The following is a 72,089-nucleotide window of genomic DNA, read 5'->3' as shown; positions in this document are numbered from 1 at the left end:
CTGTTACCCTGTGTATAGTACATTATCAAATATTTTGGGGACCAATGAAAATACTTAAGAGACCCTTTAGGTGCTCAACCCCCAATTTAAGAAGCACAGCTCTAAACTATTTTGCATATTTAAGGATTTAATATTTGATATCAAATATAAAAATAAGTAATTACTATGTAATACAAATATAAGTAGTTACTATCTAATAGAAACATAAGTAGATGACACACAGATACAATAAAAATGGTAAATTATTTAAAAGTGTGTTGCTTTTAGCTTTTTTCCCATAATTTGTTTTGTTTTGTACATACATTATTTTTCCTTTTTTGCTACAGTATTATTATAACTGTGTGCCAGCAGTGCTTTTGTTTTGTGGTATCTACTTCCGTACTAATTATGTACCAGAGATGCTATACATAGGCTGTAACCTTTCTGAGCAGCGAGGACCTAAAACAGACCTCACACAATTCTCTGGTGTTATGTTAATTCTCACTCCCACTGTTTGGGTTTTATAGCTCTTAACCTCCCACAGAGGAGAACCGTATGATAGAGCATCATCTTTTACAAATAATATAAAAATGACAGTTAGTAGCACTTTCCATTATCATAAATTGACAGCAATGAAAAAAAAAAAAGTAAAGATTTTTAGAAACATGAGCAATTAAATAATGTGTTATTTATGCTTACAAATTTGTTGTTCTTCCATTATCCATGATAAAAAATAATGTAATCTAATTCACTTTTTTTCCTTACATGGTAGTTTTTCTGACTGGGCTTTTGCCAGTGGGAAAAAAATTACAGCTGATGTATCTTATGTTTTCTGGCTGTTTTCCAATATTTTGCATTAAATAAAAATTAATGTCAATGCTCAGAATGATGTTTTGTCTGCATAAAACAACGGCTAATTTGAAGTACAGATGGGATGAAGGGCTTCCAGATAATTCACATGCAATAGTGTGCTGGCAGACAGAAGGTTCCCTGAGATTCAGTAGCTCTGCAGACATTGCATGTCCATAGAAAGGTATTATTTAAAGTACAGAGAGAAATAATGCCAACTATATTGATGAATAAAAATTAGCACCTGAGGCTTGATTGGTCAGCCTGTTCATTTCAGAGAAGTAACATAAAACACATGACTAGACATAACTAAAAAAAAAATTGATTTTTGTTATTAAGTATGCAAAAATGTTATTTAATTCAGAAGACAAAAAAAAAGCATAGATTATTTCAAGTATGCAAGGCTTATGTAAGTAGACGTTTCACCAGGTGTGCAGAGCTCCCTACTGTCCTATATTTAGGGGGGAGCATTGTCCTCCTGCTCCTTCTTCTCCAAATCTGACACAAAAATGCCCAAATCTATCCAGATTCCAGCCACAGAATTCCTAATTACAACCCTAAATACAAATGTGTAAAAAAAAAATCCATGAATTGATGCTCCATGCCCTCAAGGTACCACCTCTGCTCTACCACCATATAATTACACTAACTGCTCTGAAATTAATTAAGTAACCCTCCCCCCAACATCACACAAACTTTGCATTATCTTCTCCATTTCTTGAAAAGGCACTCTTTAGACCCTAACTTGGTATTGGGAGGGCCAGCTCTGTAGTTTAATAGGTAGGACTAAAGGACCCAAGAAGTACTTAAGAGGTATGCCATATAAAGGGGAGTGTATTCTGGCTAATAGTCTTATTATGGGGTCCATCAGATGTTCTTGTGTGGAAGTTCAATCTGTTGAACCTACATTTTTTATACTGCTTATGATGGTTAAGATTGTAATGGACAGAATGTTGAGGGGCATCATCTCACTTTTGGACCCAAGCAGCAGAAATTCTTAAGCCAGCCCTAGATATCTGGCTACTTCCCAGACTACATAGCTATGCTTCTTTACTGCCCACTCTCTTAAAATATCTTGCATTGCCACAGACTAGTGAGGGGGTATTTACATTTAATTAAAAATGTGTAGTTATCTTTTATAGAAGTCCCCTTGGTTTATACCATGTTTTAAACTAGTCATCATGGACTCAGAAGGAAGAAAAACCTCAAATTCAAACAAATTTCAATGAGGAAGCAAAGTTCAAATATTTCATTAGAATGTACAAATGTTTGAGGAAGGCTAGTTTATGAGATAGATGAATACGAGATTGCATAATTGCCATTCGTAAAGGGACAGTCAACTCAAAAATGTTTATTGTTTTAAAAGATAGATAATCCCTTTATTACCCATTCCCCAGTTTTGCACAGAAAACAGTTATATTAATACACTTTTACCTCTGTGATTACCTTGTTTCTAAGCATCTTCTGATGGCCCCCTGATCACATTACTTTATCTATTGACTTGCATTTAAGCCAATTAGTGCTGTGTCGTCAGTGCACGGACGTTAGCACAATGTTATCTATATGGCTCACATGAACTAGTTTCCCCTGATGTGAAAAGCAAATACAAAGCCTTATAAACAGACAGAAATTTAGAGGTTTAAAGGTTATAAAGTATGTTAATATAACCATGGGGTTTTTTTTGTGTAAAGTTGGGGAATGGGTAGTAAAGGCATTATCTATCTTTTTAAACAATAACAATTTTTGTGTTGACTGTCCCTTTAAGCACAAAGTCGCGTGAACTACTAAGACCAAAATTAGCTTTAAACAGCACATGTCCATCATGAATAGTTTGTATCCTATGGCATCAATCTTCATTCAGAAGCTACAGTCTACTTTAGTATAGGTACAAGTTCATCAGGTATATTTAATCCATTCCAGACACTAGACTTGCACCGATATCATTTTTTTAAGACCGAGTACAAGTACCGATACTTCTTTTTAAATACTCGCCGATACCAATTACTAATACTTTTTTATTTCATTTTTTTTAAATATATTTTTATTGAGGTTATACAAGATACAGGAACAACAAGGTCATATCACTTACAAATCCAATGTTGGCAAAATTATACAGGTCTCTCTGATATATTAAAATTGCAACATATATTAAAAGTAAGACCTTAATTGGAAAATTAATATAAAATCTCAGCAAAACATAACAACAGTTGATAACACTTGTAGGTAATTAACATACTTGTAAGTAATTAACATATTAAAAGCAAACCTCTTATTTATCAATTTTTCAAATATGATCATACTTCCCCTATAACTCTTAATAAAGCCGCTCATAAACTTTTACCCTCTTATAATAAGTTAGGGTCATCCTGTGGGCCATCAAAATAGTGTCTTTGTCCTGGAAGGGATTTAAGGGGGAAATAGAGGCAATAAAATAGAGTTTCTATAAGATGTATTTTCTTATGCTTAACTAATAAGTCGATGGGAGTATGGGGGGAAGCATAAGGTCTGTTAGGAAATTGGTACGCTCTGAGTGATAAGAATAATAAGAGATGTTACCAACTAGCATGACTGCGGATTACCTCAAAGTTGACAATTTGGGCTCACTTATCATTTTAAGATCAAAGGCATATGGTACTATGTAGTTCAGGTGTAATAAACCCTGCATACCTTGTCATAATTTTACCCTCCTCTATACCAATAGAACGTGGTAAGATTTACTGTGGCTCAGAACAAGCTAGAAACGTGTCTATACTATCATAGAGCAACCCGATCATCCGGGCATGGACCCTATGCCCAGCGACGGGTATGCGCAATAAAAAAACACACGCTTATGGCCAGGAGGAAGGGTAATGTAATAAGCTCAATGGGCCTAACTCTCAGGTATAGGAATATATGTACATAGTGTGTATGGGACTCAGCCGTTTAAAGAGCATGCCTTAATATCTGCTGTCTACCAACACCTTATTAAGGAAAATATTAAAATGTTGTAACCCTCTATTGGCTATGGCGTTTGTATTCAAAGGAAGTGCTACTGCACCAAACGTATCACTAGCATCCTGATCTTTGCATACTCGTTCCTTATACCTGGGAATGTCAATCATGCCTCTATACATGGCATAGTATAAAACACAGAAATTGGTTACAGGCTGGGCGTATTAATCTTTGCACCTTTTTAGATAAGTGGTGCAGGGGTCAAAACACACATGTCTAAATAATCAGGGCTGTATCCATATATATATACAAACTTTAGACATAGTTAACAGCAAACATCTAAACTTCCACTGAACCACATGTAAATAAAACCCCACACCACACATCGAGGAGAAAGAATATAAACAAAGAACAATGAACCCAAGACTTATATAAATCTTACAAAAACCTTAGCAATAACCCTAGAACCAAAATCTAAGCCGAGCTCTCTCAGAGACAGTGTATGGAACCTCTATCAGTGACCATGAATATAAAGGAGCTAATTTATCTTCATTTTAAGATAGGAATGGGTATAATAGACATCTATACAACTGAATACAGTAGTGTAACATTATAGGACCAAGTATGTACTGTCAGATAAAGAGACGTTTTATAGGTGATATATAGTATATAGTAGGTTCACCCACTATTTAAACACAACCAATAATAGTAAAGCCAAGATTAGTAAAATTGGATAGAGCTGCATATCTACAACAACTCACATTCCTGCCTATCTTGGCACTATAAACAAATAGAAATTATCTCAAACACCCTCACACAGAAACATATGTTATATACTGTCATACATATATATCCGATATAAAACAAGGACATTTCAGTGGGCTTGGGTTACCCATTCCAACTAACCTAGCAGGGCTGAATTATCAAGTTAAATCTTAAGCACATTTCCCATAACAATTAGAGACATATCAAACCAGTTCCTATATAGGTTATGGGCTATTCTATTTTGCGAGGTTGAGCATGGTAATACTATTAACTAGAGATATAAATAGTGAATGGCCCTATACATCCTAATAATGTGAAGTGCAGTAAACAAAAAAGGTAACAAAGTTCAAAACATGGTACACTAGTCAGTCAGTTGAAAATATGACCAGACTTAACTCTGTGTAGAGGAAGATAAAGGCTCAGCCTACACCAACTCTCACATTTACATTGTGGAGCACTGTTGTATGAGCAGGGAATCGTTCAGATGTTGCGGCCGGCTCCGTTATAAGTATTCAGTGTACCATAAGTTTTCAAACTCGATAATTGCCACTCGATGTTTACCAGTCTCAACTGGGTCATTTCCAGTCCTCCACACATGTTATTTGCAAGTTAAAGGCAGCAATAAGGTATATTAGATGGTTTTGTAACACAAAGCTCACATGAGATGCGACTATCTTGGTCGCTGGTTGGCTCCGCCCCCTTTGTATGTCATTTTATGTCAGTTTCCTAAGTAGCATAACAGGCAATCTAGCAATTAGAATATTTTTTCAAAAGTTAGTGGCAAATTCTTTTTAAGGAACAGAAGCATCTTTGCATGTTCAGCTATAAGTCTGTTTCTGCTATCAGTAAGGACGTTTGACTCTAAGCTGAACAGTCTTTCACTTTCCACACTAATGCATGGGGCAGAAAGATATTTTTGGGCCATTTTAGCCAGAGCTGGAAAACATAATTTATGTAAGAACTTACCTGATAAATTCATTTCTTTCATATTAGCAAGAGTCCATGAGCTAGTGACGTATGGGATATACATTCCTACCAGGAGGGGCAAAGTTTCCCAAACCTCAAAATGCCTATAAATACACCCCTCACCACACCCACAAATCAGTTTAACGAATAGCCAAGAAGTGGGGTGATAAGAAAAAAGTGCGAAGCATAAATATAAGGAATTGGAATAATTGTGCTTTATACAAAAAAATCATAACCACCACAAAAAAAGGGTGAGCCTCATGGACTCTTGCTAATATGAAAGAAATGAATTTATCAGGTAAGTTCTTACATAAATTATGTTTTCTTTCATGTAATTAGCAAGAGTCCATGAGCTAGTGATGTATGGGATAATGACTACCCAAGATGTGGATCTTCCACGCAAGAGTCACTAGAGAGGGAGGGATAAAATAAAGGCAGCCAATTCCGCTGAAAAAAATCCACACCCAAAAATAAAGTTTAAATCTTATAAAGAAAAAAACTGAAAATATAAGCAGAAGATTAGAACTGAAACAGCTGCCTGAAGTACTTTTCTACCAAAGACAGCTTCAGAAGAAGAAAACACATCAAAATGGTAGAATTTAGTAAAAGTATGCAAAGAAGACCAAGTTGCTGCTTTGCAAATCTGATCAACCGAAGCTTCATTCCTAAATGCCCAGGAAGTAGAAACTGACCTAGTAGAATGAGCTGTAATACTTTGAGGCGGAGTTTTAACCGACTCGACATAAGCAAGATGAATTAAAGATTTCAACCAAGATGCCAAAGAAATGGCAGAGGCCTTCTGACCTTTCCTAGAACCGGAAAAGATAACAAATAGACTAGAAGTCTTTCGGAAATTCTTAGTAGCTTCAACATAATATTTCAAAGCTCTAACTACATCCAAAGAATGCAATGATTTCTCCTTAGAATTCTTAGGATTAGGACATAATGAAGGAACCAAAATTTCTCTACTAATGTTGTTGGAATTCACAACCTTAGGTAAAAATTTAAAAGAAGTTCGCAACACAGCCTTATCCTGGTGAAAAATCAGAAAAGGAGACTCACAAGAAAGAGCAGATAATTCAGAAACTCTTCTGGCAGAAGAGATGGCCAAAAGGAACAAAACTTTCCAAGAAAGTAATTTAATGTCCAATGAATGCATAGGTTCAAACGGAGGAGCTTGAAGAGCCCTCAGAACCAAATTCAAACTCCAAGGAGGAGAAATTGACTTAATGACAGGTTTTATACGAACCAAAGCTTGTACAAAACAATGAATATCAGGAAGATTAGCAATCTTTCTGTGAAAAAGAACAGAAAGAGCAGAGATTTGTCCTTTCAAGGAACTTGCAGACAAACCTTTATCCAAACCATCCTGAAGAAACTGTAAAATTCTCGGAATTCTAAAAGAATGCCAGGAAAAATGATGAGAAAGACACCAAGAAATATAAGTCTTCCAGACTCTATAATATATCTCCCTAGATACAGATTTACGAGCCTGTAACATAGTATTAATCACAGAGTCAGAGAAACCTCTTTGACTAAGAATCAAGCGTTCAATCTCCATACCTTTAAATTTAAGGATTTGAGATCCTGATGGAAAAAAGGACCTTGTGACAGAAGGTCTGGCCTTAACGGAAGAGTCCACGGTTGGCAAGAGGCCATCCGGACAAGATCCGCATGCCAAAACCTGTGAGGCGATGCTGGAGCTACCAGCAGAACAAACGAGCATTCCTTCAGAATCTTGGAGATTACTCTTGGAAGAAGAACTAGAGGCGGAAAGATATAGGCAGGATGATACTTCCAAGGAAGTGACAATGCATCCACTGCTACCGCTTGAGGATCCCTGGATCTGGACAGATACCTGGGAAGTTTCTTGTTTAGATGAGAGGCCATCAAATCTATTTCTGGAAGTCCCCACATTTGAACAATCTGAAGAAATACCTCTGGGTGAAGAGACCATTCGCCCGGATGTAACGTTTGGCGACTGAGATAATCCGCTTCCCAATTGTCTATACCTGGGATATGAACCGCAGAAACTAGACAGGAGCTGGATTCCGCCCATACCAGAATTCGAGATACTTCTTTCATAGCCAGAGGACTGTGAGTCCCTCCTTGATGATTGATGTATGCCACAGTTGTGACATCGTCTGTCTGAAAACAAATGAACGATTCTCTCTTTAGAAGAGGCCAAGACTGAAGAGCTCTGAAAATTGCACGGAGTTCCAAAATATTAATCGGTAATCTCACCTCCTGAGATTCCCAAACCCCTTGTGCTTTCAGAGACCCCCACACAGCTCCCCAACCTGTAAGACTTGCATCTGTTGAAATTACAGTCCAGGTCGGAAGAACAAAAGAAGCCCCCTGAACTACATGATGGTGATCTGTCCACCACGTCAGAGAGTGTCGTACAATCGGTTTTAAAGATATTAATTGAGATATCTTTGTGTAATCCCTGCACCACTGGTTCAGCATACAGAGCTGAAGAGGCCGCATGTGAAAACGAGCAAAGGGGATCGCGTCCGATGCAGCAGTCATAAGACCTAGAATTTCCATGCATAAGGCTACCGAAGGGAATGATTGTGACTGAAGGTTTCGACAAGCTGATATCAATTTTAGACGTCTCTTGTCTGTCAAAGATAGAGTCATGGACACTGAATCTATCTGGAAACCTAAAAAGGTTACCTGTGTCTGAGGAATCAATGAACTTTTTGGTAAATTGATCCTCCAACCAAGATGTTGAAGAAACAACACAAGTCGATTTGTATGAGATTCTGCTAAATGTGAAGACTGAGCAAGTACCAAGATATCGTCCAAATAAGGAAATACCACAATACCCTGTTCTCTGATTACAGACAGAAGGGCACCGAGAACCTTCGTAAAAATTCTTGGAGCTGTAGCTAGGCTAAACGGCAGAGCCACAAACTGGTAATGCTTGTCTAGGAAAGAGAATCTCAGAAACTGATAGTGATCTGGATGAATCGGAATATGCAGATATGCATCCTGTAAATCTATTGTAGACATATAATGCCCTTGCTGAACAAAAGGCAGGATAGTCCTTACAGTTACCATTTTGAATGTTGGTATCCTTACATAACGATTCAATATTTTTAGATCCAGAACTGGTCTGAAGGAATTCTCCTTCTTTGGTACAATGAAGAGATTTGAATAAAACCCCAGTCCCTGTTCCAGAACTGGAACTGGCATAATTACTCCAGCCAACTCTAGATCTGAAACACATTTCAGAAATGCTTGAGCCTTCGCTGGGTTTACTGGGACACGGGAAAGAAAAAATCTCTTTGCAGGAGGCCTTATCTTGAAGCCAATTCTGTACCCTTCTGAAACAATGTTCTGAATCCAAAGATTGTGAACGGAATTGATCCAAATTTCTTTGAAAAAACGTAATCTGTCCCCTACCAGCTGAGCTGGAATGAGGGCCGCACCTTCATGTGGACTTAGGAGCTGGCTTTGATTTTCTAAAAGGCTTGGATTTATTCCAGACTGGAGATGGTTTCCAAACTGATACTGCTCCTGTGGGTGAAGGATCAGGCTTTTGTTCCTTATTGTGACGAAAGGAACGAAAACGATTATTAGACCTAAATTTACCTTTAGATTTTTTATCCTGTGGTTAAAAAAGTTCCTTTCCCTCCAGTAACAGTTGAGATAATAGAATCCAACTGAGAACCAAACAATTTATTACCCTGGAAAGAAAGGGAAAGCAGAGTAGACTTAGAAGACATGTCAGCATTCCAAGTTTAGCAAGAGTAGAGACAGCCCCATCAACCTTAGGGATTTTGTCCCAAAACTCTAATCTGTCAGATGGCACAGGATATAATTGCTTAAAACGTTTAGAAGGAGTAAATGAATTACCCAAATTATTCCATTCCCTGGAAATTACTTCAGAAATAGCACTAGGGACAGGAAAAACTTCTGGAATAACTACAGGAGATTTAAAAACCTTATTTAAACGTTTAGATTTAGTATCAAGAGGACCAGAATCCTCAATTTCTAATGCAATTAGGACTTCTTTAAGTAAAGAATGAATAAATTCCATTTTAAATAAATATGAAGATTTATCAGCATCAACCTCTGAGACAGAATCCTCTGATCCAGAAGAACCATTATCAGAATCAGAATGATGATGTTCATTTAAAAATTCATCTGAAAAATGAGAAGTTTTAAAAGACTTTTTACGTTTACTAGAAGGAGGAATAACAGACATAGCCTTCTTAATGGATTTAGAAACAAAATCTCTTATGTTATCAGGAACACTCTGAGTATTAGATGTTGACGGAACAGCAACAGGTAATGTAACAGTACTAAAGGAAATATTATCTGCATTAAAAAGTTTGTCATGACAAACAGTACAAACAACAGCTGGAGGAACAGATACCATAAGTTTACAGCAGATACACTTAGCTTTGGTAGCTCCAGCACCAGGCAGCGATTTTCCAGAAGTATCTTCTGACTCAGTTTCAACGTGGGACATCTTGCAATATGTAATAGAAAAAACAACATATAAAGCAAAATTGATCAAATTCCTTAAATGACAGTTTCAGGAATGGGAAAAAATGCCAGTGAACAAGCTTCTAGCAACCAGAAGCAATAAATAATGAGACTTAAATAATGTGGAGACAATAGTGACGCCCATATTTTTTTAGCGCCAAAAATGACGCCCACATTATTTGGCGCCTAAATGCTTTTGGCGCCAAAAATGACGCCACATCCGGAATGCTGACACTTTTGGCGCAAAAGAACGTAAAAAATGACGCAACTTCTGGCGACACGTATGACGCCGGAAACAGAAAAAAAAATTTGCGCCAAAAAAGTCCGCGCCAAGAATGACGCAATAAAATGAAGCATTTTCAGCCCCCGCGAGCCTAACAGTCCACAGGGAAAAAGTCAAATTTTAAGGTAAGAAAAAAATTGATTGATTCATATGCATTATCCCAAATATGAAACTGACTGTCTGAAATAAGGAATGTTGAAAATCCTGAGTCAAGGCAAATAAATGTTTGAATACATATATTTAGAACTTTATAAAAAAGTGCCCAACCATAGCTTAGAGTGTCACAGAAAATAAGACTTACTTACCCCAGGACACTCATCTACATGTTGTAGAAAGCCAAACCAGTACTGAAACGAAAATCAGCAGAGGTAATGGTATATAAATAAGAATATATCGTCGATCTGAAAAGGGAGGTAAGAGATGAATCTCTACGACCGATAACAGAGAACCTATGAAATAGACCCCGTAGAAGGAGATCATTGAATTCAAATAGGCAATACTCTCCTCACATCCCTCTGACATTCACTGCACGCTGAGAGGAAAACCGGGCTCCAACCTGCTGCGGAGCACATATCAACGTAGAATCTAGCACTAAACTAAACTTACTTCACCACCTCCATAGGAGGCAAAGTTTGTAAAACTGATTTGTGGGTGTGGTGAGGGGTGTATTTATAGGCATTTTGAGGTTTGGGAAACTTTGCCCCTCCTGGTAGGAATGTATATCCCATACGTCACTAGCTCATGGACTCTTGCTAATTACATGAAAGAAATCTCAGTTTATTAACTGCCTAGTACTTCAGGGGTTTGTCTGAACAAGGTACAGAGATCTCCATTTATAATCACTAGTACTGATATTAACATTACTAACTGTAAAAATACTAAATTCTTTAGGTTCCATGGCTAAAATGTTCCTGAGTCATTTTCTTCATCATGAAGATAAAAAATTCCCTTCACTGACGTCTGTTCCAATCCATTAGAATAGCAGTGTGTCCTGCAGAGCTGTTCTTGGTTTATCAAATTAGAGATAATTTAAATCTTCTAAACTGAGATTATTGAGTGAACTTTCATTGGCGACGCTCAGTGTTAATGTTACAAAATACTTTGCACTGACAGAATTTCACAGCTATGTAACCTGTCCTTCAGAAAACATTTTCCCCATGGTTTTTGGATTTATGAAATTCACCTCTTCAACTATGAATATTATAATTATTGTGTAATTACAATTATGTAAAATATTTTTTATTACTTTGTCTTTAAAACAACTTTTCAATATACTTTATTAATTTTGCCTGCTTCCCCTGTAATTTAAAGTGACATTAAACTAGAAAAAATGTATCATGTATTTAAAAGTCCACTTTTTAAACACATATGAACATTTTTGCATTAACAGTTAAGTTAAAGCTATTTGTTTTGAATTTAAAGAAACAGAAAGTACATGTTTGTGACACATTGGTCTGTGGAATAGAAGTGCACTGGCCTAAAAGCAAAACTCTTACAGCTCTATTGGTAGACAGTGATATCCGTACACTTGTGTTATAAAAAGTCTCTCTTCTAGATGTAACGATAAATAAAATGACTTTAATTTCCCCTTAAAGGGACAACACACCCTGATATTTTAATAAAAAATATTTATTTATGCATAATAAACATATTTGCAATTTACTTTCATGATTTATTTTGTCCCTTTTCTCATGTAATTTAGCTCTGAAAATTGTGCCTTTTTTAATTCTCAGATTTAGAAAAGCACACTGCAGTCTTCTCAAGGCAAACCATGCTAAGGCATGTATTTATCAAGCCGTCAACCGCAAATACGCTGGAATTCCACAGCGTATTTGTGGCGAGCCTGATTCGCCTTAGTTATCAAACCCTACAGACCGTCAAAAGGAGAATTTAGTGACGTAACATACGATCCGCCGGACTCAGTCCAACACAGATCGATGCTTACGTCACTACAGATGTTCCGAATGCAAGTTCCGCACTATCTGACTACTTTTGCTAGTTATCAAATAACTAGCAGGTACGCTCGGCACTATTCCGGCCCAGCATACCTGGTTTTCAATCCGCAGCCCTGGAGGCCGCGGATACCATAGGAATCAATGGGAGTCGGAAAGCAGCGAGAGCTCATGTTCGCTGCTGCCCGATATCCCATTGATTCCTATGGTAATGTCTACACCTAACACCCTAACATGTACCCCAAGTCTAAACACCCCTAATATGCCCCCCCTACACCGCCGCCACCTACATTATACTTATTAACCCCTAAACCGCCGCTCCCGGACCCCGATGCAACTAAATAAAGTGTTAAACCCCTAAACCACCTCTCCCGGAGCCCACCGCCACCTACATTATACTTATTAACCCCTAATCTGCCCCCCCTACACTGCCGCCACCTACATTATATTTATTAACCCCTATCTGCCCCCCCTACACCGCCGCCACCTAGATTATATTTATTAACCCCTAATCTGCCCCCCCTACACCGCCGCCACTATATTAAATGTATTAACCCCTAAACCTAAGTCTAACACTAACCCTAACACCCCCTAACTTAAATAAAATTTAAATAAATCGAAATAAATTATTCCTATTTAAAACTAAATACTTACCTATAAAATAAACCCTAAGATAGCTACAATATAACTAATAGTTACATTGTAGCTATCTTTGGATTTATTTTTATTTTACAGGCAACTTTGTATTTATTTTAACTAGCTACAATAGTTATTAAATAGTTAGTAACTATTTAATAACTACCTAGTTAAAATAAATACAAAAGTACCTGTAAAATAAAACCTAACCTAAGTTACAATTACACCTAACACTACACTATAATTAAATTAATTACCTACATTAACTACAATTAAATAAAATTAAATAAAATTATCTAAAGTACAAAACCCCCCACTAAATTACAGAAAATAATAAAATAATTACAAGATTTTTAAACTAATTACACCTAATCTAATCCCCCTAACAAAATAAAAAAGGCCCCCAAAATAAAAAAAACACCCTACACTAAATTACAAATAGCCCTTAAAAGGGCTTTTTGCGGGGCATTGCCCAAAAATAATCAGCTCTTTTACCTGAAAAAAAGTACAATACCCCCCAACATTAAAACCTACCACCCACACACCCAACCCTACTCTAAAACTGACCCAATCCCCCCTTAATAAAACCCAACACTGACCCCTTGAAGATCACCCTACCTTGAGACGTCTTCACCCAATCGGGCCAAAGTCCTCAACGAAGCCGGGCGAAGTGGTCCTCCAGACGGGCAGAAGTCTTCATCCAAGCCAGGAAGAAGAGGTCCTCCAGACGGGCAGAAGTCTTCATCCAGGCGGCATCTTCTATCTTCATCCATCCAGCGCGGAGCGGGTCCATCTTCAAGACATCCGACGCGGAGCATCCTCTTCTAACGACATCCGACGACTGAATGACGATTCCTTTAAATGACGTCATCCAAAATGGTGTCCCTTGAATTCCGATTGGCTGATAGAATTCATCAGCCAGTCGGAATTAAGGTAGGAAAAATCTTATTGGCTGATGCAATCAGCCAATAGGATTGAAGTTCAATCCTATTGGCTGATCCAATCAACCAATAGGATTGAGCTCACATTCTATTGGCTGTTCGAATAGAATGGATGCCGTCTGGATGAAGACTTCTGCCCGTCTGGAGAACCTCTTCTTCCCGGCTTGGATGAAGACTTCTGCCCGTCTGGAGGACCACTTCGCCTGGCTTCGTTGAGGACTTCGGTCCGGTTGGGTGAAGACGTCTCAAGGTAGGGTGATCTTCAAGGGGTTAGTGTTAGGTTTTATTAAGGGGGGATTGGGTGGGTTTTAGAGTAGCGTTGGGTGTGTGGGTGGTGGGTTTTAATGTTGGGGGGGTATTGTACTTTTTTTTCAGGTAAAAGAGCTGATTACTTTGGGGCAATGCCCCACAAAAAGCCCTTTTAAGGGCTATTTGTAATTTAGTGTAGGGTAGGGCTTTTTTTTATTTTAGGGGGCTTTTTTATTTTGTTAGGGGGATTAGATTAGGTGTAATTAGTTTACAAATCTTGTAATTATTTTATTATTTTCTGTAATTTAGTGTTTGTTTGTTTTTTGTACTTTAGATAATTGTATTTAATTTTATTTAATTGTAGTTAATTGTAGTTAATGTAGGTAATTCATTTAATTATAATTATAGTGTAGTGTTAGGTGTAATTGTAATAAAATGTATGATAAAATGTATTTTACTAATCCAACATCATAATAAAAGACTAATTAAAAACTTAAACCATTAAATACATGTGCACATCAAACTTATCCCATATATATTTAAAACCTTGTAGAATTTGGAATAGATACAAACAAAATAAATACGAACGAATTAGCACAGAATGCTTGAGTAATGGTTGTCCAGGTGCAAACTGAAGAAAGAGCAGTCCTGGGTGTGAGCCAAAGGTGAGCCTTCTAGATCCTAATGCAGGGAGAAAAAAATCTTCTATATGTGGTATCACAGCAAACAGATATATTCACACATCTGTACTTACATCTCAGTGTATGAAATCCGGTGCAGATGTGGTCAGAGTGTAACAGATACTTATTTTGCAGCCGTGATTTCTCCTGTGTGTGGAAGCAGAAATTTGCAGCAACCGATCCTCTTTCTTGCTAAACAGGTAGCTCCTCCACTTCTAGCAATGATACGGTCAAACTTTTAAGCCTGTAAAATAATCTCCAACAACAGAGCAGTCTGTTACTGCAGGATGATACACAGCTGATCCACAAGTGGGCTCCACAGCGGAAGCCCACAGTTGAACTGAACGCGTTTCCAAAATCTTTTTCAAGCTCAGTAAAGGATAGTTCATAGTGACCTTTTATACCTCCTCAGTTAAAGGGGCATGCCAACTTGCCAACTTAAAGGGGCATTTACTTTTTTAATAAACCCCTTTAAAACTTATATTTTAGCATTTTTGCGCAATCAGGATTTATTTGTTTAATTTTAATTTATAATAACCTTGGAAGTATATGTTACAACTTAACTGCTGCAATAGAGAAGCTGAAACATTTTTCCATACATTTATACAAAGTAACTATTACCAAGCCACTACCGAAAAGTAATTACTGGAGAATAACCTTAGCAAATTTAACTCATCTTTAACACAGACAGATATATACAGTATCTCTTCCTGGGATTTGTATATACTATATCGATGAGGTATAAGAAGGTGAGCATTTAGGAATCATACCTTACCTTTGTGCATTCAAAAATCATTTCAAAAGACTTACTATAGTATACAAGCCTATGTTCTTCTTTTCTCCCCTCATTGTTTATGGGAAAATATGGAGCGCTATTCAAAATCACCACTTCAACAAATATATATATATATATATATATATATATATATATATATATATATATATATATATATATATATATATACACACACACAGGCAGGGTAGGGTTAAGCACTCACGTCACTGCAATAATTCCTGGGCCCTGGGTGCAATCCCAATATGTGTACACAAAATTCCAAAAGAAGTGGATACACTCACAGGGACTTAGTAAATAAGGATTTTAATCCAACATATAGAATCCAATTGTGAACCAAAAAGATTTTTCCTTAATAAGAGAGAGGTAATAATCTATTTTTAGACACCATGTCAGAATTCCAAGATTTAAGCCATAAAGCTCATCTAGTTAGAATGGCTAAAGACATGGATTTGACATTGATCTTCATAACATAAAATATAGCATCACAAATAAAATGATTTACATGTTGGTTAAAACAATAATGTTAGATCATTCAGAATCTGAAGACAACTGCTGTGCTAAACTGTCCAACCAAAAAGTAGAAGCAGCAGCAACATCAGCCATAGATATAACAGGTCTAAGAATATAGCCAGTATGTAAATATGCCCTTCTTAGATAAGATTCAAGCTTCCTATCTAAAGGATCCTTAAAATTAGATATGTGCAATTTGTTTTGGATCGATTCGGAAATTCTGCAAATTCTGCAAATTCGGAGATTCGGATCGAACCGAATTTCCGAATTAAAATACTGCCGAATTTACCGAATAAATCCGAATTAGTTCGGATTTATTCGGTAAATTCGGATGGCCATGGATTACACTAGTATTGTACAGTATATTAGGTTATATCACTCTGCTATGGGTTACACCTAATATACAGTACATAATACTAGTCTAATCCCACCTAACACTTACCGAAATTCCGAATTTCCAAACCGAACCGAATTGAACCGAATCCAGTCGAATTTCTTCGAATCCGAAACGAATCCGAAACGAATGAATTCAAAATTTTCCGAATTCGAATCGATCCAAACTGAAATTCGAAAAATTCAGAATCGATCCGAACCGAACCGAATTTTTTCGCCATGCACATATCTACTTAAAATAAGTACTGTCTTTCATAGGAATAGGAGTACATTTGGCAAGAGTGGAAATTGCCCCATCAACTTTAGGAACTGTTTCCCAAAGTTCTAAATTGGCTACAGGTGAAGGATACAATTTGTTAAACCTAGAAGATGGTTTCAAAAGAGGTACCAGGCTTAGACCATTCTTTAGCAATCACATTAGAGATAGCGTCAGGAATAGGAAAAACTTCAGGAGTAATAACAGTAGTCTTAAATACAAAATGTAGATGATTACTAGTTTTATCATCAGGAGGTTTGGACTCCTCAATACCCAAAGTAAACAAAACTTCCTTTAAGAGAGAACAAATATATTCTATCTTAAATAAAAACGATTTGTCTATATCTGTCTCTGACATGCCATCCTCTGAATCAGAGGAAACCCCATCTGTAGAGGATACATCAGTATGCTGAAAGTCAGAACTTAATTCACTAGGTTTAGGAAAATGTTGTAAAACCCTTTTATGTTTATTTAAAGGCGGAATAGCAGTCATTGGCATCTCTATAACTGCAGCAATAAAACCTTTAATTTCTGCAGCAATGCTATGTATATTTGACTGAGATGGAATAACAGTGAGTGCATTTGTACTCATAGATATATTATCAGCATTTAACAAATTGTCAAAACAAGAGCCACATAATTGAACTGAAGAATTTAGATCAGCTTTTTTTTTACAAGAAACACACTTAGCTTTGGCAGATACATCTTCAGGCAGCTCAAATCCTATGGTAACATCAGAGGCAAATTCAGTTTGAGACATAATTGCAAAAAAACAAAATTTGAAAAAAATAAATTAATTCTGCAAATGTATATCCATGCTCCTATATATGATATATATAACAGACATGAGAGAATGGGAATCAGAGCGAAAATGTATAAAAAAAGAAAATTGATTTATAAAATAATTCAGTGCTCTCAGAAAACACTTAGAGAGCATGAAAGCTCTCTAATGCCTAGATTATGAGTTTGGCGTTAACAGGGGTGCGTTGCTAACAAGGATTTTTTTTCTAACGCTACCTAAAGCCAATGCTGGTATTACAGGTTTTTTTAAACCTGGCGTTAGCCGCAAAAAGGTGAGCATAGAGCAGAATTTAGCTCCACATCTCACCTCAATACCAGCGTTGCTTACGGTAGTGGTAAGCTGGCTAAACGTGCTCGTGCATGATTTCCCCATAGGAAACAATGGGGCTGAGCTGGCTGGAAAAAAACCTAACACCTGCAAAAAAGCAGCATCCAGCTTCTAACGCAGCCCCATTGTTTCCTAGGGGAAAATAAAAAATATGTCTACACCTAACACCCTAACATGAACCCCGAGTCTAAACACCCCTAATCTTACACTTATTAAGCCCTAATCTGCCGCCCCTGCTATCGCTGACACCTTCATTATATTATTAACCCCTAACTTGCCGCTCCGGACATCGTCGCCACCTACATTATCCCTATGAACCCCTAATCTACTGCCCCCAACATCGCCGCCACCTACATTATCCCTATGAACCCCTAATCTGCCGCCCCCAACGTCGCCGCCACCTACCTACAATTATTAACCCCTAATCTTCCGACCCCAACGTCGCCGCTACTATAATAAATTTATTAATCCCTAAACCTAAGTCTAACCATAAGACTAACCCCCCCTAATTTAAATATAATTTAAATTAAACGAAATACATTTAACATAATTAAATAAATTAATACTATTTAAAACAAAATACTTACCTATAAAATAAATCCTAAGCTAGCTACAATATAACTAATAGTTACATTGTAGCTAGCTTAGGATTTATATTTATTTTACAGGCAACTTTGTATTTATTTTAACTAGGTACAATAGTTATTAAATAGTTATTAACTATTTAATAACTACCTAGCTAAAATAAGTACAAAATTACCTGTAAAATAAATCCTAACCTAAGTTACAATTACACTACACTATCATTAAATAAATTACCTAAACTACCTACAATTAATTACAATTAAATTAAATAAACTAAATTACGTGGGAAAAAAAACACTAAATTACAGAAAATAAAAAAAGAATTACAAGAATTTTAAACTAATTACACCTAATCTAATCCCCCTAATAAAATAAAAAAGCCCCCCAAAATAATAACATTTTCCTACCCTATACTAAATTACGAATAGCCCTTAAAAGGGCCTTTTGCGGGGCATTGCCCCAAAGTAATCTGTAAAAGAATAATACAATACCCCCCCAACATTAAAACCCACCACCCACACACCTCTACTCTAAAACCCGCCCAATCCCCCCTTAAAAAAAACTAACACTAACCCCCTGAAGATCACCCTACCTTGAGCCGTCTTCACCCAGCCGGGCACAAGTGGTCCTCCATACGGCAGAAGTCTTCATCTGATCGGGGCAGAAGAGGTCCTCCAGACGGCAGAAGGCTTCATCCAATAGAATGCGAGCTCAATCCTATTGGCTGATCCAATCAGCCAATAGGATTTTTCCTACCTTAATTTCCAATTGGCTGATAGAATCCTATCAGCCAATCGGAATTCAAGGGACGCCATCTTGGATGACGTCATTTAAAGGAACCTTCATTCTTCGTTAGGACGTCGTTTGAAGAGGATGGCTCCGCGTCGGCTGGATTGAAGATGGCTCCGCTCCGGAAGGATGAAGATAGAAGATGCCGCTTGGATGAAGCCTTCTGCCGTCTGGAGGACCTCTTCTGCCCCGATCAGATGAAGACTTCTGCCGTATGGAGGACCACTTGTGCCTGGCTGGGTGAAGACGACTCAAGGTAGGGTGATCTTCAGGGGGTTAGTGTTAGGTTTTTTTAAGGAGGGATTGGGTGGGTTTTAGAGTAGGGTTGGGTGTGTGGGTGGTGGGTTTTAATGTTGGGGGGTATTGTATTTTTCTTTTACAGGTAAAAGAGCCGATTACTTTGGGGCATGCCCCGCAAAAGGCCCTTTTAAGGGCTATTTGTAATTTAGTATAGGGTAGGGAAATTTTATTATCTTGGGGGTTTTTTTATTAGGGGGATTAGATTAGGTGTAATTAGTTTAAAATTCTTGTAATTCTTTTTTTATTTTCTGTAATTTAGTGTTTGTTTTTTTCGTAATTTAGCTTATTGAATTTAATTGTAATTAATTGTAGGTAGTTTAGGTAATTTATTTAATGATAGTGTAGTGTTAGGTGTAATTGTAACTTAGGTTAGGATTTATTTTACAGGTAATTTTAGCTAGGTAGTTATTAAATAGTTAATAACTATTTAATAACTATTGTACCTAGTTAAAATAAATACAAAGTTTCCTGTAAAATAAATATAAATCCTAAGATAGCTACAATGTAACTATTAGTTATATTGTAGCTAGCTTAGGGTTTATTTTATAGGTAAGTATTTAGTTTTAAATAGGATTAATTTATTTAATTATGTTAAATGTATTTCGTTTAATTTAAATTATATTTAAGTTAGGGGGGGTTAGGGTTAGGTTTAGACTTAGGTTTAGGGTTTAATAACTTTAATATAGTAGCAGCGACATTGGGGGTGGCAGATTAGGGGTTAATAAATGTAAGTAGGTGTCAGCGATGTTAGGGACAGCAGATTAGGGGTTAATAAAATTTAACTAGTGTTTGCGAGGCGGGAGTGCGGCGGTTTAGGGGTTAATACATTTATTAAAGTGGCGGCGATGTCTGGTCGGCAGATTAGGGGTTAATAATTGTAGGTAGGTGTCAGCGAAGTTAGGGGCAGCAGATTAGGGGTTTATATGTATAATATAGGTGGCGGCGATGTCCGGTTGGCAGATTAGGGGTTCAAATTTTTTATTTTAGTGTTTGCAATGTGGGAGGGCCTCGGTTTAGGGGTTAATAGGTAGTTTATGGGTGTTAGTGTACATTGTAGCACTTTAGTTAGCCCATAAAACTCTTAACTACTGACTTTTAAATGTGGTCGAAGTCTTGACAGGAGAGGCTGTACCGCTCACTTTTTCCAAGACTCGTAATACCAGCGTTAGGCAAATCCCATTAAAAAGATAGGATACGCAATTGACGTAAGGGGATTTGCGGTAGCCTCGAGTGGCGGAAGAAAAGTGAGCGGTGAGCCTGTACCTGTCAGACTTGTAATACCAGCGTTAGGTAAAAAGCAGCGTTGGGACCTCTCAACGCTGCTTTTAAGGCTAACGCCAAACTCGTAATCTCTGTGTAAGTGTTTTCTGAGAGCACTGAATGAGCTAGGGGTGGAGCTTATAAGGGCAATTTTGGCTGGATTTTTTTTGGCGGGAAAATTTTGGCGCCAGAAAAACAGCGCAAAATTATGACACGTCACGCTATGACATAAATAGCATAATCACATGCGCGACATGCAAAGCTGTAGTGTATGTCTATATACCTATCACTCTAAAAAGCAAAAATGTACTCTAAGAATAAAATGTACCTAAATAAAGCCTAATGGATACTTCTATTATAGCTGCATTATAAATAAATTACTAGCTCAAAAAAAAACCCTGTATGTTTCACAGACTCTACCAACCTTGACAAATATGTAGCCAAAAATAAAGTCGCTAGAAAAGAGCACTGAATTACTGACTCAAGGCATGTATACAAACATATATAACAACTTTACTTAAAAAGTGCCCAATCCATAGCTGAGAGTGTCTTATATAATAAAAGTATATACTTACCGTGTAAGACACCCATCCACATATAGCAGACAGCCAAACCAGTACTGAAACATATCAGCAGAGGTAATGGTACTAGAGTATATTGTCAATCTATAAAGGGAGGCAGCAGACAAATCCCTGCGACCGATTTACAAAGAGCCTTATAAAAAGCTTTCCCATAGGTGAAAACATGACATCATCAGGCAATACTCCCTTCACATCCCTCAGACAGACACTGTACTTAGAGAGGAACTGAGCTTCAATATGCTTAGAAGCGCCTTTCACTGAAGAAATCAAGCACATCATGCTTCCCCACCTCCTAAGGAGGCAAAGTTTTTTAAAACTGAGGTATGAGCTAGGTGGTGTATTTATAGGCATTTGAGGTTTGGGAAACTGTTCCCCCTCCTGAGACTACCTAGGTATGCTGTTCAACAAAGGATATCAAGAGAACTAAGCAAACTAGATAATGGAGGAAAATTGGAAAGTGTTTTAAAATTGTTTGCTCTGACTCATGAATACTGAAAATAAAAAGTGATCAGAATCTTAAACTTATACCATACAAATCAAAATGAAAATGATCTGATAGTAAAAAATCCTTTTTAATGAGGCAAAGATACAATGTTTAATACAGGTGATCCACAGAGTTGTTCCTCAAAAAGAAAAGAGAGGCAAAACCATAGAGTAAAACGGAAATTAAGTCACAAGCTGTACAGCTGAGCCAGCCTACCCATTCGTAACAGTGCCTCAACACGTATTCAGGATATTATTATTATTTATTTATAAAGTGCCAACAAATTCTGCAGCTCTGTTCATGGGTACAAAGATAAAAGTACAGTACAATGCAATATAAAAGACACCAGACAAAGTTTAACAAACAAATACAGGAGGAATTGAGGGCCCTGTTCCCGTGGGAACTTACAATCTAGATGAGTAGGAGGGTGAGAAACAGGAGGTGGGGACTGCAAAGGTGAGAATGATGTTAGTGTGGAGTTAGATGAGGGCAGCTATTAGGCAAGTGGAATTAATTTGTTACTGATTTGGAGATAGGCTTCCCTGAACAAAAAGGTCTTTAGGGAGCGTTTAAAGGAGGACAGGTTAGGGGGAAGTCTGACAGCTCTAGGAAGTGCATTTCAGATGGTTGGTGCCGCACGAGAGAAGTCCTGTAGTCTAGCATGAGAGGAGGTGATGGTAGAGGACGCAAGAAGCAGGTCATTGTTGGATCTTAGGGGACGGGCTGGAATATATTTGTTGGTAAGTGAGGACAGGTAGGGGGGGTTGCGTTGGTAAGGGATTTGTAGGTCAGGGTGAGAATTTTGAATTTAATTCTGTTGTGAATGGGGAGCCGGTGAAGGGCCTCACAGAGGGGTGCAGCAGATACAGAGTGTCAAGAGAGGTGGATTAGCCTAGCAGAGGCATTTAGGATGGATTGAAGAGGGGAGAGGCGGGAGAGAGGGAGAATACAAAGTAATAATATATTGTAATAAAAACAAAATTACAGGCTAAATGATCAATAAGGGTCTGTAGCACAAGTAAGCGAGAACACTATAGTGTTCTTTTCACACAGTGTTAAGCTGGCGCTCTGAGGTAAGTCCATCCCTACTGGTGATCAACCAGTAAAATTACAACTTCTCCAACATACGTTTTACTATTTGATCATAGCTTTCTCAAGGATTCAATAGCAAAACGTACGTCAGAAATGTTGTAATTTTACTGGCTGATCACCAGGAGGGTTGGGACTCCTGATTTGAAGGAAAACATGTATTGTGTCTCACCTATCATAATATATTTATATTATTTCATACTGTATTACATTAACACATATATTTGTTTATAGAATAAATGTATGCTGGTGGTTTTGTTCTTTTGACTCTTGATAGATAGATAGATAGATAGATAGATAGATAGATAGATAGATAGATGATGTAACCTCGCTATCAACATTTCTGATGTTACTAAATTTTATATACTGCTGTATCTTTACTGATTTATGACATAGATTTATACCTTTACTGTGCATGTCCATACAGCTTTAAAATATATGAGTAAACCTTTTAAATTCTGCTAATAAATTACGGTACTCCATATCTGATATACATTCTTAAGAGTCCTCCTGGGTGATGGTCCTCCTAACCCCTTTGTAACCGTCTGACTGAAATCTAAAGTTGTTCTGAGATATGTGTCTGAGAAACCTCCTGTGTATCATCTCTAAATGCCTTAACATGGGTATCACATCTTATCGCTCCTGAGTGAAATATTTCACTCTATACTTGTGTTTCAGAGGGACTCTTCTGTTCCTCGTTCTAAGTTGTTTTTGAACTTGAAGATGTTACAGTTGTTGTGGTTTTGATTGTTATATAAAAAGTGAAAGGTAATTTTCATGAGTAATTATTTTTAGGTTATACCTGTAGAGGAAGTCATTGAAATATATTCTTTTTTAGCTTAAAATACAACATTTAGGGCTAGATTACAAGTGGCGCACTAATGTTAGCTCACACGATAATAAAATATTGTGCCTGCATTCAATTGCACGCCGGATTAGGGTTAGGGCAAAAATCTGCATTAAACACTACATAAATACATTACAATTAACAGTTACACTTATATATACACTATCTAATACAATATATTCACATAAATATTAAGAAGTTATCCTCAATGGCCACTTTCGGTATTTCTGGAAATTTCGTAACAACAATCCAACAATTATACAAATCACCCTCTGCCTCCTTTCAGGTCCTATATCCGCATGCGGTCAAACGCTGGATATATTCCAACATTTCCAATTTTCAATTTCACAGCTAAATAGCGCCATCTAGCGGTGACTTGCTATTTAACTGAGAAATTCAAAAGTATGGCACGAAAATTAAATAAAACTTGCTGGCTGCAGGTTTTATTTAATTTATAGGACAAGAAAGGGTTAATAATTAACTGCAATACCACCCCCCCCTTTTCTTCTGGCATGAGGAACTAGGCAGGGACGCCCACTGTCTCCACTCCTTTTCAACTTGGCAGTAGAACCCCTGGCATGCTATATAAGACAGCACAGCGAGGGATTAAAAATACATAAACAGAGGCGTGTCTAGGCGGCGGCCATGGAAGGTCGCAATTTCAAGAGCTCCTGACATGATAAAGACAATCCGTCGATTATCTTTACAACACCAAGCCATCCAGACACAAAACTACTATCTATATATACTACGAGATTTGGGGACTCAAATAATATTTCAAATGGTGTTTACATGACTGCAGGCTATTGAACTGGACCACTGAGGCCCTTGGCGGCGGACACAACTTGGATCTCAGCACCCCCCCAGCCTAACAGCGAGGTATCACAGCCATGAGCAGGCTGTTTGTTCTAAAGAAGGGAACCATCTACCTCAGTAAATTAGTTGTACCCTTAAAGCTCTTTGGTGCGGATACATCTGGTATTGACCAGCAAAATGGAGGCTATCGATAGATGGAAAAGTAAGATGGTTCGGTTATTGGAGGACTCCTACGAAGCTTAGCAGCAGATCTATACAAAATCTTACCTACTTCACAAATTGCAGAGGCAGCACAGCCCGCAGGCATAACCAAGACGCCTAGCATTTGTGGTTACAGACCTAACATGGTAGATACGGTCAGCGGTAAAGCCCTTTGCTCCACCGAGCAAACAGAAATCTCCTGCTCTGTATGTGGGAATTCCCGGTCTGGCTTGGAGCACTGGTGTGCGCAGTCTACAGCGTCCAGGGACAAGACAAGTGAGCCAGAATCGTCAAATACCCAAGCTCTAAAGAGGTCCGGGATGAGAGCAGTGGCTATGTCTGAACCTTGCGAGAGGATCGCCTCCCTAGATGGTATCGGAACAGCAGCTATGGACAGATCAGATACCCGACTAAAAATTAATGAGACAAGCCGTGCTGATCTCTTGGGTGCTTGCGTGAATGTAGCTGGGCCGAGCCAATCAATATTTGTAGCGCCCCAGGAGATTGGAAAACCTGTACACATGAAGGCTTTGTTTGGGGACTGTTGTCAACATCTTGGAAACTCACAGGCGCAAATATTGAGCTCTTTTTAAATTTGTTGCCCTCTTACACCCTTCTATGCATTGCCCCACTAAAACCAAAATGGGATCCCGGTGGGTTTCCTCTAACCTTCAAGAACGTAGTGGCGGTAAGGAAAACAGGTATCGGATAAGAGGGCTTGCAATGACCCACGCTGCTCTTGCTGACTGATCGCTGTACTCTTATGCACGCTGGACTTGCTTTTACTTTTACACTTAATAACAGCAATTGTCCTCTGCTTATGCTGTGTCAGGGGTAATTTTTTTTCACTGCTACAGATATCTTTCAAAATGTGGTTGCTTAACTAAGCGGTTCTTCAAGAATTAGCTTATGTCTCATTTCTAATTAATATTATGCACGCTGGATTTACTATTTTGGCTAATTAGAAAATGTAATCACTGCTCATATTATGTCTGGGGTTATTTACAGAGACAAAATGTTGTCTTTATTAACTGCATGGTTTCTTGGGGGTTTATCTACAAAGGGTGGAGGTGGCGCCAAAGGCTATCTGGCAAATATAATATTGAGATTAAAAATATAAAGCTCCAACAAGATTATTAAATTTGATTTAGATATTTAAACCGTTTAAACTGATTTCTAGTGGTACAAAGCTCTTAAGAATACTTTCTATAAAATGGTATTAGAAAAAGATCATAAAAAATTATTATAATAATGCAAGTTGCTGCAGGTTTTCACTATTCATAAAAAAAAATGTATTAATACATATATGTAAAAGACTCTTAAAAATTGTTTATAACCTTACTAGGAATCAAACATTTAAGCAATTCATTTAACTAATGTGCTAAGACACCGGTGTCCAATCAATCTGGGTTTTAAAAGTTTAAATACAACCTAGTTCTTCTAAAAAAGCAGAAAAATAAATAAATACACTCTAAAAACAACATTAAATGCAGAACAGATCATATCTGATAACAATCATAAGTAAACAGCCTGTTAGATGACTAAATGTCTAAACGATTAGTGAATGCTACAATAGCAAACTGTATCAAAAAGGACCGGATTGAATGTAAATAAACTTCCTTTGAGACTTCACAATAACTTGTATCCTTTGTGTTTTCAAATGTATTTAAAGTCTATTTAGAACAGTGTTCGCACATCTACATATGCGCTTGATGTAACTAGTGACTGATGTTATTCCTTATGTACTCGTAAGTCTCTTACGTTACAGCAAATCAGATTGCCTGTTTTAGTTGGTTGGAATACTTCCAATTCCACATATGTCAAGTCTTGTGATGTAATTTACTCACCCGGTGTTCCGGTTATGGAGGCGGTCACTCTTCAACCTGCTCACCTGGGTCCCACCGGGTTCAGGCTGTGTCACTCGTAGTGAACTTGTGCAAAATTCCTCCGAATCTCCTTAGTGTGCACACTTTTGTTCCTCTGTCGGTCTGTGCTCCTACCGTCTACCCAAGCTGTTCAATGAATTTCTGGCGTGACGGTTCTGGGAGCAAATGCTTTCTGTGTCTCTCCTCAAAGCCGGATAGCGGTCAAATCTACGCGTTTCAGCTCTCCAGGGAGCCTTTGTTATCTATGTCTCCCCTATAATTCTGTTTTAAATAGATCCCCTGTGTTATAAGGTATCTAGAATGCTTGCACAGCTCCACGTGGACCACGCATGTTGCTTTATTTCAATATTGACCATAGCGGTCAATACAGAGTTAATTCTAGGGCCTCCTATATGGCAAAGCTTTTAGTAATACAATTGTGTACTAAGGTTCTAATATGTAGTATTGTGTGTTACTTGTACTCTGCATTAGGTACTTAACAATTTGCACTGCATATTTGTTACCTACTTACTTGGTGATTTTGTGAATTATTTAGTGGCTCCATATAGAGCTCTTATTATCCCACTATTTAAATTTTCCTACAGAGCTACCTATCCTTAGCAGGCCCCATAATATTTAGGGAGTATGCAATATAACTTATACAGATCGCTGATACATTTGACATTTATTATTCAGGATATCAACTACAGGCGTACTGTTACTAACTGTACTGAGATCTCCTAGAAGCGAGAGCCTAACTCAACTTACTAGAAGTAGTAAGTCTTTCTAAGTATCACACTGTTAACATTTATAAACTGCTAAGTCACTGAATATGTACAAAATAAGTATGACTCTAACCACACGATTCAGGTTTATAAGTCATAAACATACAGTAGGTTAGTAGAACTTACAGCTAGCTCCCAGACAGGGAAACTGGAGTTATTGATCATAGGAGTACTCCACAAGAGCCGACATATATTTAAAACTCTAGCTAAGATCACCTTAAGTTAGATACAATATAACTAATAGTTACATTGTATCTATTTTAGGGTTTATTTTTATTTTACAGGTAAGTTTGTATTTATTTTAACTTGGTAGAATAGTTACTAAATAGTTATTAACTATTTAATAAACTACCTAGTTAAAATAAATACAAAAGTACCTGCAAAATTAAACCTAACCTAAGTTACAATAATACCTAACACTACACTATAATTAAATAAATTAAATCCAATTAAATACAATTAAATTAAATTAGCTAAAGTACAAAAAAAACACTAAATTACAGAAAATAATAAACAAATTACAAGATTTTTCAACTAATTACACCTAATCCCCCTAACAAAATAAAAAAGCCCCCCCTAAATAAAAAAAGCCATAATCTACACTAAATTACAAATAGCCCTTAAAAGGGCCTTTTGCGGGACATTGCCCCAAAGTAATCAGCTCTTTTACCTGTAAAAAAAATTGCAAATCCCCCCCAACATTAAAACCCACCACCCACACAACCAACCCTACTCTAAAAACCCGTTGAAGCTGGGCGAAGTGGTCCTCCAGACGGGCAGAAGTCTTCATCCAAGCCGGGCAGAAGAGGTCCTCCAGACGGGCAGAAGTCTTCATCCAGACGGCATCTTCTATCTTCATCCATCCGGCGCGGAGCGGATCCATCTTCAAGACATCTGACGAGGAGCATCCTTAAAAGGGCCTTTTGCGGGACATTGCCCCAAAGTAATCAGCTCTTTTACCTGTAAAAAAAATTGCAAATCCCCCCCAACATTAAAACCCACCACCCACACAACCAACCCTACTCTTAAACCCACCCAATACCCCCTTAGAAAACCTATCACTAACCCCTTGAAGAAAACCTTACCGGGAGATGTCTTCTTCCAAGCCGGGCGAAGTCCTCAACGAAGCCGGGAGAAGTCTTCATCCAACCAGGCGAAGTTTTCCTCCAGACGGGCAGAAGTCTTCAACCAGACGGCATCTTCTATCTTCATCCATCCGGGGCGGAGCGGGTCCATCTTCAAGACATCCGACGAGGAGCAGCCTTACTGAATGAAGGTACCTTTAAGTGACGTCATCCAAGATGGCGTCCCTTCAATTCTGATTGGCTGATAGAATTCTATCAGCCAATCGGGATTAAGGTAGAAAAAATCCTATTGGCTGATGCAATCAGCCAATAGGATTGAAGTTCAATCCTATTGGCTGATCCAATCAGCCAATAGGATTGAGCTTGCATTATATTGGCTGATTAGATCAGCCAATAGGATTTTTTCTACCTTAATTCTGATTGGCTGATAGAATTCTATCAGCCAATCGGAATCTAAGGGATGCCATCTTGGATGACGTCACTTAAAGGATCCGTTATTCAGTAAGAAGACTCCGGATGAAGAGGATGCTCCACGTCGGATGTCTTGAAGATGGACCCGCTCCGTGCCGGATGGATGAAGATAGAAGATGCCGTCTCGATGAAGACTTCTGCACATCTGGAGGACCACTTCGCCCGGTTGAATGAAGACTTCTCCCGGCTTCGTTGAGGACTTCACCCGGCTTGGATGAAAATGTCTACCGGTAAGGTGATCTTCAAGGGGTTAGTGTTAGGTTTTTTTAAGGGGGTATTGGGTGGGTTTAAGAGTAGGATTGGTTGTCTGGGTGGTGGGTTTTAATTTTGGGGGGGTTGTAATTTTTTTACAGGTAAAAGAGCTGATTACTTTGGGGCAATGCCCCGCAAAAGGCCCTTTTAAGGGCTATTTGTAATTTAGTGTAGGGTAGGGCTTTTTTATTTTGTTAGAGGGATTAGATTAGGTGTAGTTAGTTTAAAAATCTTGTAATTTGTTTTTTATTATTTTCTGTAATTTAGTGTTTGTTTGTTTTTTACTTTAGCTAATTTAATTTAATTGTATTTAATTGGATTTAATTTATTTAATTATAGTGTAGTGTTAGGTATTATTGTAACTTAGGTTAGGTTTTATTTTACAGGTACTTTTGTATTTATTTTAAATAGGTAGTTTATTAAATAGTTAACAACTATTTAGTAACTATTCTACCTAGTTAAAATAAATACAAACTTACCTGTAAAATAAAAATAAACCCTAAGATAGATACAATGTAACTATTAGTTATATTGTATCTAGCTTAGGGTTTATTTTACAAGTAAGTATTTAGTTTTAAATAGGAATAATTTAGTTAATGATAGTAATTTTATTTAGATTTATTTAAATTATATTTAAGTTAGGGGGGTTAGGGTTAGGGTTAGACTTAGGTTTAGGGGTTAATAAATTTAGAATAGTGGCGACGGCGTTGGGGGAGGCAGATTAGGGGTTAATAAATATAATGTAGGTGGCGGTGATGTTAGGGCCGGCAGATTAGGGGTAAATAATATTTAACTAATGTTTGCAAGGCGGGAGTGCGGCGGTTTAGGGGTTAATATATTTATTATAGTGGCGGCGATGTCCGGTTCGGCAGATTAGGGGTTAAAAATGTTATTATAGTGTTTGCAATATGGGAGGGTTAATAGGTAGTTTATGGGTGTTAGTGTACTTTTTAGCACTTTAGTTAAGAGTTTTATGCTACAGCGTTGTAGTGTAAAACTCTTAACTACTTACTTTAAAATGCGGTACCAGTCTTGACAGGAGAGGGTCTACCGCTCACTTTTTGTCAGACTCGTAATACCGGCGCTATGCAAGTCCCTTGAAAAAATAGGATACGCAATTTACGTAAGTGGATTTGCGGTATTTCCAAGTCTGCCCGAAAAAGTGAGCGGTGCACCTGTAACTGCAAGACTCGTAATAGCAGCGGTCGTTAAAAAAGCAGCATTAGGACCTCTTAACGCTGCTTTTTAACCCTAACGCACAACTCGTAATCTAGGTGTAAGAAAGTTAAATCAGACCACAATGGTTTATATTAATAATCATGGCTTTTGGACAGTGTGCTACCTGCGGCCAAGGTGGCAGGTCCTTGGGCCTTCATTCAAAGATACCATAGGATGTGGTCTGCAGAAACTCATCTATAGAATAATGTGTGTGCCGACTTTTGTATTAGGATAATATCCTCAGGCTTGAATATACTGATCCAGAGCTACAGCTGGCACATGTCTCCCTATATGTATCTAAATGCCTGCTTATTGAGTAGACTCTCTCACTTACCCGGTATGGTACAACACTAATACTTCCAGAATCCCATCTAAATTGCGTAACACACATCATGACTAGGCTGTCCTTCAAGGTTTATGAGATGGATCCCTATAATAAAGCATAATATAGCAACCACTAGCACTAATCAGATGTTTTCACAAGTTATTTGCACATTATGTTCTAGTGGAAGGTTCCTCTATTGTTATTTTCACTTTCATAACAGATTATAAATTATGTGCCATGGTCCAAAAGTGACCGTATATCACTCTAGATCTTCCACCTCCAGCAATTCAAGATATATTTTATAGGTTCAAGAGTAGCCCATATACTACTTGGGAGGATTATAAAACTATATATCACCATCTCTGAGGAAGCGCATGAGAGCATGCGCGAAACATGTCAGATAATATGAAGCTGCTGCACCTATTCACTATCTGCTGAATAAACACATCCTGACATTTGGCTACCAGTCCGGTATTCTGTCTATTTCTTCTATTTTTATATATCATTCTAGTCTACCTCCATCGTTATTTTGTGTGGGTCCAAGAGTGGCCTACCAATAGCATAGGAGGTTTCTATAAATATATAAAAGGAGGTCTTAGCTGTACTTTCCTAATCATTCTTTGGTTTATATGTCATTATATGAATATGTTTGTATTGTGGTACCTTTATTACTATACTTGGCGACTATATTTTCACCAAATTGTATATTTTCTCATTATGATACAAAAATTGTTCTTATACCTGTTTATATTGAATTGTGGCAAATTATATTTCTAATGTAATCTTTGCTAACCCACACATCAATATACCTAAACTATTGGACATTATGGGCCAATTCGATAACATTTCAGGTTACAAAATAAACATTGACAAGTCCGAGCTAACAAGGCTACATAATGCTAAGAATACCCAACAACAAGGTGTAGACTTGAAATTCACTACAGAAACCTTTAAATATTTAGGGATCGCACAGGGTTAGACTCCCAAAGACTAAGTGATTAGGTGACACTTAAGTTAGTGAGACTTTCGAAGACAAAATTCAGGCAAGACTATTTAAGACAGTAATTAGCAACTCATGATGAAGGGAAATCTCTCCTCTCGGAAACAGTGACAAGGTAATAACGAAACAGGCAAGTTGAATGTTAATGAATGTTTAATGGTGGTTAACTATGTTGAATGTTATTTTATTTAGTGTGGTTATTTTTTTTTTAGTAGAATAATACAGACTTATCGAAAAACACGAAGTGATGGGGGCTTGGATGTTGTCATCGTTGACCCTTCCGCCATCCTTCTACATGTACTTTTTTTTTTTAGATTGCCAGATGCCTAAGGATTCAGAACTGTTAGATCGTGATTAAAGATGCATACTAGGCTACGTTAGAATCCCTTGTTTTCGGGGTCACTCCAGACCAAAGCCTACTTGGTCACTTCAGAGACAATGGGGTTGGAGGGTTGATTTACATATTGATGAACGATGCATTCTGTGTTTTTTTTTTTTTGTCTGTCTGTCAATAAAAATTATTTCAACTAAATATTTAGGGATCCACTTACACATAGATACAAATCAATTGTACCACTTAAATCTAGACAAAACCATCACAAATGTCCATAATATATTGAAAGGATGGAGAAACTTACCCCTTTCCCTCACTGGCAGAATCCAACTCATAAAAAGAATTATCCTCCCAAAATTATTATACCCACTTCAAATGCTCCCCTATTATTGACAAAACCGGATCTAAGTAACCTAGCAACTCTATTTGGTAAGTTCATATGGCAACAGAAAAAGCCAAAAATCACCAGAACCCACCTAGCAATGCCAATAAAAAATGGGGGACTTGGCCTTCCTAACTTACAGTGGTATAACTGGGCTTCTCTGACCAAAATAGTAGTGGGATGGCTAACCCAATAAAACCACTTCTGTCCCCTCGTAGAATGAGAAATCTTGGCACCCATACATCCTGCATTTCTGCCACACATGGTGTTGTCCTCACTCCCCCCTCACATTAAACAAAACATTTTGTTTAGTGATCCACTAAGAGCAGGTTGTGGAAAGTAGAGTTCCCACTTAGCAAATACCTACCTCTTTGGGGAAATCCTGACTTCATTCCTGGATATACTACAATCACTTTTAAACACTTGGAAAGTCAGGGCCTAACATCAGTGACTCAACTGATTAATTCTACCTCCTGCCAATTGTTTCCCTTCTCAGATCTTCAAACTCAATACACCCTTCCCAACACCCAAAAGATTTGCCTATTTCCAAAGCCGTCACTATGTTAAAACTCTGCTGACAGAATGATTTGTATGACTTGATATAAGCAATATTGACACCATATGTAATCTAGCCAAACAGGGCTTGCACTCAATCTCACCTATCTACAAACTTATAGCAGCACATTATGAACCACAAACCACACAGCACAACTTGACAAAATGGCAGAATCAATGAACCATTAACGTCACACAAGACCACACATCACAAAGCATAGTCGCAACAAGAGAAGCTACCCTAGCCTCGAATCTATGGGAAACCCAAATAAAATTCCTGCATAATGCATATATAATGCATAAACTACACTCCAAATGGGTCCCAAAAGCACAAAACATTTGTACCAAATGCTCAGCTCCTTTCCCAGATCTAAACCATCTAGTATGGGATTGCCCTAAGCTACAAAGGTTCTGGGGCAAAACAACTGACTAACGCGCTACATAACCAAATATTGATAGAACAAGCTGATGTTCAGGGCAACCAGGATACCAGAGTAAAATCATTTATACACAAATGGGAACCATTCCTACTACATTTACCTGAGGGCCAAAATTCTGCACCGTTTCCGACAATCTGTGTTTATTCTTAATGAAAACCTACATAGTAGATGGTGCATACCAGTCCCTAGCCAAGACAACTGGCTAATCTAGACAGACTTAGAAAGAAACCAACAACTTGATGGAATGGTTAGAAATGGAGACTGCAGCCAACTTGCTGAGGACCGACTTGACCGCACCAACTCAGGTATCTTTCATAATACACCTCGACCCTAAAACTTTTTTTTCTTCCCTCTTTAGTAGTTTTATAGGTTTTGTTTAGTTATAAAATGTCCCACTACCGAATAGACTCCAAAGTTTGAATGTCATATCATATTCATAGTAAATTTTGTGGACACATGATGCTGCTAATAACAACTCTGATAGATGTTTTCCCATTATTCAGCGAAAATAGTGCCCCACTAACAACCTTTGCATTTTTCAAAGAGAAGTTGACTATGTCATTCAAGCTCTATTTTAACATAATGTCCTTGTTTGTATTGTATAATTTTGGTTTAATTTTGGTTCTAGATTATGATTAGTTTTGTTTAAAAGGAGGAATTTATCCTCTAATATAAGATAAAAATAGGCTTGATCCCTTCGCAAAACCATTAGCCTAAATTTGTGGACACAAGTAAACTGACTCAATTACCAAAATGTGTAAGCTTTACCATAGCTGCAATATGTGTACCATTGTCAATACTGTCCTGTCCTCTCTTAAAAAATAAAGTAATAAAAAATATATCAAAAAGTTATAAGGGTTAAAAGGTAAATGACAGCATATTTGAATGGACATGTTTGTTCACTTATTATTCTTTGTTGAAGAGAAAAGGTAGGTAGGCTGATATTAGCTTAGAAGCGTGCACATATCAATAGCAGTCTATGGCAGCAGTGTTTTTAACTATGTATATTATTGCTATAAACATTGTTGCAAACACTGCTGCCAGATGGATAGAAACACATGCATGCTCACCTAAGATTACTCTTTAAGAAAGAATACCAAGAGAACTAAGAAAAATTAATAACAGAAATGAATTAGAAAGTCAAATAAAATGTAATGCTATTTCCAAACCATCAAAGTTCACTTTTGACTTGAATGTCCCTTTAATTTTAATACATATCCATATAATAGAAAGTATCCTAATTAGCCGTTTATTAATTAAACCAAATGAAAAATAATATTTTTTATTGTAAAAGGTAAAGTTCAAAATATATTAATTGCCTCTATTAAATATGCCTACATGGGGATATATAAGGTTGCCTCATAATGTACAGTGGAAATTTAGCAAAATGGGGTCAGCTGCTAAAACGTACAAATTTAAAAATATATATAGAAAATAAACATTTTGACAATCTGACCTTCCAAATAACATAACATTTACTAAGTAGTAGATTTGTGATTTGTCGGGCAGCAATAATAAAACAAGCGTCTGTTTGTTTCAGCGTATTGTGTTGTTCCAAAACACACATATCCTTAGGCACAATGCCTTAACTTCTTGTCCAGCTAGCACTGCAAATAAAATAGTTGTCAACAGATAGAAAAATGGTGCCATCCAGTGTTCACAGAAGAGTATTACATCAGTACTGCAATGTATCCATAATTTTTGCTCTCAATATATTCTGTGTATAGATATAGATATATAGATATATATATATATATATATATATATATATATATATATATATATATATATATATATATATATATATATAGATAGATAGATATATAAAACTCTCTCTTTCTCTCTCTCTCTCTCTTTAATAAATGAAAGTGCCCCTGTTTTTAAGATTATTTTTTGATCCTGGGCTTTAATTCATTAAAGTTTACATTCACTTTAATAAAGCATTTAACCTATGTCTATTGCTACAGCTTGAGGGGGATTCAGTGATAAAAGCTAAAATACAGTGCACAAGGTTATTAAATAGGGACAATATTGTCATTTTAGAATGTATGACTGTCAGTGTGGTTCAGCAGAGGATTACAGATGGATGATGGATTATAGTTAGGGAAAAAAAAACAATATGACATCTAATGAAAAGGTTATTACAGTTATCAATGCAAGACGTGATAAGGCTGGGTTAAGATTATGTGCAAGTAAGGAGAAGTATACAGATAAAAAATATAGATTACATCTGAGAGATAGGATATAGGAGCAATAGAAAATGTGCAGGACATTATGGGCCTGATTACAAGTGGCGCTCTATTTTATTGTCACTTGCATGCAAACACTGCTTGAATTAAACTTTATATGTGGGCTGGTTAGTGCACATATTACAAATTGAAAGTAAATTGACCTAGCTAAGAAAGAAGCAATATTTGGAATGGAAAGGGGTTGATGGGATGCTAAACTACAAAAAAAAAGTAAAATCATGGGGGGGAGGGGGGGAGGAAACATTAGGCTAAAGCAAAAAAAAATACTCTAAACTGGGTACTGGCAGCTGTCTACCACTAGTGGGAGGGGGAGGGTTAGAGAGCTGTTTGGGCGACTTGAGGAGGGATCCTTACACTGCAGACAATAAAAAAAAAAGAATAATTTAAAAAAGTCCTAAACTGCATACGGGCAAACTCTCTGCTAGTACCTAATATGGTGGTGAGGAGGAGTGGGGCAGGGGTAGTTATTTGGGAGGGATCAGGGAGGTGGGAAGTGTCAGGTAGCAGAGTTATCCCTACATTACTATACTATTTCCTGTACCAGCTAACTAATTAACCCCTTCACTGCGGGGAAGTGTGGTGCACAGATGCAATCAGTGGCCTTCTAATTGCTAAAAACGAATTAAAAAGCCATGCATATCTGCTATTTCTGAATAAAGGGGACCACAGAGAACCCTTTAAACCAATTGTCATATGACTGCAGTAGTTGTGTGTAAATAATTTCAGTGAGAAACCCAAAGTTTGTGAAAAAGTTAACAATTTTTTTCTTTATGATCGCATTTTGCAGCGAAATGGTGCAAGTATGTGGGGCTGTCTACTTTAACCCCTTAACGACACACATTGTACAGGGTACGTCCAACACAAACTGGTCTTTAAAGACCAACAATGTACCCTGTACATTGTTAGGGGTTTAAAGCGGCTGGAAGCGATCCTGATCACTTCTATACGCTTTGAAGGTATTGCCATGATGCCTCGATATTGGGGCATCACTGCAATACATTTTGTCAAACATCAACGCAGAGAGAGCCGCACTGTGACCCTCTCTGCATCGGCCAGCGATGGTGCCGATAGTTGGTGGGTGGGAGCAGCTGCAGGGATGAGGGTGGGCGGCCCATCGGTGGATCACTTCCGGCCAGCAGTATCGGATCAGTCCCCGGTGCGTGCGGGAAATGGTGCAAGTACGTGGGGCTGTCTACTTTAACCCCTTAATGACACACGTCATACAGGGTACGTCAAACACAAACTGGTCTTTAAAGACCAACGACATACCCTGTACGTCGTTAGGAGTTTATAGTGGCTGGAAGCGATCCTGATCGCTTCCAGCCTCTTTCAAGGTATTGCCGTGGTACCTTTTTTCAAACACCGATGCAGAGAGAGCCACTCTGTGGCCCTCTCTGCTTAGGCCAGTGATGGTGCCGATTGTTGATGGGTGGGAACGGCTGCAGAGAGGCGGGTGGGCGGCCCATTGGTGGATCACTTCCAGACAACAATGTCGGATCAGTCCCCGGTGCATGCGGGAGTGCACACGGGGTGTGCGTGCACCCCGACAATCTGCACTAATATGTGACAGCTGCCAGTACCCAAAATGGCACGCAATAGTGAGAGGGGGGAGGATTAGAGAGCTTTCTGCCAGTGCTTAAGATGGCGGGGACATTTGTGGGGTGGGGAGGGAAGAGAGATGTTTGGGAGGGATCAGGGGGTGGGATGTGTCAGGTGGGAGGCTGATCTCTACACTAAAGCTAAAATTAACCCTTCAAGCTCCCTACAAGCTACCTAATTAACCCAGTCACTGCTGGGCATAATACAAGTGTGGTGTGCAGCGGCATTTAGCGGCCTTCTAATTACCAAAAAGTAATGCCAAACCCATAAATGTCTGCTATTTTTGAACAAAGGGGATCCCAGAGAAGCATTTACAACCATTTGTGCCATAATTACACAAGCTGTTTGTAAATCATTTCAGTTAGAAACCTAAGTTAGTGAAAAAGTGAACGATTTTTTTTATTTGATCGCATTTGGCGGTGAAATGGAATATACCAAAATGGGCCTAGATCAATACTTTGGGTTGTCTACTAAAAAAATATATACATGTCAAGGGATATTTAGGGATTCCTGACAGATATCAGGGTTCCAATGTAACTATCGCTAATTTTGAAGAAAAAAAATGGTTTGGAAATAGAAAAGTGCTACTTGTATGTATTGCCCTATAACTTGCAAAAAAAGCAAAGAACATGAAAACATTGGGTATTTCTAAACTCAGGACAAAATTTAGAAACTATTTAGCATAGTTGTTTTTTGGTATGGTGGTTGTAGATGTGCAACAGATTTTGGGGGTCAAAGTTAGAAAAAGTGTGTTTTTTTCCATTTTTTCATCATATCTTATATTTTTTTTATAGTAAATTATAAGATATGATGAAAATAATGGTATATTTAGAAAGTCCATTTAATGGCGAGAAAAACAGTATTTGTGTGGGTACAGTAAATGAGTAAGAGGAAAATTACAGCTAAACACAAACACTGCAGAAATGTAAAAATAGCCCTGGTCCATAAGGGTAAGAAATTGAAACATGACCTTTTCCTTAAGGGGTTAAAAATGAATAGGTAAACAAAACAAAACAAGGCTCTATTTCTGTTTAAATTGAGTGATAGCAAAATGCTAAAAATTCTACGATATTAGTTTTGCTCTGAAATTCACGGTCCTTAAGGGGTTAAATATTAAAATGTTTAAAAACTTATTTTTTCAACTTTTAATGTATTTTAGTGGAAAGGACTCCTAAGTGTATATACTTGATTATTTGTGTCTGTATACATATATAAACACATAAATACAGATTGTATATATATATATTGGAGCAAATGAAATCCACACTTCACCTTTGAGAATTCTCAGTGTTTCAAAATAAAAGTTCATAAGCACCGGTGCAACACTTTACAAGGCCACCCTCTATGCCTCAAGTTACATAGGAATACAGACACAAAGTGGCACACGGTATGAAGGCTATACCTTTTATTAGAGCAACGTTTTGGGGCTCCTGCCACTTTCTCAAGCTAGTTACAAATACAAAAGGCACATCTTTTATAGACCTAACATAAAACAGGTAACCAATATTCACACATGGGAGGGTGTTATAATTTTATTTCTTGTTTGTTTGTTCACTATGGTGAGTGAAACATACAGGATTTCTTATAGCAATTATTATGGAAAATGACAAAAAATATGTATAGTGTTACAGGTTGGTTAACGGAATAAGACTTTTGCTAGGTTAACCTATCTGTATTAATATTTGCCAGCTAGATAGTTTGATCCTACAAACACTGTAGTCTGCAGTAAACTAATTAGGCAGGATTAAAGTTCAGGTTCATGCAACAATACTGTCCAGATATTCAGTGAGATATTGTTCAAAGTAGTTACTGTAGCGAATGAAATATAAGGTATCAAGTAAAAGTATTGGTAAATATATGACCTGTTAATCAGTCCTGAAAACAGAGGTGTGCAAAGTTAAATGTGAGGCCGCGGAAGGTTGCGGCTTGCAGCGTGGAGCTGTGTGAGAATGCCTCCAGGCGGTAGCTGATGACGTCAGCGGTAAGCAGCCGATACTGGTCTGAGACGAGCTGAAAGTAGAAGCTGCGGTCAGTAGCGAGAGCGAGAGTGCCGCTCTGAGATGCTGGGGGAAATAGGTGGAGCCGGATTGGCTCAGTTTCACACACACTTGGGTGAGAATTGCAGATAATCCAGCATAGAAGAGAGGCAAAGGTGTGTCTTAAATAGGCAGGTGAATTCATTAAAGGGGCAGTGAGCAGAGAAAAAAGGAAGGATCTGACATATCCCCCCCCCAAGAACACCCACAGCGAGGGTTCTAAGGACAAGGTCTTTCCGGATTTCTACGGTGGAAAAGTGAAACACACCTGGGGGCCGAAACTGAAGTAGCAGGTTCCCATGAATCTTCAGAATGATCATACCCTTTCCATTGTACTAGATATTCCAAAACACCCCTTCGCCGCCTGGAGTCAAGTATAGCCTCTATCTCATATTCTAAATCCTGGGGAAGAACATGGGTAACAGAATCCACGGTAAATCTGTCGGAAAGACAGGGTTTAACCAAGGAGACATGGAAAGTTGGGTGTATCTTATATGAGTGAGGCAGTTGTAAAGTGACAGTAGCTGGATTCCTAACGGCAATTATAGGAAAAGGACCTATAAATAGCTTACTCATTTTCTTGGAGGGTGTATGTAAGCGCAAATTCTTAGTTGACAACCAGACTAGTTGTCCAACCTGGTAGACAGGTTGAGGCTTATGCCGCAAGTCATAATAACGTTTATGGGAGGCTTGTGCATGTTTTATGTTGTCTCGAGCAACAGACAAGGTCTGGGAGATGTCATTCACAGTGTCGTTGACTTTAGGACAGGGAGATGGTGCATAAGGAAGGAAGCTGATTCTGGGATGGAGTCCATGGTTGAGAAAGAAAGGGCTAAAGCCAGTTGAAGAATTCTTAGCGTTGTTGTAGGCGAATTCTGCCAGAGCGAGATGGTCAGCCCATTGATCCTGTTGGTTGGAGCAAAAACAGCGGAGGTACTGCTCCAACCACTGATTGGTGCGCTCTGCCTGTCCATTCGTTTGTGGATGATATGAAGTTGTGAGCTTTTGAGTTACTTGTAGAGTATTACATAAATGTCTCGAAAACCGAGAGGTGAATTGTGATCCTCTGTCCGAAAGGAGTACCATAGGCAACCCATGTAATCTAACAACATTCCTAATAAACAAGTCGCAAGTTTGTTGTGCAGTGGGTACTCCTATAGCTGGTATGAAATGTGCCATTTTCGTTAGCAAATCAACTACTACAAAAATGGAGGTGTAGGATGAAGATTTTGGTAGATCGACAATAAAATCCATTGCGAGATGAGTCCAGGGGGTTTCTGGAACTGGATATGGTTGTAGAAGTCCCATCGGAGATTGATGTGATGGTTTACACGTGGCACAAATACCACATTTGGTAATATAGTCTTCTACGGAGGAAAGCATAGTTGGCCACCAGTAATTACGCTTAAGTAGCTCTAGAGTTTTTTGTATGCCTAAATGTCCCGTGAGTGGGGAATCATGATGGGCTCGTAAAAGAGAAATTCTATACTGAGGTGGTATGTATAGATGTTTACCATGGTAATATAAACCATCTGGATTTCTTTGCAGAAGATGAGTTGGTTTTGTGGAATCCTGATTTTGATCTTTCTGAAACTGAGGATCGTTATGGACGAGTAGACCTAAGAAGTTTGATGAGGGTATAACTGTAGATGGGGTTTCCACATTAAGCGGTCTAGTGTCTCTGCGGGAGAGAGCGTCAGCTTTGCCGTTTCGACTACCAGGTCTGTAGGTGATGAGATAATTGAAACGTGAGAAATAGAGATTCCAACGAAGTTGTCTGGAGGAGAGAGTCCTACATTGTTGTAAATATTGTAAATTTTTGTGATCTGTTATAACAATAATAGGGTGTAAAGCTCCCACTAAGAGATGTCGCCATTGCTCAAATGCAGTTTTGATGGCCAGCAATTCCTTTTCGCCTAAGGGGTAATTTCGTTCAGCTGGTAGCATGAGCCTGGAAAGATAGGCGACAGGATGCATCACATCAGTAAGGGATTGTTTCTGTGACAACACTGCCCCCAGAGCATAATCCGACACATCAACCTCTACAATAAACTGTAAATCTGGGTCTGGAAATTTAAGAATAGGTGCCGTGGTGAAGTCAGTTTTCAACTGTTGGAAGACTGTCTGACAGTCAGATGTCCAGTTAAAAGTGTTTGTGTGTTTTGTTAAATCAGTAAGTGGTTTAGCAGTCTGGGCGAAATTACGAATAAACTTTCGATAGAAATTCGCAAAACCAAGAAATCTTTGTACTTGTTTGCGATTTTTTGGGGTAGGCCACTGAGTGATAGCATGGATCTTAGAGTCATCCATCTTTATACCAGTGTTCGAGATAATATAACCCAAGAAAGTGACTTGACTGCAATGAAATTCACACTTTTCTAGTTTAGCAAACACTAATTCATAAAAATACAGCGCTTACTTAAACCTTTGTATCTCTATTTACTTCAGTGTAAATTATATAGTATTAATGCCCAAATAACTTTGTTTATAAAAGAAAAACACTGATTAAAATTTGTATATACCTGAGATGAGACTGTCACACTGATTAACCAATCGTTTCTGATCTTAAAAATAGTACATACTCTATGTGACAATACCGATTTACCTGTACCTTTATGCCTCCCGGAGTATGATAAAACGTTGTCTTTGAATTCCTGTGATTCTTTCTTCGATGCCGATGTACTCCGTTATGTTCTGAGCGTGGCGCTGCTGCACAATTCACTGACCACTAAGGAGTGTGTCAGACTACGGAATCACTATAGAGACAAAAAGAAAAACGAGCGCAGCCACGACTCAAGGTAAAAGTTTTAATGCCTCCAAATTGCGCATACATACATATTGCACTTACAAGAGCTTAGATAAAAACAGGCGCCTCAATGTGGCAGATCATATAGGATTATTCAGTCCCGGTTCAGCTGTGATTTTTACGTCTTCTTTATAATTGAGCTGTCTCCGGTATACACCGTAAGTTATTGATCATCCAGCAGACGGACTTTGTTCTTTTAGTGACTGCTGCCTTGTGCCTTTTTCTTCCACATTGAGGCGCCTGTTTTTATCTAAGCTCTTGTAAGTGCAATATGTATGTATGCGCAATTTGGAGGCATTAAAACTTTTACCTTGAGTCGTGGCTGCGCTCGTTTTTCTTTTTGTCTCTATAGTGATTTTCTAGTTTAGCATATAACTTATGTTGACGAAGTCTTGCTAATACTGTTCTCACGTGGGTCACATGTTGTTGTATAGTATCAGAATAGATCAAGATGTCGTCAAGATAAACTACTATAAAGGTGTCCAAGATGTCTTTAAAAATGTCATTTATGAAACATTGGAATGTAGCTGGAGCGTTACATAACCCGAAAGGCATAACGGTATATTCATACAAGCCATAACGAGTTCTGAAAGCTGTTAACCATTCATCTCCAGCTCTCATTCTTATAAGATTGTAAGCACCCCTGAGGTCCAATTTTGTGAAGACTTTGGCAGTGCGCAATCTGTCTATCAATTCAGGGATGAGGGGTAATGGGTAGCGATTTTTCTTAGTACGTTTGTTTAACTCCCTGTAGTCAATAATTGGTCTGAGCGACTGATCTTTGTTTTTAACAAAAAATATACCTGCACCAGCAGGTGAGGTGGAAGGTCTAATAAAACCTTTTGCTAGATTTTCCTGTAGATATAATTTTAGGTGATCTAGTTCGGGTTTAGATAGGGGGTATATGTGACCCACTGGTATTGTGGAGCCAGGTAAGAGGTCTATAGGACAGTCGTAGGTCCTGTGTGGCGGAAGTGTCTGTGCATCAGTCTTATTAAATACGTCTTGGAAATCAGTATATTCGGATGGCAACTGAGAAGCAGATGAGAGAAGAATGTTATTGAGAGGGAAACAAGTCTGAGAGCAGTAAGGAGACGTTAGGTCTATAGTCAATTTGTGCCAGTCAAAGATAGGTTTATGGATTTGTAACCAAGTAAGACCTAATATAACAGGATATAGAGGACTAGGTATAATGTCAAAACTGATAGATTCTCTATGTCCTGTGGAGGTGCACATAAGTAAGGGAGTGGTTTCAAGAGTTACTGGACCATAGGATAATGAAGACCCATCAACCAAATTTATAGAAACAGGAGACATTTTTGCTTGTGAGGGTATTTTATTTCTATTTACAAAATCACAATCAATGTAATTTCCTGAAGCGCCTGTATCAATAATCGCATCAATCTTTAGGCAATGTAGATCCCACTGTAAAGTAAAGGACATAGAAATATGTGGTTGTTTTGGTCTATTTAGTGAAAGGCTAAGAAATGTTGAAGAAGTCTTACCATTTTTTGTCTTTTTTAAGAGAGGACATGCTGTCAGGTCATGCTCAGGGGCAGCGCAGTACATACACAGATGATGAGTGCGTCTTCTGCCCTTCTCCTCAGGTGATAGAGGACCTCTGATGAATCCAATATCCATTGGAGTCTCATTATCCCTAGAGGGTACTGGTGGAGTATTCTGTCGTTTGTATGAAGTTGGAGTGTTTGCCCTCTCTTGTTTGCGTTCCCTTATACGCCTATCAATTGTAGTGCAATGTGTGAAGAGATCCTCCAAATGCTCTGGTACACCAGTACGGGAGAGCTCATCTTTGATGTCTTCTGAAAGCCCAATCCTGAACTGGTGTCTAAGCGAGGGTTCATTCCATTTTGATTCGATTGCATAGATTTTAAATTGCGATATATAATTTTCTACAGGTTGTCTGCCCTGTCTCAAGGCCCCGAGAGAGGATTCGGCAGATTCCTGTTTAAAAGGATCTTCATATAGTGAGGATAGAGCCTTTAGAAAATCCTGTATAGAGTTTAGAATGGGATTCTGATTTTCAAACAAACTATCCGCCCAAACACGGGGTTCACCCCTTAAATAAGAGATAGTGGTCAACACCTTAACTCTATCAGTGCTATAAGTTCTGGGTTTTAGTTCGAACATCAAAAGACAAGCATTTCTAAATTCCTTAAACATTGCTCTATTACCGCTAAACTTGTCAGGAAAAGACACCTGTGGTTCAGGATGTGCTTCTGAATGTGCAGTTTTAGCAGTATACATATCTCTAAGGCAATCTTTGAGCACCTGATTTTCAGTTTGCACTTCTCTGAGAGTTAAATTTACAGAATCCATACGTTGAGTTAAAGTGGCAATTTGGTTTGCAATTTCTATCATATCCATGGTGCTATACCTGTATTTAGAGGCTGGATTATACTGTTATAATTTTATTTCTTGTTTGTTTGTTCACTATGGTGAGTGAAACATACAGGATTTCTTATAGCAATTATTATGGAAAATGACAAAAAATATGTATAGTGTTACAGGTTGGTTAACGGAATAAGACTTTTGCTAGGTTAACCTATCTGTATTAATATTTGCCAGCTAGATAGTTTGATCCTACAAACACTGTAGTCTGCAGTAAACTAATTAGGCAGGATTAAAGTTCAGGTTCATGCAACAATACTGTCCAGATATTCAGTGAGATATTGTTCAAAGTAGTTACTGTAGCGAATGAAATATAAGGTATCAAGTAAAAGTATTGGTAAATATACGACCTGTTAATCAGTCCTGAAAACAGAGGTGTGCAAAGTTAAATGTGAGGCCGCGGAAGGTTGCGGCTTGCAGCGTGGAGCTGTGTGAGAATGCCTCCAGGCGGTAGCTGATGACGTCAGCGGTAAGCAGCCGATACTGGTCTGAGACGAGCTGAAAGTAGAAGCTGCGGTCAGTAGCGAGAGCGAGAGTGCCGCTCTGAGATGCTGGGGGAAATAGGTGGAGCCGGATTGGCTCAGTTTCACACACACTTGGGTGAGAATTGCAGATAATCCAGCATAGAAGAGAGGCAAAGGTGTGTCTTAAATAGGCAGGTGAATTCATTAAAGGGGCAGTGAGCAGAGAAAAAAGGAAGGATCTGACAGAGGGGTTAGCAGGAAGTGACATCATCACAGCTCTTTTTACAAAGAAAAAACACTTTTTTTAAAAAAAAAAAAACATTAACCCTATGTTGATTATATGTGTATTAGGTTGCCTGATTAAAAACAAATGCAGCAAGTTACCCAACATTTTTTTAAAAATTGGTAATAAACATAATTTCACAGGATTTAAGTGCAAATAAATTTCAAATTAATAGGAGATCAAATTCCCTATTGAGCTCCTTAGGAAACATACTGTTAAGACGCTAAATCCATTTTGCTTCCCTCTTAAGTAAATCCCTGTCTCTGTCCCCCCCCCCCTTGGTTTTTTGTAGGCACTATCTATAACAAGATACCTTAATTGATTTGCCTGGTGTTCCATTTGTGCAAAATGTGCTGGTACTGGGAGGTGTAACATTTTATCACTACGTATGGTTGACTTATGTTGGCAAATGCGATCTCTTATTCGTTGGGTGGTCTCACCTATGTACAAGAGCCCACATGGACACTTTAAAGCATATACAACATAAGTCGAACTACACGTGTAGTAACCCTTGATATTATATTTTTTCCCTGTGTACAGGTGGGAAATGGTACCACCCTTAATAATGTTATTACATTGGGCACAACCCAAACACGGAAATGTACCATGCTTGGGGGGTCCAAAAAATGTTTTATTCTGGACATTAGTTGTAGGCATTGCATGTACCAAATTGTTACCTATAGTGTTTCCTCTATGATACGAGGCTCTGGGGTATTCCTGAAATTCCTTGATCTCTGGGCAGGTACCTTTTAACAGAAACCAATTCCTTTTAATAATACTAAACACTTTCCTGCTCATTATGTTATAAGAACTTACAAAATTCAATCTATTTGGGTTTATCTTATCACTTCTGACAGGGGTCTTTAGTGTTTCCTCAACTTCCTCTAGCTCCTGTGGACTGTAACCTCTATTGACAAATTTCTCATTCATATCTCTGGATCTAGCTTCCTTAGTGTCAGGATCTGTCACAATTCTGTCTACTCTTAGCAGTTGTGATTTTGGCACGCTTTGAAAAACTCTGGATGGATGAAAACTGCTTCTATGTAGCAGGGTGTTCCTATCTGTGGGTTTAACAAACAAATCAATTATCAACCTGCCATTGTATAAAATCTTCCAACTTCATACACTCACTACCATCATTTATTCAGATGCCCGGGTGTCTCCTCAATGTATTCATGCAAAAAAACTTCAAACATGAGGGCACTCACAGGACTTGATTATAAAGAAATTATTTATTCATCAAAATATTTCATCAAAGAGGCAAGGTCGATGTTTCGGCTTATAACCTAAGCATCCTTCAAGACCATCTTTAAACACCAGAGTTCACAAACTCGGCGTCTCAACCGCCATTGGAAAAAAGATGCTCATCATATCCCTTGTAAAGCACATGGATAGATATATTATATTCGTTACCTTGATAACATAATATCCATTAATTTGATATTATGTTATCAAGGTAACGAATATATCTATCCATACGTTTTACAAGGGATGTGTTAATGTCATTGAATGGCCGAATAAAACAGGAATACAATTTTTGGATGTGATACATTAAAATTGTGTGCAGAAACTAAGATTGGCTACAGTATTTCAGATTGGAGTGAAAGGATTTTTTCTGCTGTTATGAACTGTGATTTTGATGTTGTTGGACATTTTATATACATGTTGAATGGCTGTTGTGTAATTTTCTGCTTAAAGGGCCATGATACCCAAATGTTGAAACACTTGAAAGTAATGCAGCATAGCTGTAAAAAGCTGACTAGAAAATATCACCTGAACATCTCTATGTAAAAAAGAATGATATTTTACCTCAAAAATTCCTCAGGAGTAGCCCCATCCCATTATAAAGTACTTCTAAGCAGCAAATCAGTATGTCTGTCCCGGGACAGGCAAAGGAGTGAGCTCTGTGCACTCTCATCTTATTTCCCTATTCAGTTTAAGGAAGTTTACTATGAAATCTCATGAGTAGCGAATAGTTCCCGGCGAACATAGCATGTTCGAGTTCGCAGCGGACAGCGAACATATGCGATGTTCGATCCGCCCCCTATTCATCATCATTGAGTAAACTTTGACCCTGTACCTCACAGTCAGAAGACACATTACAGCCAATCAGCAGCAGATCCTCCCTCCCAGACCCTCCCACCTCCTGGACAGCATCCATTTTAGTTTCATTTGGAAGCTGCATTCTTAGTGAGAGGAGGGACAGTGTAGCTGCTGCTGATTTAATAGGGAAATCGATAGCTAGGCTAGTGTATTCAGTGTCCACTACAGTCCTGAAGGACTCATCTGATCTCTGCTGTAAGGACAGCACCCCAAAAAGCCCTTTTTAGGGCTAGAACATCAGTCTGCTTTTTTTTTTTTATGTGTAATCTAATTGCAGTTGCCTGCCTGCCAGCGTGTGTGTCAGGCTCACAACTTATACTGTGCCCACTTGCCCAGTGCCACCACTCAAATTTGGTGTAACAGTAGTGTACATCTAAAAAAAACAACACTTTTTTGACTGTGAAATAATAGCAGACAGCTATTTTGTGGGGGATCAGGGAGGTTGGGGGCTAAGGAGGGATGCTACACCACAGCATATGTAAATATACTAAAACAAATTAAAAAAAAACAAAAAACTTTTATTTTAGTACTGGCAGACTTTCTGCCAGTACTTAAGATGGCGGGGACAATTGTGGGGTGGGGGAGGGAAGGGAGCTGTTTGGGAGGGATCAGGGGGTCTGATGTGTCAGGTGGGAGGCTGATCTCTACACTAAAGCTAAAATTAACCCTGCAAGCTCCCTACAAACTACCTAATTAACCCCTTCACTGCTAGCCATAATGCATGTGTGATGCGCAGCAGCATTTAGCGGCCTTCTAATTACCAGAAAGCAACGCCAAAGTCATATATGTCTGCTATTTCTGAACAAAGGGGATCCCAGAGAAGCCATTTGTGCCATAATTGCACAAGCTGTTTGTAAATAATTTCAGTGAGAAACCTAAAATTGTGAACAAATTTAAGTATTTTTTAAATTTGATCGCATTTGGCGGTGAAATGGTGGCATTAAATATACCAAAATGGGCCTAGATCAATACTTTGGGTTGTCTACTACACTACACTTAAGCTAAAATTAACTCTACAAGCTGCCTACATGCTCCCTAATTAACCCCTTCACTGCTGGCCATAAAACACGTGTGGTGCGCAGTGGCAATTAGCAGCCTTCTAATTACCAAAAAGCAACGCCAAAGCCATATAAGTCTGCTATTTCTGAACAAAGGGGATCCCAGAGAAGCATTTACAACCATTTATGCCATAATTGCATAAGTTGTTTGTAAATAATTTCTGTGAGAAACTTAAAGTTTGTGAAAAAGTGAACAATTTTTTTTTATTTGATCGCATTTAGCGGTGAAATGGTGGCATGAAATATACCAAAATGGGCCAAGATCAATACTTTTGGGTTGTCTACTACACTACACTTAAGCTAAAATTAACTCTACAAGCTGCCTACATGCTCCCTAATTAACCCCTTCACTGCTGGGCATAAAACACGTGTGGTGCGCAGTGGCATTTAGCAGCCTTCTAATTACCAAAAAGCAACGCCAAAGCCATATAAGTCTGCTATAATGGCATGTCTGGCACACAGTGTTGGGGCAAGGGTCCATCTGACCACTGATACCTGGTCTGCAAAGCATGATCAGGGCAGGTATATCACCTACACTGCGCACTGTGAAGCGGGTGTAACTCTTACACTACCTGATCGATGCAACATCATACCTGATGTTTTAAAGCATGTTATTCCAAACAATTTAGGAATGTTAGGTGATTTATGCCCTTTATGGATTAAAACCAGACTCTGCATCAACTATGTAATTTTCCATGGGAGTTTTGCCATGGATCCCCCTCCGGCATGCCACTGTCCAGGTGTTAGTCCCCTTGAAACAACTTTTCCATCACTATTGTGGCCAGAAAGAGTCCCTGTGGGTTTTAAAATTCGCCTGCCTATTGAAGTCTATGGCGGTTCGCCCGGTTCGCCCGTTCGCGAACTTTTGCGGATGTTCGGGTTTGCCGTTCGCTAACCCAAATTTTTAGGTTTGCGACATCACTACTCATAAGAGTTAAGAAAAATCTCATGAGATCACAGTAAAAGAGTTCATAACCTCAGCACTGTTGATGCTGATTGGCTGCTGTTCATTTCTTCATTTTTTAATTATTTTTTTTACCAGCAGCTGAGTATAACTTTTTACACAGAACTTACTCTGGTGAGCTGAGGAAATTGTGAGGTAAAATATCTTCCTTTTTTACATAGAGATGCTGAGGTAATATTTTCCTGTCAGCTTTTTACAGTTTTACTGCATCAGTTTCAAGTGATTTAGCATATGTGTATAATATCCCTTTAAATATTCAAGTTTAAGTTATTGATTATTAGTAAATAACCTGACAGTCGCAGGTACGAGCGCTACTGAGGATTATTGAGAGCAGAATGTGCTGTAACCATGCAGATCTTACCCATACTCTGAGAGCCCTAGGGTAATGGGGGACTAGCAGAACACTCAAGGAGACTGACAGTAAGGGCGCTGAAACGCTACATAAAGCCCTAATAGCTGGCAATAGCCACCTCCGACTCAAGGAGAGTTCCGGTCCAGTGGAAGAGGAGAAATTGAGGCTTCAGAGATCTACCCCCTCTCTCCAGGAACCCGGGAGTCCATCAAGCTAAGTTAAGACCCCACACCTCTGCCTCTTCAAACAGCCACCACGGGAAATGTCCCTCAGCCGCAGCCTGTGATGGGCCGGCCGGCCTCCGGGTGTGCGATAGTGCTCCTGTTGCTAAAGGGAGCAGATTCCCAGAATAAACAACAAATAAGGAAAAAGACTGACGAAAATCCTTAGTTGCCTGTTAATAAAACTTAAAAGCACGTACCACATCTAGGTTGTGCAACAAATGTTCCTTATGAGAAGAAGGATCAGGACACAAGGAAAGAACAACAATCTCTTGATTAATATTCCCATTCGAAACCACCTTAGGAAGAATAACTGAGGCAGTACGCAGAACTACATTATCAGAATGAAAAATAAGGAAAAGAGATTCATACTGCAAAGCTGAAAGCTCCGAAACTCTTCGAGCAGAAGAAATAGCAACCAATAGAAACCAAGTACATACTTTACTAGAAGGAGCATTTGAAACCATAGGGACATCATTAGGGCAAGATAAAAATATTATACATGAGTCACAAAAAATTGAACTTCAGAAAATTGCAAGAAATACACTTAGCATTGGTAGAAATGTGCTCAACAGACTCAGGTCCTATGGTGATTTCAGAGACAGAAGCACAATGTTCCATTATGGCATAGAAATAATTGTGGAAAAAAGTAAAACAAATTTATCCCCTTAATGACAACTGATGTACCAGGTACGTCATGCATTAACAAGCAGTTAATGACAATAGACGTACCTGGTATGTCAGTTGTCTAACAGAGTGCTGGAAGTGATCGCAATCACTTCCAGCAGCTCTGAGGGTATTGCAGTGATGCCTCAATATGAAGGCATCCTGCAATACCCCTTTACAAGCCTCCGATGCAGAGAGAGCCACTCTGTGGCCCTCTCTACACCGGAGCGTCGTTGGTGGGGGGGAGCAAAGCAGGGAGGCGGGTGGGCGGCCTGTGATCATGTGGAGGGGGGCGGGATCGGAGGCGGGAGTACCCGGGGGCATGCACGGATGCACGCGTGTGCACGGGGGGTGGCGGGCGGGCACGTGCACGGGGCGGGAGCGCGTGGGAACTGCTACACTACAGAAAAATTGAATAATAAATTTGGAGAAAGGGGGGGGATTTTTAATCTATAAAGCAATCGAAGGGTTCTGGGAGGGAGGGGGTGGGGGGCATAGCTACACTACAGAAAAGGGCAAAAAATTAAAGCATATTTTTTTTTTACTAAACTGGGTACTGGCAGACAGCTGCCAGTACCCAAGATGGCACCCATTAGGTTAGAGGGGGCGGGTTAGAGAACTGTTTGATGTGAGATTGGGGGCTAAGGGGGGATTCTACACCGCAGCATATGTAAATATGCTATAAAAAAACAACAACCAAATATACCTTTTATTTTAGTACTGGCAGACTTTCTGCCAGTACTTAAGATGGCGGGAACAATTGTGGGGTGGGGGAGGGAAGAGAGCTGTTTGGGAGGGATCAGGGGGTCTGATGTTTCAGGTGGGAGGCTGATCTCTACACTAAAGCTAAAATTAACCCTGCAAACTCCCTACAAGCTACCTAAATAACCCCTTTACTGCTAGCCATAATACACGTGTGGTGCTCAGAGGCATTTAGCAGCCTTCTAATTACCAAAAAGCAACGCCAAAGCCATATATGTCTGCTATTTCTGAACAAAGGGGATCCCAGAGAAGCATTTACAACCATTTGTGCCATAACTGCACAAGCTGTTTGTAAATGATTTCAGTAAGAAACCTAAAATTGTTAAAAATGTAAAGTTTTTTTTTTATTTGAACGTATTTGGCGGTGAAATGGTGGCATGAAATATACCAAAATGGGCCTAGATCAATACTTTGGGTTGTTTTCTACACTACACTAAAGTTAAAATTACTCCAAAAAGCTCCCTACATGCTTCCTGATTAACCCCTTCACTGCTGGGCATAATACATGTATGTGCGCAGTGGCATTTAGCGGCCTTCTACTTACCAAAAAGCAACGCAAAAAACCTTATATGTCTGCTATTTCTGAACAAAGGGTATACCAGAGAAGCATTTACAACCATTTATGCCATAATTACACAAGCTGTTTGTAAATAATTTCAGTGAGAAACCGAAAGTTTGTGAAAAACATTGTGAAAAAGTGAACGATTTTTTGTATTTGATCGCATTTGGCGAGGAAATAGTGGCATGAAATATACCAAAATGGGCCTAGATCAATACTTTGGGATGTCTTCTAAAAAAAAATATATACTTGTAAAGGGATATTCAGGGATTCCTGAAAGATATCAGTGTCCAAATGTAACTAGCGCTAATTTTGAAAAAAAGTGGTTTGGAAATAGCAAAGTGTTACTTGTATTTATGGCCCTATAACTTGCAAAAAAAGCAAAGAACATGTAAACATTGGGTATTTCTAAACTCAGGACAAAATTTAGAAACTATTTAGCATGGGTGTTTTTTTGTAGTTGCAGATGTGTAACAGATTTTGGGGCTAAAAGTTAGAAAAGGTGTTTTTTGTTTCATTTTTTCCTCATATTTTATAAAATTTTTTATAGTAAACTATAAGATATGATGAAAATAATGGTATCTTTGGAAAGTCCATTTAATGGCGAGAAAAACAGTATATAATGTGTGGGTACAGTAAATGAGTAAGAGGAAAATTACAGCTAAACACAAACACCACAACAATGTAAAAATAGCCTTTGTCCCAAACAGACAGAAAATGGAAAAGTATTGTTGTCATTAAGGGGTTAAAAATTTAAAAAACTCTTTCTTGTTTAAAAATAACTTTGAGGATTAGAAAAGTCTTTGATTAATAAATATAAAGGTTGTAAAAACATTGTATAATGCGCTTTAAGAATATAATCTTATGTAGAACATAAAGCCCCTATACTCAAATGCGGACGTCTAAGAGATGCAATGAACTATTATTTAAAGTAAAAAAGAGGCGCGAAAATAGTATCAAAAAAAGCATGCGAAAATACAGCGCAAAAACATGGGTTTAAAGGAAACACTACACGGCGGCGCGCTCAAAATAAAAAAAAAGCGCCATGGTAAGTATCGTTAGTAACTTTGTTCTTACATACTGAGGCAAAGAAACCTAATGTATTGCGGTTTAAACACCGTTTCTTAAACATATACAAACTTACATTAAAGAGAGTGATATCAAATAACAAGAAAAAAGAAAGAACTGTCCCTGGGCTGCAATATAACATGATATATAAATCATAAACTTTAAAACAAAAAGTTCCCAAATTTAGCTAGAAGTGTCTTAAAGAATAATACTTACCGTGATAATGCTGATAGACACTCGTCCACTGAAAGCAATCCGGCAAACCAGTGCTGAAACATATCATTAGAGGAACATATATGGGATGTATGTTAAAAACTATAAAGGGAGGCAGGAGACCAATTTACAGATAGCCCATAATAAGGTATATACAGAGGTAGGAACATGGTAACCTTAGCCAATACTCCCCTTACTTCCCTCTCCTATCACCTATCACTGAAGCACATCATACTTTAACCACCTCCAAAAGAGGCAAAGTTTAAACTGAGATATGAGTGAGGTGGGTGGGGTATTTAGGATTTGAGGTTTGGGAAACTTTGCCTCCTCCTGGTAGGAATGTATATCCCATTAGTAACAAGTTGTGGACTCTCGCCAACTATATGAAAGAAACATGCACATTCAAGTACAACTAGGCATAGCATCCACATTTAGATAATACAGAAGGGACAACTAAGTAGCATCTCACAGCTTTAATTTAGATGGGGCTGTTATTTGGTTTCAGGTATTGTACAACTATGCTTAACATTGTGTGCCTGCAGCTAGGATAAATATGAATGTTAGGCATGTCAGCCCAGTGTCACTGACCTGTAAGTGCTGAGTTCCGGAGAGAACAAAACTACTACAGATATTGTCATGAGATGCAGGACACATGCAGGACACAGCAAAGATGGTACAACTCTATTTTATTGTAGAGCATGGAAATATACATCTGGTAGAATTGATCTCACTAACTGTGACACAGACAAACGGACCTAAGCCCCACCCCCAATCTGGTGACATCACTTCCCACTCTCATCACATCTTCCCCCTTTTTAAAGGACAAAGCATACAAAAATTTTTTTTTTAATATAACAAATAAGGTATACAACAACAGTTTTGTATAGTATATAACAAATAACAAGTTACAGAAAATATAAACAACATGAATTACATCCTGACTTAAACATCGGGGTAGACTACGCTAGTCCACAGTGACCATGGGATTATTCTGCCCATACTTCTGGTCACTGTTCTAACTAAAGTTAATCCTGATATCGGGCCGAAGTTTCACCACTCTTCCGCTTGATGTAACTCTACATGAACTGTCCTCTGATACAGAAGAAAGTGATTGAGAGTCCGCTGGAGGCAAAGACATATCCCCGATGTGATCTTGCTGAGGGGAAGGCACCCCTCTTAAAACAGGGGATCCCACCGGCGGTGGTACTGAGGCATCCAGTTCCAAACTCTCAGGTACAGGCTGAAGATGTTTTCGATTTCGGCGTGTGACTGTCCCTCCATCAGTAAGGACTACATAAGACCTTGGTTCTGGAGAGCATTCAGTTACCGTAGCAGGCGTCTTCCATTTCTTCTCATCATCCAGTTTAATTCTGGCAATTTACCACGCATTCAGCTTCTGCCTCGCAGAATGTCTCCTGTCGTAGAAGAATCGATAGCCTGTTTTTGCCTCTTCATCCCTCCTAAGGACTTCGTCCCGAGGAATAGAGCTAGTTGGCTGGAAGACATCCACAGCGGGTAAGGTGGTGCGAATCTGGTGTCCTAGCATCAGCTGTGCCGGGCTAAACCCTGTGGCTTGATTGGGAGTCGCCCCATAGGACAAGAGGGCCAGGTACGGCTCAGATTGCTTCAAAATTAATTTTGTTGTTTGAACTGCCCTTTGAGCCATTCCGTTGGCCTGTGGGTAATGTGGACTTGACGAGGAATTTATAAAATCATATTCCCTGCTGAAAGAACTGAACTCTGTGGAAGCGAATTGCATTCCGTTATCACTCACCAACTCCATTGGTATGCCCCCCCCGGGCAAACAAGCTCTTGAGACGAGTGATAACGGCTTGACTTGTGATTTTATTCAAAGGTGCAAGTTCCAAATACCTGGAATAGTAGTCGATCACAACTAGGAACTTTTTCCCTTGCAGTTCGCACAAATCAGCAGCTATTTTCTGCCACGGGCTTGCAGGCAGCGGAGTAGAAATCAAGGGCTCCCTTCTCTGAGTAGGCCGGCGTTCCCGGCAAAAGGCACATTTAGACACATGGCTTGCAATGTCGGAACTGATCCCAGGCCACCATACAGCCGTAGCTGCCCTTTCTCTGCACTTTGTAATGCCTAAGTGGCCATCCTGTTTAACATCTCCTGCCGCATGCTAACAGGAATAACAATGCGGTCCTGGAACAGCACCAACCCATCCAGCTCTGTGAGCTGCGACCTTTCTGACTGGAAAGAACTTAAAGACATCCAGGCTGCCCGACTCTTGGGCCAACCTTCTTTTATGTACTTTATAACTTCTTGAAGGACTGTATCTAAATATGTCTCTTTCTTTATTTGTTCTAGCTTCCCTGAAGAAATGGATTTGGAGGCCAGAACTGAATTTACATACACTTTCACATCTGATTCCGTTGAAGACTCTTTAGCAGCAGCCAGCGGGAGCCTGGATAGTGTATCTGCCACAACCAGTTGTTTCCCCGGCACATGCACTGCCTGAACGTTGAATCTGAGCAGCCTCATTAGAAGTCTATGGCATCTTAGGGGTGTTTTGTCAATATCATAGGACTTGATTAGAGGGACTAGCGGTTTATGATCAGTTTCCAGACTAAATTTCTCTAAACTCACTAGGTAATGCTGAAAGCGCTCACAGGCCCAAACTGCAGCCAGGCACTCTTTCTCAATTTGGGCGTATTTTGACTAAGCAGCCGTCAGTGTACGGGAACAGTAGGCGATGGGCTGTAGTTTGTTTCCATTCAACTGCAGGAGGGCGGCCCCTAACCCATAACTGCTTGCATCAACACTAACCACAGTCTTTTTGGAAGGGTCGTAGAACCCCAACACTGGGGCAGACCCCAGCAGGGACGTGACCTGCATAAAAGATTCTTCCTGTGAAGGTCCCCAGACCCAGGAAACATCTTTCTTTAGCAACTCTGTGATAGGGTGTAGTATTGTGGATAAATCTGGAAGGAACATGCCCACATAATTTACAAGGCCCAATATATGTCTCAGCTCATGTACATCAGAAGGATTTTTCATCTGTTCAATAGCATGAATTTTCTCAGGGTCTGGCTTGATGCCATCACCATTGATAATATGCCCAAAGTAACATAACTCAGCTTTCCCAAAATGGTATTTCTCTTTGTTTAGCTTCAGCCCGGACTCTCTGATAGTCTGCAGCACACAGCTCAATCGCTGATCATGTTCCTTCAATGTAGACCCATACACTAAGATGTCGTCCATGACGACTGCCGTACACATGGTCTCTTAGGAGAGAACTCATTTCTCTTTGGAAGATTTCAGGAGCAGAAGATATCCCGAAGGGGAGTCTGCAAAAAAAAATGACCTACTGGTGTAATGAAGGTAGTCAGTTTGTGGCACTTTGGATCTAGAGGTATCTGCCAGAAGCTGCTAGAAGCATCCAATATAGAGAAGAACTTTGCCCCCGCCAATTTCGGAGCTATGTCTTCAAGTGTTGGCAGCACATATCTCTCTCTATTCGCCACCTCATTCAGCCTTTTGAAGTCTACGCAGATGCGTACCTTCCCGTTTTTCTGCGCAACAGGCACAATGGGGGCACACCAGTCAGTTGCTTCAACAACCTCTTCAATAACCCCCATATTCTTCATACACAGAAGCTCCTTCTCCACTTGAGGCATGAGGGGGAATGGAATTCTATGGGGAGTGGTAATGCTGTATGGGACTGCGTCACCTTTAAGTGATATACGGACTGGGTTGCAATTCAGTAGGCTCAATTCACCAAACATATCTTCGGAGATCTCATTCACTCTGGCTCCTAGGCACAAACTACAGGCTGCCTTTCTGCTTAATAAGTTGTTAACACACTGACCTCTAATCACATGCACCCACATGGTGAATTTCCTTTGCTTGTACTCGCAGCTGGCAAGAAATTTCCCCGCACAATCAATGCGGCCATCAGGACTATGGACTTTTGTTGTAACTTTCATCAGCTGGGGCTGTCGAGGCAGTTTTATGAACGCTGCAAGAGACATTACAGTGATGTTTGCTCCTGTGTCACTCTTAAAGGCAACTTTGGCTCCCATTACAGTAAGAGTAACCCTCCAATCATCTTCTGAACCTGGCCGTTCAACAACAGACCCCACAAAGGACAATTCTTGACCCTCCTGGGGTCCACCTGCATCTCCTTAATATATTCAGTCTTACACAACTTCAAAATGGCCCATCCTGTTACATTTTCTATGTCTTTTGTCTTTAGCAGGGCATATGACACTCTGATCATGGGCACAGTTGCACCGTGTGCATCGGGCATGCTGCACCCATCCACTTCTAGGCCTATCTGTTATCTTAGGTCTACCGCTCACATTGTGCCTTTCACTAGCAGCTATCCTGAACTGCTACACTTCATCCACAATACTCTCAGACCTCAGATCAGCACTTTGCTTTTTCACCAGTTCACTCTGGCGGGCCATCCTAATAGCCCCATCTAATGTTAAATAAGACTCTAACTGTAGCTTCAGTGAGACTTCAGCATCTGCAATTCCAATAACTATTCTGTCTCTGATTTGCTCTTCTTTAGCAACACCAAACTCACAGAATTCAGCTAGTTCATACAGGCTGCACACAAATGACTCCACAGATTCTCCCACACACTGAGCACGTTTGTGAAAACAAGCCCTCTCATGAATCACATTTCTTTTGGGTACAAAGTGGGCACTGAGTTCTATTTCAAAGTCAAATTCTTCCCCTTCTTGGAAAGTAAAAGCATTGAACACTGGCTCCACATCTTTCCCCATAGAGTATAAAAGAGAATTAACTTGTACTTCACCACTCTCCTTGTCCAGCTTGGAAGCAATCCTGAAGCGCTGAAACCGCTGACGCCATGTGGGCCAAGCTGCAGGCTGAGAGAAATCAAAAGGCTCAGGTGGGGTAAACTTTGACATCGTCATCAATCAGGAAACAGAAGCACAGACAAGAACTTCTGACACCATGTCATGAGATGCAGGACACATGCAGGACACAGCAAAGATGGTATAACTCTATTTTATTGTAGAGCATGGAAATATACATCTGGTAGCATTGATCTCACTAACTAACTGCGACACAGACAAACGGACCTAAGCCCCGCCCCGCCCCCAATCTGGTGACGTCACTTCCCACTCTTATCACAGATATAATGTGCTTTCTTAGTCCCTGCTGTGTGATTCACATATAAAAAAAACCTCACTGGGTCATTCAAGCAGCCAATACAAGGAGCAGGAGGAAGAAATAAAGAGAGCAGTGTTGTGCTTGCATAGCTATGTCAAAACATACAGTTAGATTACAAGTTTTGAGCGCTATAGGGATTTTAACGACCGCCACAAAAGCGGCGTTATTTATTGAGCTCTCATCCTATTGGCTGATAGGAACAGCGCATAGAATAAGATCTGCTCAAATCTTATTGGCTGATTGAATCAGTCAATAGGATTTTAGCAGCTCTAATCCTATTGGCTGATTGAAATCTTTCAGCCAAAAGGAATGCAAGGGACGCCATCTTGGATGAAGTCACTTGCATTGAAGTTCCAGTTTACGGTGGCGACCATATGAAGAGGATGCTCAGCGCCGGATGTCTTCAGGATGGACCTGCTCTGCGCTGGATGGATGAAGATAGAAGATGCAGTCTGGATGAAGACTTCTTGCCACCTGGATGAGGACTTCGTTGGCTGGATGAAGATCGAAGAGGCCGCCTGGATGAAGACTTCTTGCCGGCTGGATGGATCATTCATGCGGGACTTCAATAACTGTAAATGGATCGTTGGGGGTTAGTGTTAGGTTTATTTAAGGATTTTTTGGGTGGGTTTTATTTTTATTTTAATGTCTGGGCATGTAAAAGAGCTAAATGCCCTTGTAAGGGCAATGCCCATACAAATGCCCTTTTCAGGGCAATGGGGAGCTTAGGTTTTTTTAGATAGTTTTTTATTTGGGGGGGGGTTGTTGTGGGGGGGGTTCTACTGTTGGGGGTGTTTGGGTTTTTTTTATTTTGGGGGGGCTTTTTTATTTTGATAGGGCTATTAGATTAGGTGTAATTTTTTTTATTTTTGATCATTTGTTTCCTATTTTTCGTAATTTAGTGTGTTTTTTTTTTTGTAATTTAGTTATTTTATTTTTTGTAATTAGATACATTTTGTAATTTTTAGAGTAGTGTTAGGATTTTTTTAATGTGTGTTTTAATTTAATTGGTAGTTAGTTTAATTGTAGTTTAATAATTATCTTAGTTTAATTGTTAGTTTAAAATTAATTTATTTAATTTGACAGGTAAGTTTTAATTTAATTTAAGATAGGGAAATTGTAATTTTAATTTAAAGTTAAGGGGTCTTTAGGTTTAGGGGTTAATAGGTTTATTATAGTGGAAACGATGTCGGGGAGCGCCAGAATAGGGGTTAATACATTTTAATAGTGGCAGCGATGTCCAGAGCGGCAGATTAGGGGTTAATAAATTTATTATAGTGTTTGCAATGCGGGAGGGCCTCGGTTTAGGGGTTAATAGGTAGTTTATAGGTGTTAGTGTACTTTTTAACACTTTAGTTATGGGTTTTAGGGTACAGCTTTGTAACATAAAACTTATAACTACTGAGTTTAGATGGCGGTATGGATCTTATGGTTATAGGGTGTACCGCTCACTTTTTGGCCTCCCAGGCAAACTCGCAATAACAGCGCTATGGGAGTCCTATTGAAAAAGGACTTTTTTAAAAGTGCGGTAATGATGTTTTGTGACAGGCTAAAAGGTGTGCGGTACACCTATACCTACAAGACTTGTAATAGCAGCGTTAGGGAAAAAGCAGCGTTATGGGCCATAACGCTGCTTTTTCAATCATAACGCCAAACTCGTAATCTAGCTGAAAGTGAGCTAGTGTGGCAGCTCCTGCTTTGTGATTCACAGATAGAAGACCTCACTGGGTTTGTCAAGCAGCCAATTCAAGGAGCAGGGGGAAGAGAGAAAGATGGCAGCATGGTGCTGCTGTAAATGTCAAAACAAAGTGAACTAGTGCAGCAGCTCCTGCTGATAACCAAATGGCTGAGACAGCCAATGAGAAACAAAAAAAAACTGTCTGCTCGTTCTTACCTGGCTCACTGCTCTGTACTATCTCTCTGCCAGCAGGGAAAGTAACAGGATTTATGGCTCTCACAATGTAGCATGAGCCTGGCTTTTAGCATAATGATCTGCAGGGTGATATGGAGCAGCTCATTAGCCTTTCTTGCTTACTCTCCAGATCTGTGGGTGATGGTGCATGCAGAAGCCACTGCTACAACACTAATGATCCAAGCTGGAAATGGAGGAGTCAGATATCAGGCTGAGCACTTCAGTCACTCCTGACAGTCCCACATTTCTGAATTAAATAGCCAGCCACTTGCTGCAAGCCTGAACTCTGTCCACAATCCTCTGCTAAATACTAGAGCTGACTACTGGCCATGTGAAGAGAAGGACTCTGTCGAGGCTGCAGGACATACAAGACCATCTGTGCAGCGCGGGACAAATGGCTGGACAGACAGGGTTTTGTTTTTTTTTTGGGGGGGGGGTTTAATCGCATACTCTTTCAATTTGAAAAATCACAAGACAAAAAAATGTTTTTGATTAATCGCACAGCCCTAAGCAGCAGGTATTGGGTTAGTCATTAGCTGTGCAGCAAAATTCCTTGATAGAGTACTTGCATCCCTAGTAACAGCAGATAAATCATACATCTAGGACACAAATTATGTTTTGGTTAAAATTAAGATCTTAGAAAGGATTGATGCTGGAGTTTTACTGGCCACATGTTACTAGTTTGTATATGGTGATACCGCATCATGTGGGCATTGAACGTGTTTAAAAAATAAAATTTAAAAAAGCATATGCGGCCAGTACAATATTCAGCAGATTCTATTAATGACTTTTGTAGTTGATATTAACCACAAAAATGAGTTAGTCTTTGATGGGGGGTTTTATTTGCAGAAAACAGGCAAAGCGATGGGATCTAATGCTTGTTTAGTTATTAATTAAATGAAAGCGAACTATGTATATACAAATCTGTCTTTCCAGGAAAATTGAAGATCATGGTATTGCTACATAGATGATTTGTTTATTGTTTGGCGAGGTACTGATGATTCTAAAATTTGAGGAATTAGAGAATAACGTTCCCTTTCTTCAATTATGTTTGTCAAACCCACTGACAGAAACATGGTACTGCATGGAAATAGTTTTGACCCTCACCAGGTTTTCAATAATGTCTCCAAATCTCAGTTATGCGAATCCATAGAAATCGTATCTGATCCAGACCAAAGGGAGATGAGGACTAATGAAATGCAGATTAAATTTGAAAAAAGAGGTTATCTCAGAGATGAACTTCAAGTGATCAGAAATAATTTGCGAAACATGACAGGGTCAAGAGTTAAAAAGAATAAAAATGATATGAGAATTATATTTGTCAGCACATATAAAACTTTGAGTAGAGATATACACAAATTATTAACCAAAAATTGGCAAATTTTGCAGAATGCCTGCCCAGGAATTTGCAGATATCCCCAGAGCTGTATATAAGACAGGTCAAACTTACAATAGAAGACCAGTTAGGGCTATGGCCCCCCATAGTGGACAGCAAACCAAAAAAATGGTACTTACCCATGTTTAGGGTGTGCACACTATAATAGTGTTATTTAAAGGTGATGAGATTTGCCATCCATATACGGGGAAGAAGTTTAAGATTATGGGATATTACACCTGTAACTCCTCTTATGTAGTGTATGCCTACAAAAGTGTCCATGTGGGTTTCTCTATGTAGGTGAAATGACCCAAAGGGTCAAAGATCAGGTGGGTCAACATAAATCCAGCATTAGAAAACCTGATCTTAACTACCTCCTGGTACCCAATAATTTTCAAACTACGGGTCATCAAGCAAATGAATTGAGAACTTAATACTTAATAGAGACAACAAATAAATTAGGAGAAGACAGAAAGATTTGCTATTTAAGGAGGCTAGACACGATGCACCCTAAATAAAGAGTTTGAACTTAGCCCCTTCATCTACTAAGCTATTGATTGTACCTGCTTGTGAAACACACCTCATCACATTGTTGGTATACATGGGCCTTAAAATTAGCAATAAGGTATATTAAGGGTTAATTATGTGAATTGTTTGTGTGTTACCCCTACCCACTTGTGGAAGTGGTCAACGTAAAATGATTGGTCCATGATTTCACTTTGTATTTTGAGATAGACAGATGATAGATAGATAGATAGATCATATAGTCATTGTGTTTTTAGCTTGATCAAGAAGCAGAAGTCCTGAAACATTGAGTGTAGCTTGCCTGTTTTTGTTAATTGAAATTAGATATAAAAGGTACATGAAATCAGCATGTTCTGTTTATACAGAATTTCAATTGTGTACAATAAGGTACATGTAGTAGAAAATAAGGTACATGTGACTAGTATGATCTGTCAATACAGAATCTGCACCGTGTACAATAAGGTATAAGAAAGCAAACAAAGTACATGCAATTAGCATGTTATGTTAATATAGAATATACACAACGTACATTAATATACATGTAATTAGCATATTGTGTCTACACAGAATCTACCAGTGTGCCATAAGATACCTGAAATTAGCAATTAAGGTACATGCAATTAGGATATTCTATCTATACTGAAACCAAGGATAGGCACGGACCATGGCTGATGCGGACATTTTCCAAAGTATAGACCTTAGTGAAGGACACCAAGGTACATTTCAGCTATTTTCGCCGCGGTTTTAATGCAATATTTCACAAATTCCTTTTTGCACTGATTTTTCATATCACCCCAGGAATGAATTTTCATATCCTTTAGTGAAGCAAATAATTTGTGATATTTACCCTCAAATACACAGGGCAAAAATTCAATTTTTGACTGCTCACTTGTAACATTCATTATGGATAAAGCATTTTCATAGTTCTCTAAGTGGTCAATTATAGAAGTGGTTCCGTTTTTGGAAAATGTAGGTACTGCATCCTTTAAGAAAGTAATTATTTTAGGGGTGTCATATACCTTATTAGACGTATCTTGGGCTTTCCTAGGGGCCTTATTTTTTAGGCTGGGGCACACCCTATCTGCCCTATATTTACTATTTTCTATCTGAGCTACTAAACTCTGGTTATTTTTTTGTAAGATGGCCATGTTTTGGGCAAACTCATCAATTTTATTTTCGGCTATATTTAAATACTCTTCGCATCTGCGTGATGAGCGAATATTATCTTCTAGCCCATGTATTTGCAATTCCTTTTCCATAAAGAGGAGGGACATTTCATCAATAATGCATATTACTAGGGGCCAAGATTTTAGTATTAACTCATCTCGCTTGTTAGAATTTTTGCATTTATTAATTTTGAATAATTCTTGGAACAATTAACTTTTTTCATTCCACTTTCCATCATCAATAGTAATATTTTTAACCTTAATTGCAAGCATATCCATATAATCATTTAAATCACCCGCAATCTTACACCTCTTTTTAATGTGGTCTATAATGTCCATCTTAAGAACATCGCCCTGAGTGAGGGGTAATTTTAGGGAACATATTTCAACACTATGTACAGATTCAGGGGTCGATCCGATAAAAATCGTCGCCCGCAAAAGCCGGCGACGCCAATATTTGCGCTTGTTTGGTATCACATATACGGCGTAACCTAGAAGTTACGCCCATATATTTCTGCCGTCGCCCGTAGTTTTTTGGGCTATAGGCAGGTATACCAAACCAGCGCAGTTTGGTATCCAATATGCAGCGTAAGGACTTACGTGGCGAAAATGGAGAAAACTTACTCCATTTTCACCTCGCCACAAAAAGCAGCCGTAAGAAGCCTTAGCTAGCTAGAAAATAAACCTAACACCTAACGCATGCGCAATGTCTATCTACCTGTCACCCGCGATCTGCTAAATAAAACCTAACACCTAACGCATGCGCAATGTCTATCTACCTGTCACCCGCGATCTGCTAAATAAAACCTAACACCTAACGCATGCGCAATGTCTATCTACCTGTCAACCGCGATCCCCCCCGAAATCCCTAATAAAGTTATTAACCCCTAAACCGCCGCTCCCGGACCCCGCCGCCATCTACATAAACTAACCCCCTACTGTGAGCCCCTAAAACCGCCGCAATCTACTTTATCTATCCCTTAATCTGACCCCTAAAACCGCCGCCACCTATATAAAAATTATTAACCCCTAATCTAATCCCCCTATACCGCCGCCACCTATATTAATATTATTAACCCCTAATTTAATCTACCTACCCCGCCGCCAGCTATATTATCTATATTAACCCTAAGTATATTATAGTTAATATAGTTATTACATTATATATATTAACTATATTAACCCTAATTATATTAGGGTTAATATAGTTAATATAGTTACTATAGTATTTATATTAACTATATTAACTCTATCTAACCCTAACACCCCTAACTAAATTTATATTAAATTAATCTAATTCATATTATAAACTAAAATATTCCTATTTAAATCTAAATACTTACCTATAAAATAAACCCTAAGATAGCTACAATATAATTAATAATTACATTGTAGCTATGTTAGGGTTAATATTTATTTTACAGGTAAATTGTTAATTATTTTAACTAGGTCTAATGGCTATTAAATAGTTATTAACTATTTAATAGCTACCTAGTTAAAATAATTACCCAATTACCTGTAAAATAAATCCTAACCTAAGTTACAAATACACCTACACTATCAAGAAATTAAATAAACTACAAATATCTATCTAAAAATACAATTAAATTAACTAAACTAAATTACACAAAAAAACAAACACTAAATTACAAAAAATAAAAAAAAGATTACAAGATTTTTAAGCTAATTACACCTATTCTAAGCCCCCTAATAAAATAATAAAGCCCCCCAAAATAAAAAAATTCCCTGCCTTATTCTAAATTAAAAAAAGTTCAAAGCTCTTTACCTTACCAGCCCTTAAAAGGGCCTTTTGTGGGGCATGCCCCAAAGAATTCAGCTCTTTTGCATTTAAAAACATATACAATACCCCCCCCCATTACAACCCACCACCCACATACCCCTATTCTAAACCCACCCAAACCCCCCTTAAAAAAGCCTAACACTACTCCCCTGAAGATCTCCCTACCTTGTCTTCACCACACCGGGCCGAACTCCTCATCCGATCCGGGCGATGTCTTGCTCCAAGCGGCAAAGAAGAATTCTTCCTCCGGCGACGTCTTCCTCCAAGCGGCAAAGAAGAATTCTTCCTCCGGCGACGTCTTCCTCCAAGCGGCAGCAAAGTCTTCATCCTTCCGGCGGCACCTTCAATCTTCTTTCTTTGCTCCGCCGCCGTGGAGCATCCATCCCGGCCGACGACTGAACGACGAATGAGGTACCTTTAAATGACGTCATCCAAGATGGCGTCCGCCGAATTCCGATTGGCTGATAGGATTCTATCAGCCAATCGGAATTAAGTTACAAAAATCTGATTGGCTGATTGAATCAGCCAATCAGATTCAAGTTCAATCCGATTGGCTGATTGGTTCAGCCAATCGGATTGAACTTGAATCTGATTGGCTGATTGAATCAGCCAATCAGATTTTTCTAACTTAATTCCGATTGGCTGATAGAATCCTATCAGCCAATCGGAATTCGGCGGACGCCATCTTGGATGACGTCATTTAAAGGTACCTCATTCGTCGTTCAGTCGTCGGCCGGGATGGATGCTCCGCGGCGGCGGAGCCAAGAAAGAAGATTGAAGGTGCCGCCGGAAGGATGAAGACTTTGCTGCCGCTTGGAGGAAGACGTCGCCGGAGGAAGAATTCTTCTTTGCCGCTTGGAGGAAGACGTCGCCGGAGGAAGAATTCTTCTTTGCCGCTTGGAGCAAGACATCGCCCGGATCAGATGAGGAGTTCAGCCCAGTGTGGTGAAGACAAGGTAGGGAGATCTTCAGGGGGGTAGTGTTAGGCTTTTTTAAGGGGGGTTTGGGTGGGTTTAGAATAGGGGTATGTGGGTGGTGGGTTGTAATGGGGGGGTATTGTATATGTTTTTAAATGCAAAAGAGCTGAATTCTTTGGGGCATGTCCCACAAAAGGCCCTTTTTAGGGCTGGTAAGGTAAAGAGCTTTGAACTTTTTTTAATTTAGAATAGGGCAGGGAATTTTTTTATTTTGGGGGTCTTTATTATTTTATTAGGGGGCTTAGAATAGGTGTAATTAGCTTAAAAATCTTGTAATCTTTTTTTTATTTTTTGTAATGTAGTGTTTGTTTTTTTGTGTAATTTAGTTTAGTTAATTTAATTGTATTTTTAGATAGATATTTGTAGTTTATTTAATTTCTTGATAGTGTAGGTGTATTTGTAACTTAGGTTAGGATTTATTTTACAGGTAATTGGGTAATTATTTTAACTAGGTAGCTATTAAATAGTTAATAACTATTTAATAGCTATTAGACCTAGTTAAAATAATTAACAATTTACCTGTAAAATAAATATTAACCCTAACATAGCTACAATGTAATTATTAATTATATTGTAGCTATCTTAGGGTTTATTTAGATTTAAATAGGAATATTTTAGTTTATAATATGAATTAGATTAATTTAATATAAATTTAGTTAGGGGTGTTAGGGTTAGATAGAGTTAATATAGTTAATATAAATACTATAGTAACTATATTAACCCTAATATAATTAGGGTTAATATAGTTAATATATATAATGTAATAACTATATTAACTATAATATACTTAGGGTTAATATAGATAACATAGCTGGCGGCGGGGTAGGTAGATTAAATTAGGGGTTAATCATTTTAATAGAGATGGCGGCGGTGTAAGGGGCTTACATTAGGGGTTAATAATTTTAATAGAGATGGCGGCGGTGTAAGGGGCTTACATTAGGGGTTAATAATTTTAATAGAGATGGCGGCGGTGTTAGGGGCTCACTTTAGGGGGTTATAGATTTAATATAGCTGGCGGCGGGGGTACGGGAGCGACGGTTTAGGGGTTAATAACTTTATTAGGTTGCGGCGGGGTACGGGAGCGGCGGTTTAGGGGTTAATAACTTCTTTTTATTGTTAGGCTAGTGAGGGGGGATAGCGGATAGAGGGTTAGACGTGTTGGGCTATGTTTAGGAGGCGTGTTAGACAGTGCGGGTGATTTAGACTTTAGTCAGGTTTTGTAGGCGCCGGCAGTTTCTAACGTGGCGCAAGTCACTGGCGACTCCAAAAATCTGTACTTACGCAGATTTCTGGACATCACTGGTTTGTGAGACTTGCGCCACTTTAGCAAGTGATGGCGCCGCATATTGGATGGCTCGAGTTGCAAGCTGAAACTGCGGGCAACGCGGGTTCCCTCGCTTGCGCCGCAAACTGCGATCTATATCGGATCGCGCCCTCAATTGATTCACTTCTAGTAACAGACATTATTAAATTGGCTTAGTATTTGGTTAAATTCAAACGCTAATAGAATTTTGACCAATAAGAAGAAAAAAATATATTTTCAAAAATATTAATATTAATTTTGAAATATGAAAGAAAAAAAAATCAACTTTTCAAAAAAAATTATTTTAATAATATATTTTTTTACTTTTTTATAATCTCTATTTACTACAAATATATTATATCAATGTGATAAATTTCATAATCATCTAGCGGTGCCTCCAGATAATATGTCAGTATATAGCCGGGTTATAGTACAATTTATTTAATAATTATTCTTTAAAACAACCCCCAATTAAAATGCATATACGAAACAATTAAAATCAATATTTATTCCTAAATTCTTTACAATAAGGGACAGTCTACTGTAAAATAGTTTTTCCCTTAATGTGTTTACAATTGCTTTTTTTACCAAATGCAGAGTAAAAAATTTATGAAAATTAGCTTTTTAAGGTTTATTTGTGTATATTAAAGCTCTGATTTTGTGTTTTGAAGCCACAAACTAATACAATGGGTTGAACTTGTAGGTATAATCAGACCTCATTACTGTATCACATTGTGAACATATACCTGCTTCTTTATCTTATATCTGTCCATAAAACAATCAACAGTACTTGGAGAGAACAATGGAAAAATCAACATTGTATTACCTTATCTCTGCTATATCCCACTGGGAGTGTAATTTCTTCTGCTGGCTGTGTTTACAAAGCTTATCTCTAGCTTGGACCTGCGGCCAAAAACTTTCAGAATAGGTGGGGATATTGCATGCTAAATCAACTATTTCAAATGCCAATATAAGGGTAAAGAACCTACTTGTAAACAATTTAATACACTCCAGTAGGTAAAGTGGATCATTGGGAACAAATTGAAGGGGAGAACATTTTTGAGTAAACTGTCCCTTTAAAGTTATAAACACGGGGGGCGGAGCCTGGAGGAGCCGAGTAATGGCCGCATAATTGGGGAGCTCCGGGTAGTATAAAGTTTTAGTAGGCTGGCATGGTGGGTAAACATCAGCTGGAGGCACTCTGACACATTAAAATATGGACCGGATTGTCTGGGTCGTTACCCGAAAATAAAAGGAGAAAGCAGTGAGCGGTAACGCTCTGTTAAGGAGCCAAGATAGACGGAGCTGCACAGCACTCAGAGCGGAGGTAACGGATGGAAAGCCACGTGGTGCGACAGAGACCACAGAAAGTCCGAGTGAAGGTACAGAGGGATAAGCAGTTGGGGAAAATATACCGATGGTATTAAGAGCCATATGAGGGGTGAAGCATAACAGTGAGAGGTCGCTACCAAATAAAGTGAAGGCATGTAATATAAAGATGGCGCCAATGTAAAAAACAAAGAAGAGAAAGGGGGGGGGGGGGAAGCGTGCATGAAGGCTGTCATATTATCAGCCCCCAGAACTTAAGTAGTTCTTGTAAGCTAGCATAGCTGAGAGCCATGACGTTGGTATAGTAGCAGGGGGCATAAAAGGCATTGAATGACACAAACAAGATAAGCTTATCAGGAGTGGTGAGAGCGGATGGTCAGATACATAACCCACATGTGAAAATAGGTTACAGTCCGTTTTTGTCCCACCTCTATAAAAGGAAAAACTGAATACCAGAGGGACCCAACTTGAAAGAAATAGCACTGTATAGACAAAAGACATAGAGCGCTGTACAAATAAAATAAAAAAGGGACATCAATTGCAGAGAGACAGCTAGAGACAAAATAATAGCTAAGAAGGGAGACCATACTGGCAGCAGAGAATTATAATTATGGCAGCTAAAAGAAACACAAAGGCTACGCCATTAGGCAAGCAAACCACAGCCCCCATTTTCTTTAAAACTGGCAGAGGGGAGAGGTCCCCAGAACAACTTTCGCCCAGATCAGAGGGGGATCAGGCTTTTGCAGCAGGTGACCCAACTGAATTAGACAGTCAAGCCCCTTTAACGAGAGCTGACCTTGATAATCTGGTGTCAAAACAAGACATTTCCAGCAATTTTGAGAAGCTCCTTGAGAAAATGGAAATGTTGCAAAACACAGTTACTAGTAGCCTGAATGATCTTAAACATGAGATGGGGGAACTTGGATCCAGAGTTAACTCTCTTGAAGAAAATGGAGACGCTTTGGCAGAAAGGTTAAACGTAATAGTAAATCAGTCAAATGCTCAGCGACATGTCATAGAAGATATCTATGACAAGCTAGAAGATTTGGAGAATAGGAGTCGCCAATGTAATATACGGTTGAAAGGTGTACCAGAATCGGTGACTCCTAAAGAATTAAATCCATATTTTCTCAACTTGTTCCAAGGAATCACGGGCAACGCTGAAGAAAATAAATACCAAATGGAGAGAACTCATAGAGCTTTGCGGCCTAAGCCTAAGGGAGAAGAGCCGCCTTGTGATATCATTATCAAGATGCTCAAATATCAGGGAAAATAAGAAATTCTGACTGCAGCAAGAAGAAACCCTACATTTAAACACCAGGGAAATGTGGTGCAATTTTTCCAGGACTTATGCCTAAGGACTCTGCAGAGAAGGGGTGCCCTTAGACCCCTCACTTCACAACTAAGGAAGGCCCAAATACCTTACAGATGGGGCTTCCCTTTTGCTCTGCATATTACTTGGGAAAATAAAATGATGTCCATTAAAGAGCCAGAGGAAATGCCAGACATCTGCAGAAAATTGAAGTTGGATATCCCAGAACCTCCACAACAACAATCTTCCGCGGGAAGGGAAGAGAGAAGCAGACTGACTTTCCAGAAAAAATGGGCGAGAGTGCCTGAGAAGAGACGGAAGACTTGAAACCCTTAAGATCACCTTGTGAAAGTAATTAAAGGAAAGAAAAGGGTTACAGGACATGAAAAAGTTGGGGATACCTCAAGCTTTTTGGATGGACTATAGACTTCCAAAGTTAAGAAGACAAAAGCCAAGAGGTCAAGGACATTACAAGTCATCGGACAGATGAGTATAAGTTGATGTTGTTCAAAATGTACTGTTTTGTTTATTATGCACAAATGAGAGAGGTAATAGAGGGGTTTTTTTTTTTGGTTTTTTTCTTTTCTCTCCTAAAAATATGGCGCAATTTCTATGGACCTGTGTAAAAGGACTAGGCGCATAGACTGTTGGAAGGAGATACATAGGACTCCATCATAAAACCTCTCTTTTTTGCAAGAGACACATTTTGTGAAATCGAATATCCCCAAATTCTGGTCGCACCACTTTCCATTACATTATCACGCTACAGCGGATACCAAAAAAAAGGGGGGTGTCAATTTTGATACATAGATCATTAGATTTTGAGTTGGAGAAGGTGATTAGAGATAAAGATGGGCGGTACGTTGTAGTTCAGGGAACACTTCAAGGCACGAAGGTAACGCTCTGTAATCTATATGCCCCGAGTGAATCACAGCCCCTGAAGATCTCCCTACCTTGTCTTCACCACGCCGGGTATCACCGATCCGTCCAGAAGAGGGTCCGAAGTCTTCATCCTATCCGGCAAGAAGAGCTCCTCCAGAGGGTCCAAAGTCTTCATCCTATCCGGGCAGAAGAGGACATCCGGACCGGCAGACATCTTCATCCAGGCGGCATCTTCTATCTTCTTCCATCCAGTGGGACCATCTTCAAGCAGCCGACGCGGAGCCATCCTTCTCAGCCGTTCAGATTGAGCTCGCATTCTATTGGCTGATCGGATATCTTCTTCCAGATGGAAGAAGATAGAAGATGCCGCCTGGATGAAGATGTCTGCCGGTCCGGATGTCCTCTTCTGCCCGGATAGGATGAAGACTTTGGACCCTCTGGAGGAGCTCTTCTTGCCAGATAGGATGAAGACTTTGGACCCTCTTCTGGACGGATCGGTGATACCCGGCGTGGTGAAGACAAGGTAGGGAGATCTTCAGGGGCTTAGTGTTAGGTTTATTTAAGGGGGGTTTGGGTTAGATTAGGGGTTTGTGGGTGGTGGGTTGTAATGTTGGGTGGGGGGGTATTGTATGTTTTTTTTACAGGTAAAAGAGCTGTTTACTTTGGGGCATGCCCCGCAAAAGGCCCTTTTAAGGGCTGGTAAGGTAAAAGAGCTTTACAATTTTTATTTTAGAATAGGGTAGGGCATTTTTTTTTTTTATTTCTTTTTATTGAACAAAGTTGGTGATACACATAAACCCATTCCATTGGGTGTTGATACATTCAAAGTGATAAACAGTTTTATTTTTTTCCCCTCTATTAGGGCATTTTTTTATTTTGGGGGGCTTTGTTACTTGTAATCTTTTTTATTTTTTGTAATTTAGTGTTTGTTTGTTTTTGTAATTTAGTGTTTGTTTGTTTTTGTAATTTAGTTTAGTTGATATAATTGTAGATAATTGTAGATAGTTTACTTAATTTATTTATTGATAGTGTAGTGTTAGGTTTAATTG

The sequence above is a fragment of the Bombina bombina genome, chromosome 3 (assembly GCF_027579735.1).
Source record: "Bombina bombina isolate aBomBom1 chromosome 3, aBomBom1.pri, whole genome shotgun sequence".
Classification (NCBI taxonomy): Eukaryota; Metazoa; Chordata; class Amphibia; order Anura; family Bombinatoridae; genus Bombina; species Bombina bombina.
This window is presented reverse-complemented; position numbering follows the sequence as displayed.